Below are 72,089 nucleotides of genomic sequence, written 5' to 3'. Positions count from 1 at the left end.
AATGTTGGAGTTAGCTATACAGGGTTGAGGTTGATTCCAAAATATATATAGTTTGAGTTATGATCAATACTGAGATACGTATACACTGGGTCGTGGATTGATTCAAGATAATATTTATCGATTTATTTCTGTACATCTAACTGTGGACAACTAGTTGTAGGTTACTAACGAGGACAGCTGACTTAATAAACTTAAAACATCAAAATATATTAAAAGTGTTGTAAATATATTTTAAACATACTTTGATATATATGTATATATTGTTATAGGTTCGTGAATCAACCAGTGGCCAAGTCTTACTTTCCGACGAAGTAAAAATCTGTGAAAGTGAGTTATAGTCCCACTTTTAAAATCTAATATTTTTGGGATGAGAATACATGCAGGTTTTATAAATGATTTACAAAATAGACACAAGTACGTGAAACTACATTCTATGGTTGAATTATTGAAATCGAATATGCCCCTTTTTATTAAGTCTGGTAATCTAAGAATTAGGGAACAGACACCCTAATTGACGCGAATCCTAAAGATAGATCTATTGGGCCTAACAAACCCCATCCAAAGTACCGGATGCTTTAGTACTTCGAAATTTATATCATATCCGAAGGGTGTCCCGGAATGATGGGGATATTCTTATATATATGCATCTTGGTAATGTCGGTTACCAGGTGTTCACCATATGAATGATTTTTATCTCTATGTGTGGGATGTGTATTGAAATATGAAATCTTGTGGTCTATTGTTACGATTTGATATATATAGGTTAAACCTATAACTCACCAACATTTTTGTTGACGTTTAAAGCATGTTTATTCTCAGGTGAATACTAAGAGCTTCCGCTGTTGCATACTAAAATAAGGACAAGATTTGGAGTCCATGTTTGTATGATATTGTGTAAAAACTGCATTCAAGAAACTGATTTTGATGTAACATATTTGTATTGTAAACCATTATGTAATGGTCGTGTGTAAACATGATATTTTAGATTATCATTATTTGATAATCTACGTAAAGCTTTTTAAACCTTTATTTATGAAATAAAGGTTATGGTTTGTTTTAAAAATGAATGCAGTCTTTGAAAAACGTCTCATATAGAGGTCAAAACCTCGCAACGAAATCAATTAATATGGAACGTTTTTAATCAATAAGAACGGGACATTTCAAGAAGTTCAATTCCTCGGTCATATAGTGAACAAAGAAGGTATTCAGGTGGATCTAGCAAAGATTGAAACCGTTGAAAAGTGGGAAACCCCGAAAACTCCAAAACACATACGCCAATTTTTAGGGCTAGCTGGTTATTACAGGATATTCATCCAAGATTTTTCCAAAATAGCAAAACCCTTGACCGCATTAACGCATAAATGGAGGAAATTTGAATGGAAGGATGAACAAGAAAAAGCGTTTCAATTGTTAAAGAAAAAGTTAACTACGGCACCTATATTGTCATTACCTGAAGGGAATGATGATTTTGTGATATATTATGACGCCTCAAAGCAAGGTCTCGTTTGTGTATTAAAGCAACGAACGAAGGTAATTGCTTATGCGTCTAGACAATTGAAGATTCACGAGCAGAATTATACGACGCATGATTTGGAATTAGGCGCGGTTGTTTTTGCATTAAAGACTTGGAGGCACTACTTATATGGGGTCAGAAGTATTATATATACCGACCACAAAAGTCTTCAACACATATTTAATCAGAAAAAACTGAACATGAGGCAGCGCAGGTGGATTGAATTGTTGAATGATTACGACTTTGAGATTCGTTACCACCCGAGGAAGGCAAATGTGGTAGCCGACGCCTTGAGCAGAAAGGACAGAGAACCCATTCGAGTAAAAGCTATGAATATAATGATTCACACTAACCTTACTACTCAAATAAGGGAGGCGCAACAAGGAGTTTTAAAAGAGGGAAACTTAAGGGATGAAATACCCAAAGGATCGGAGAAGCATCTTAATATTCGGGAAGACAGAACCCGGTATAGGGCTGAAAGAATTTGGGTACCAAAATTTAGAGATATGAGAGAAATGGTACTTAGAGAAGCTCATAAAACCAGATACTCAATACATCCTGGAACGGGAAAGATGTACAAGGATCTTAAGAAACATTTTTGGTGGCCGGGTATGAAAGCCGATGTTGCTAAATATGTAGGAGAATGTTTGACGTTTTCTAAGGTCAAAGCTGAGCATCAGAAACCATCAGGTCTATTTCAACAACCCGAAATCCCGGAATGGAAATGGGAAAACATTACCATGGATTTCATCACTAAATTGCCAAGGACAGCAAGTGGTTTTGATACTATTTGGGTAATAGTTGATCGTCTCACCAAATCAGCACACTTCCTACCAATAAGAGAAGATGACAAGATGGAGAAGTTAGCACGACTGTATTTGAAGGAAGTCGTCTCCAGACATGGAATACCAATCTCTATTATCTCTGATAGGGATGGCAGATTTATTTCAAGATTCTGGCAGACATTACAGCAAGCATTAGGAACTCGTCTAGAAATGAGTACTACCTATCATCCACAAACTGATGGGCAGAGCGAAAGGACGATACAAACGCTTGAAGACATGCTACGAGCATGTGTTATTGATTTCGGAAACAGTTGGGATAGACACCTTCCGTTAGCAGAATTTTCTTACAACAACAGGTACTATTCAAGCATTGAGATGACGCCGTTTGAAGCACTTTATGGTAGAAAGTGCAGGTCTCCAATTTGTTGGAGTGAAGTGGGGGATAGACAGATTATGGATTCGGAGATAATACAAGAAACTACCAAGAAGATTATCCAAATTCAACAACGGTTGAAACCGCCCAAAGTAGACAAAAGAGCTACGCTGACATTAAAAGAAAAGATATAGAATTTGAAATTGGAGAGATGGTCATGCTTAAAGTTGCACCTTGAAAAGGCGTTGTTCGATTTGGTAAACGAGGGAAATTAAATCCTAGGTATATTGGACCATTCAAGATTATTGATCGTGTCGGACCAGTAGCTTACCGACTTGAGTTACCTCAACAACTCACGGCTGTACATAACACTTTCCATGTCTCGAATTTGAAGAAATGTTTTGCTAAAGAAGATCTCACTATTCCGTTAGACGAAATCCAAATCAACGAAAAACTTCAATTCATCGAAGAACCCGTCGAAATAATGGATCGTGAGGTTAAAAGACTTAAGCAAAACAAGATACCAATTTTTAAGGTTCGATGGAATTCTCGTAGAGGACCCGAGTTCACCTGGGAATGGGAAGATCAGATGAAGAAGAAATACCCGCACTTATTTCCAGAAGATACGTCAACACCTCCAACTGCTTAAAATTTCGGGACGAAATTTATTTAACGGGTAGGTACTGTAGTGACCCGAACTTTTCCATGTTTATATATATTAAATGAAATTGATAATTATATGATTAAGTGTTTCCAACATGTTAAGCAATCAAACTTGTTAAGACTTGATTAATTGAAATAGGTTTCATATAGACAATTGACCACCCAAGTTGACCGGTGATTCACGAACGTTAAAACTTATAAAAACTATATGATGTCATATATATGTATATATATATATATATATATATATATATATATATATATATATATATATATTTAACATGATATTATGATAAGTAAAAATATCATTAAGTATATTAACAATGAACTACATATGTAAAAACAAGACTACTAACTTAATGATTTTGAAACGAGGCATATATGTAACGATTATCATTGTAACGACATTTAATTGTATATATATCATATTAAGATATATTAATACATCATAGTATCATGATAATGTAATAATTTAACATCTCTTTAGATATAATAAACAATAGGTGTAACACCCTAGGCAAATCCCACATCGCCCACGAACATGAGTGATCATGGGATTATAAGGTAATACTCACGCTTAAATGACACAACGCGTTTTGGGACCACAGGCAGAGCGGGTGTCCGAGTATGTTGTGGTTAAGTGTGTTCGGACGAGAGCACTACCAGGATGCGTGACCTCTTGGGAAAGTGCTTCTCATGTGTGGTCGCCAAAAAAAAGCCATGCGCCTGCGGGCAAAGCGGACAATATTGTGGTCATGTTAAGCTGGGGTGTTACAGAATGGTATCAGAGCCACTCATGTGTCGTTGGGGTGGTGGGGCAAACCTCATCGAGGACGATGAGTCCCTAAGGGGGGGTGAATGTAACACCCTAGGCAAATCCCACATCGCCCACGAACATGAGTGATCATGGGATTATAAGGTAATACTCACGCTTAAATGACACAACGCGTTTTGGGACCACAGGCAGAGCGAGTGTCCGAGTATGTTGTGGTTAAGCGTGCTCGGACGAGAGCACTACCAGGATGGGTGACCTCCTGGGAAAGTGCTTCTCATGTGTGGTCGCCAAAAAAAAGCCGTGCGCCTGCGGGCAAAGCGGACAATATTGTGGTCATGTTAAGCTGGGGTGTTACAATGGGTTAACAACATTTAACATGATCGTTAACCTAATGGTTTTAAAACAACAATTACATGTAACGACTAACGATGATTTAACGACTCAGTTAAAATGTATATACATGTAGTGTTTTAATATGTATTCATACACTTTTGAAAGACTTCAAGACACTTATCAAAATACTTCTACTTAACAAAAATTCTTAAAATTACATCCTCGTTCAGTTTCATCAACAATTCTACTCGTATGCACACGTATTCGTACTCGTACAATACACAGCTTTTAGATGTATGTACTATTGGTATATACACTCCAATGATCAGCTCTTAGCAGCCCATGTGAGTCACCTAACACATGTGGGAACCATCATTTGGCAACTAGCATGAAATATCTCATAAAATTATAAAAATATTAGTAATCATTCATGACTTATTTACAAGTAAACAAAATTACACATCCTTTATATCTAATCCATATACCAACGACCAAAAACACCTATAAACACTTTCATTCTTCAATTTTCTTCATCTAATTGATCTCTCTCAAGTTCTATCTTCAAGTTCTAAGTGTTCTTCATAAATTCTATAAGTTTTTCATAAAATCAAGAATACTTCCAAGTTTGCTAGCTTACTTCCAATCTTGTAAAGTGATCATCCAACCTCAAGAAATCTTTCTTATTTACAGTAATATATCTTTCTAATACAAGGTAATACTCATATTCAAACTTTGATTCAATTTCTATAACTATAACAATCTTATTTCGAGTGGAAATCTTACTTGAACTTGTTTTCGTGTCATGATTCTACTTCAAGAACTTTCAATTCATCCAAGGATCCTTTGAAGCTAGATCTATTTTTCTCATTTCTAGTAGGTTTATCCACAAAACCTGAGGTAGTAATGATGTTCATAACATCATTCGATTCATATATATAAAACTACCTTATTCGAAGGTTTAAACTTGTAATCACTAGAACATAATTTAGTTAATTCTAAACTTGTTCGCAAACAAAAGTTAATCCTTCTAACTTGACTTTTAAAATAAACTAGACACATGTTCTATATCTATATGATATGGTAACTTAATGATTTAAAACCTGGAAACACGAAAAACACCGTAAAACCGGATATACGCCGTCGTAGTAACACCGCGGGCTGTTTTGGGTTAGTTAATTAAAAACTATGATAAACTTTGATTTAAAATTTGTTCTTCTGGGAAAATTATTTTTCTTATGAACATGAAACTATATCCAAAAATCATGGTTAAACTCAAAGTGGAAGTATGTTTTCCAAAATGGTCATCTAGACGTCGTTCTTTCGACTGAAATGACTACCTTTACAAAAATGACTTGTAACCTGTATTTTCGATTATAAAATTATACTTTTTCTATTTAGATTCATAAAATAGAGTTCAATATGAAACCATAGCAATTTGATTCACTCAAAACGGATTTAAAACGAAGAAGTTATGGGTAAAAGAAGATTGGATATTTTTTATTGTTGTAGCTACGGGAAATATTGTAACAATTCTATACAAATCATATCCTAGCTAACTTATATTGTATTATACATGTATTCTAATATATTATGTAATCTTGGGATACCATAGACACGTATGCAAATGTTTTGACATATCATATCGACCCATGTATATATATTATTTGGAACAACCATAGACACTCTATATGCAGTAATGTTGGAGTTAGCTATACAGGGTTGAGGTTGATTCCAAAAATATATATACTTTGAGTTGTGATCTAGCCTGAGACGTGTATACACTGGGTCGTGGATTGATTCAAGATAATATATATCAATTTATTTCTGTACATCTAATTGTGGACAACTAGTTGTAGGTTACTAACGAGGACAGCTGACTTAATAAACTTAAAACATTAAAACGTATTAAAAATGTTGTAAATATATTTTGAATATACTTTGATATATATGTACATATTTGTTATAGGTTCGTGAATCGACCAGTGGCCAAGTCTTACTTCCCGACGAAGTAAAAATCTGTGAAAGTGAGTTATAGTCCCACTTTTAAAAATCTAATATTTTGGGATGAGAATACATGCAATTTTATAAATGTTTTACGAAATAGACACAAGTAAATGAAACTACATTATATGGGTGAATGATCGAAGCCGAATATGCCCCTTTTTAGCTTGGTAGCCTAAGAATTTGGGAACAGACCCCCAAATTGACGCGAATCCTAAAGATAGATCTATCGGGCCCAACAAGCCCCATTCTGGAATTTGGAATGCTTTAGTACTTCGATTTTATCATGTCCGATGGGTGTCCCGGAATGATGGGGATATTCTATATGCATCTTGTTAATGTCGGTTACCAGGTGTTCACCATATGAATGATTTTTATCTCTATGTATGGGATGTATATTGAAATATGAAATCTTGTGGTCTATTATTATGATTTGATAATATATAGGTTAAACCTATAACTCACCAATATTTTTGTTGACGTTTTAAGTATGTTTATTCTCAGGTGATTATTAAGAGCTTTTGCTGTTGTATACTAAAATAAGGACAAGATTTGGAGTCCATGCTTGTATGATATTATGTAAAAACTGCATTCAAGAAACTTATTTTTGATGTAATATATTCTTATTGTAAACCATTATGTGATGGTCGTATGTAAACGGTATATTTTAGATTATCATTATTTGATAATTTACGTAATGCTTTTTAAACCTTTATAGATAAAATAAAGGTTATGGTTGTTTTAAAAATGAATGTAGTCTTTGAAAAACGTCTCATATAGAGGTCAAAACCTCGCGACGAAATCAATTAATATGGAACGTTTATAATCAATATGAACGGGACATTTCAATACTAAACAAACTGTAGGACTTGGATTCAACCACCCTTGAAATGGTTGACCTCACACGGACTTCAATCTCCCTTGGAATGGTTGAAAGTCCTCAACCGCCCTAGGAATGGCTGGTGTCAAACACAGTGCACATATACAACATATATAGATCACAAAGCATGCAACTATCCACCTAGCATGGCAACCACTACACTACATAAGGTAATCAGAGTAATCCACAGTAGCATGATTTGCTACTTAAACTCTATCCGAAGATATACCCACTCACCAATTACCAGCAACTGAAGATTCTCAGAGGTCTAATCTTTCTGAGTCTTCTCTTTCTCTTTTTCACCTGAGAATAGACATAATCAAGTCAGTAATCATGTCTTGATATCATCCCAAGAACAAGACAATAACCATAATAAACAAGCACTTGAACACTTAATCAATCTGACCTGTCAACCGTACAAATGACACTCATCCGCACGTCTGAGAAACCTCAACCGTGCGGTTGACACCTCACTCGTACGTTTGGTCCTTGGCCAAATATCTAATTAGACAACAGTAGATCCGTACGGTTGACCACACGAGTGAAATATGACTCGTACGAGTCACATCTCAACCGTACGATCCAACTAGCAAATATAACAGTTCAAGTAACCACTCACTCGTTCGGTTCACCATGCGGTTGACCGCCTCAACCGTACGTGTGAAGGTTCACTCGCGCGGTTGGAGAAGAACAGCAACAGCAGCTGTTATGATGGGTTTTTAACCCAAAACCACCCAAAGTCATAATATCAAGTTCTAAACCACATCATACAATCATATTATCATTAATTGATAAGTCTATATCATAATCTCAATCAATAGTGACATATAAATGCATGTGTAATGCAAGACATACGCACTAAAACCTCTTTTTCTGACCCAGATAACATTTGATCCAGCTTCTTAAAACCATATTATTGGAAAGTAAATCTCAAGATGATTCCAACGATAGTTTATTCATCGAAAACGGAGTTACGGTTTGAAAGTTACGCCCTTTTCAATTTTATCAAAAGCTGACCAGTGCTCAACCGCGTGGCTGAGACCTCACACGTGCGGTTGAGCCCTCAAACGCGTGCTCAACCGTGTGCTCAACTGCGTGCTTGAGCCCTCAAATGTGTGGGAGCTGATGAACAGCTACAGCTCGCTGTTTTTCGCGTTTTTGACTCCAAATCTAGATTTTTGCAAGTTCTAACACCAAAACCACTTGAAAAACATCATATAAACTGTATAGCAACTATTTCTAATATCAATTAAGCATAACTGACACAAATCATGAAGATTCAAGCTCAAAAATTCCTAAACCCATTTTACACCCAAACTCAATTCTTAATAATTAAACCACGAATTCAAACATGCTAACCTGGATAAATGCTTACTAGGATGATATGATTCAGTTCCTAAAGCCTCTTGATTCAATTTCTAGCTTAGATTAGATTAGGGTTTTGTGAAGGTGTGAAGTAGATACGAGCTTCTTTGGAAGTTTGAAGAAATGGATGGAAACATCAAGATATTACACACTAAATGGGTTTAAAACTCATACCCCACAACACACGGGTATTTATCAGTTATCCAATATCTTTCGTACTTAATTTAGCAACCCTAACGGAGTCCAAATTCAACAAAGAAACCATTTCTGTGACACTTGTCACAAACTGGTCTTAACCACATATTCAATTAATAATAAACATATTATTAAAATAAAAGCATATTTTAAACACAAATATAAACCTAAGGGTAATTTAGTAATCTTACTTCTAACCCAGGTTTCAATCTGTTACAGTTATCATTAGAAGCAATGGACGTAATAAACTAACCTGTCTAATGTCAACTGTAGGCTACGTTCGAAAGGTGCAGGTAACCATGGTGTCTCATATTATGCAATTATACAATTATGGAAATTGATATGTTTTTTATTTTATTTAGGCTCATTCTTCAATTTCGCTACTACGCTCTTTCAGGAGGCAATTACAGGTATGTGTTTATCTCTGTTTTTCGTTTTTATAGATCGTAGCTTAATTTCTTATTTCTTAATGGAACTTTTAGTATATTTTGTTCATATTTCTTTGTGTATTTGCATCTGTGTTGCTGTTAATTTGTACGTGGCTATGTATTATTTTGTTTCTGTACATATTCCTGTTTTGCGTTGGGTATTTAAAAGGGTAAACGATGGCACCTAAGAAACAAATAAATATGGTCGATGAAACCACCGTAGCATCTGCGTCTGATTGTATAGAGGAAAAAGAGAAAATTAGGTGACCAGTCACTCATTAGAGATAGTAAAGTCACCAAGTTTTTATTAAAACATCGCCTTAACCAGAGCAATATCAGGTTCTATATTGTTACTCCATTACTATGTTTCTGACTCTGTTAGATCATTCCTACCTTTGTATTAAAGTAGCATCTTTTTAACCAGAATATGTTTTATTAAAACAGTCACATTAGTCAATTTACACACACTAGTATATGTATTGATTGATTTTGTTACATGATGACTAAGTTAAGTACCATGCATCAACAACTACTACCAATCAATAGAAAGGTAAGCATCACTCTATCCATACAATTACTTCATAAAAATCAAAAAGTTTACAACAATTTATTACCAAACAGATAGATTCAGTTTAACCGAGTTTGTAATGTTTACTTTTTGATGAATCTATCTGTAGTTATGAATTGCACCCCTTTATTAATAAAACTTTGTATATGAGATTCAACAATGAAGGTGAAGGAAAACTACTGGCACGTTGATCAATGAAGATGAAGGAAAAGCATAAAGGTTCATTGTCTACAGCAATGCTACAACCTTGATGTTAACAAATAAAAAGTCTGCTACAACCACCAGTAATTCTTTTGGCTCAATATATATTTGGTAACTATGTATACAATCTATGCAGTTCCTTTTGAGTCTTATGTAACCAAGTATATAATACTTTTGAAACCATGATACAGCTCTTTTGAATGTACGCAACAACAGAAACTAACAAATTGCATATGATAATCATTGAAGAACACTCTTCTGAGAAGGCAACGACAAAAAACCCAAAAAGAAGAAAGATTAGCCACAATATCAACCTGCAGACCAGTAAACGTAACCATTTTCTCAATGTATATAGCAACAGCTACGTTAGTTTTTCATACGATACTATCTATGTAAACAAAAAGTTGTGAGACACCTACCATGTACAGTAAGAAACATAACCGTCGAAAGCAATTTTCCAAAACCCGTCTCAAACAAGTATAACCATCGAAAGCAATTTTCCAAAACCCGTCTCAAACAAGTACTTCATTTTCCGGCCTGGAAAACCAATGACTCTTCAGGTTAGGTTCTCTTTCAACATAGACATCCCGATGACCATGGATCAATTTCGTTCCACGAAACAGAAAGCAAATGAAATCAACATGACGAACAAACGCCAACTCAAACACTCAACAAACGGAGACCGCCGCTACGCGCAATGGTGTTTTTTGGGTTTTATTGTAACAACCTTACGATAAATGATAAATTGATAGTCGATAAATATTCATTACTAAATCTACACTTTAGTTGGCAAATGATAAACATTGTGTAAGCTGGATTTTGCTTTATAACATGTATGAGAACAGAAGCGTATAATCGGGCTAATGTGTTGGTCGGGAAATGGGTCAAATACAAGTTGTTTATTGGTTCAAATTTAAATTTATATTTCCCGGAAATTGTAATATATAAATGATTATAATTAAAATAATCTTTGGTGACTCTTGGCCCAAATTGCATAATACGCATGATCAGTGAAATTTGAAGACATTCTAACGTTGTGAAATTTTCATGGTCTCAAGATTTATCTCATCATGTTTGGCCACAATTGTTCAACATTTGTTTTTGTTATGTTAGTGCCAACATTTCTTATGCATGGTTAACTTTAAGAAATATGTGTAACTATATAAATTGGGAAATCTTGGAAGGTTAAGGAATATGTATGGAATTATAGAATTTGTTGACTGGTGATAGACGCAAAACGATTGAGGCTAGGGTATGTCGAAAATAGATAGCAAAAATATCAACAAGCACATCCCCAATTCAATACTGTTGGTAATTGTCAATTTCGACAGAGCGTATCAAAATCCGCCGCGAAGCGCGGACCACATATCTAGTTTTAAATAGTAGAAGAGGAAGAAGGTAAAAATACAACACATGACAAATCAACAGTAACTCCAAAAGTATAGTAGCAACTTTTTCAAATAGTATATAGGAGTAATTTCTCAAAGGGGGATGATTCTCACACACACTTTTTTGATCCTTACACACCTATTTTAACCTTTTACTCTTCTAATAATACTCAATTAGTATGTGAGGATAAAAAAAGTGTGTGTGAGAATCATCCCATTTTTCAAATAGTATATAGGAGTAAGATGGGTGGTCATCATAAAAAATATACTATATACACATAAACATGTATGATAATATTGTATCGTACAACTTTTTAAAAGAGTTTTATTGATGTTCAGGTTAATGGGTTACAAAGTACTCAACTCATCATTTAAAAACCGTGTTACGTGATATAGTTACATTGTTGTGAATGGATCTTATTAAGATTTACAAAAGAAACATCACTTATTATAATATTGTATTATTATTATTATAGTTATAACTAGTGTTTGGCGGGCGCACATTGCCGCGCCGTTTTGTAAGCATTTTTGGATAATGTGATGCAGTTGTTGTTGGCGAAAGTGTAGGAAAAATTGTAAGGAAAAAGAAGGGGAAAAAAGTCTTTATCGTCTTGTTTTTTTATAAAGAAAATTAGGTTAAAAACAACGGGCCAACGTCCTTATGCAGTCCTTTAGTAAAAATTTTAGATGAGAATGAGAGGGACTATTTAGAAGAAAATTTGGTTTTACTGTAGATGAATAGTGCAATACTCCTTGTGGGTGCAACTTCCTTCTGCACAACGTACAAGTCATTAAACACAAAATGTGTCGTTTTCGATGAATAGTAAGTGAATGGTATCCAACTTTGGGAATTAGTATATAGGTATAATATAATTATCTACATCATATTTTTTTTTTTTTTTGAAAAGCAAAATTATTATATTTATACCAAAATCACCACGAACAGATTACATAATATATTTTCACAGTAGGATCGACTATACTATACATATACAAGAGAAGATATTAACAGACATAAAAGCAAAATATTCATGTTGTGAGATTTGAGATGCCGAAATGCAGGAGCCGAAGAAATGGGATAATGTTGTACAAAATATTCATGTACTATTCTCGACAAATTGTACAAGTTGAGTGGTAATATGTTGTTGCAACCGTGTAATATGTAATAAGTACTCTAACATTTACGATGGCCAATTTCAAAGATTATGATATTTTATTTGTATTTTTTTGTATGTCTAGTATTTCATTAATTGTCCGGTATTCATTTATAGATATTCTAAATTATTTGTTTACTTTTATAAATATAAAAATAAGTTATAAAAAAATAAGTTAAATGCCCAAAATAGCCGACTAACAAACAAGTAATAAGTAAATGACTAAAACCATACACTATGTTGGACCACGAAGTGTTTTTGTTGTCCCACAACGGCCACTAGGGGATGTTGTGGAGAGCATCGTTGTGGTGTTGTGGGAAGAAACCACGGTTACCACAACGATCAAATCTTCAATCAGGTTTTTTTCTTTCTTTTTCATTTATTTAAATATAATACTAATTAGACCATTCTTTATGCAAACTTCAAATGTTGTGGTGTTGTGGGGGCGATTTTTGCTGACGTGGCATTGTTGTGGAACTGAGTGGACGCTGTGGTAAATGTATTGTTGTGTTGTTGTGAGGTGCTGGTGTGTCATTTATTTTTCATTGTTTATTATTTAGTAAAAACCATAGACATTTATATATTTTAATTAAATAAATAAGTAAATATAAACTAAAAAACACACAAATTTTATTAATTAAAATCCTAAAAAGAAAAAAAATACATAGTTTAAAATTAAAACTTAAAAAAATACATAACTTTAAAAGTTCATAATTTGAAACTTAAACTACTACTACTCGTCGTCATCGTTATCGTCATCCGATATCTCAATGTAATCCCTAAACTTGTTGCGTAAGCGATTTAAACTTATTCACGCGTTTGACATCCTTTTTGTTTTTCATATTCTCGGTTGATGTGGTCAGGAAACCGATACCCGATATAGCTGATTGGAGGGCAACATATCCTTTGAATTCAGCCGAGACTTCCTCTTTTGTCGACATTAATGAAGAACTCCTTTTGTTGTAGTTATCCACGAACTTATCCAATTTGGATATTGTTGAATGAAAGAATGTTAATAAAAAATATGTTATGGGTAGTGTATATATAGAAATAAAGATTTAATTATTTTTATTTATATATATATAAATTCAAATTGCAACGGTCAACATTTGCTAGGCAATTAAACGTGACCACCTGTCCTTCACGACCATTGTTTCGGTCGTGGTTTCTTCCCACAACGGCACAACATTGACTTCCACAACGGCCGCACAGTGACCATTGTGGTCGTTGTCGGCCAACGAAGCACTACTGTTCTCGATTGTAGGAAATGGTCTTAATCTAATACCAATTATATATTACCCACAAAATCACAACAATACATTTACCACTAGGGATGCTAATGGGCGAGAAAAAACATGTGACTCGCGGGTACCCGATCCGCGATGTGTAGTGACCCGAACTTTTCCATGTTTATTTATATTAATTGAATTTGATAATTACATGATTAAGTATTTCCAACATGTTAAGCAATCAAACTTGTTAAGACGTGATTAATTGAAATAGGTTTCATATAGACAATTGACCACCCAAGTTGACCGGTGATTCACGAACGCTAAAACATGTAAAAACTATATGATGACATATATATGGTTACATATATAGTTAACATGATATTATGATAAGTAAGTATCTCATTAGGCATTTTAACAATGTGTATATACATAAAAATGAGACTATTGAATTAAGAAAACTCAAAAACGATATATATAACGATTATCGTTATAACAACGTCTTACTAAATACATATGAATCATAATAAGATATTGATACACTATGTTTAATCATGAAATGATAAGTAAACATGTCATTAAGTGTATTAACAATGAACTACATACGTAAAAACAAGACTACTAACTTAATGATTTCAAAACGAGACATATATGTAACGATTATCGTTGTAACAATATTTAACTGTATATATATCATATTAAGATATATTAATACATCATGTTATCATAATAATATAATAACTTAACATCTCATTTGATATAATAAACAATGGGTTAACAACATTTAACAAGATCGTTAACCTAAAGGTTTCAAAACAACACTTACATGTAACGACTAACGATGACTTAACGACTCTGTTAAAATGTATATACATATAGTGTTTTAATATGTATTTATACACTTTTTAAAGACTTCAAGACACTTATCAAAGTACTTCTACTTAACAAAAATATTTACAATTACATCCGCATTCATTTTCATCTACAATTCTACTCATATACACTCGTATTTGTACTCGTACAATACACAGCTTCTAAATGTATTTACTATTAGCATATACACTCCAATGATGAGCTCTTAGCAGCCCATGTGAGTCACCTAACCATGTAGGAACCATCATTTAACATCTAGTATGAAATATCTCACAAAATTACAAACTAATGAAGCCTATATGGAGAGTGTAAGTTCACGTGAATGGGAGTACTCACAAACACATTTCCATTTCAATTTTCTTGAATCAAATTACTCTCTCTCAAGTGTTCTTCCTTTGTTCTAAGTGTTCTTCATCATCTTCATCAAAATCTAGCTCAATCTAGTTCATAAATCCATACATAAACCAAGTTATAAAACAACTACTCAAGAACACACCAACAACACTTCCAAGTTTGTTAGCTTACTTCCAATCTTGCAAATCCACTTTGAGTGATCATCCAATCTCAAGAAATCTTTCTTATTTACAGTAAGATATCTTTCTAATACAAGGTAATACTCATATTCAAACTTTGATTCAATTTCTATAACTTTAACAATCTTATTTCTAGTGAAAATCTTACTTGAACTTGTTTTCGTGTCATGATTTTGCTTCAAGAACTTTCAAGTCATCCAAGGATCCTTTGAAGATAGATCTATTTTTCTCATTTCCAGTAGGTTTATTGTGACGATCGCTCCAAATCCATATGGAAGAACACGTCATTCATCGATTTCATTGCGAGGTATTTGACCTCTATATGATACGTTTTGTAAACATTGCATTCTTTTAAAAAGGCACACCATAAATGAATATTTAAATCAAAGGTTTTCGACATCTGATGATTTCTACATATAGACAATCACCGTAAATAATAGTTTACAATAATACTTCCGTTGACAATGCAGTCAAAATAAGATACATGGTGATGATTTGGTGAATGCAACGTTTCCTTGAAAAATATGTCATGTAAAACTTCATGCACATAGCTTGTCTAACACATAAGCAAACAGCGGAAGACTTCTAGGAAACCTGAGAAAAAACATGCTAACAAGTGTCAACACAAAGGTTGGTGAGTTCATAGTTTTATAGTTTCATATAATCTGTATATAAAGGTGGATCACAAGATTTCAGTTGTTTCGTCCAGAAACATTTATCAAAATATTCTACAAGATTGAGCACCCTGGTAACTAAACTTTAACGTTATAATAAGTACCCCTGTTTTAACATACATGCAACCAACATGTACAATACACGCAATCCAACGTGTACTAAACTCAAATAGCATACGTCTGTTCTTTAGTTCAGGCTAGGATTTTTATACCTAGAACAGACGGGGATGTCAAGCCCTATGGATCCATATATTACTACTCGCGCCCACCAGTTCTTATAACTGGCAGTTACTAGTTACCAAAGCTAAGGGATTTTCGGTTCAAACTCGGTGTAGAATTTAGTATGTACTTGTGTCCATTGCATTTAAAATAAAGTGCATGTATTCTCAGCCCAAAAATATATATTGCAAAAGCAATTAAAAAGGGAGCAAATGAAACTCACCTTAGCAGCACAGAAAGTTGTTCATCGTAATGTGACCGAAACTCAGAATATCAAATAATCGTAGATCTCAACCTAGAGAACATATGTTGGTCAATAAATGTCTATCAAGCTAGGTCAGGTCACAGTGTATCACAATCCTAATGCTCGATATCGACATACAAAAGTTATTCAATGTTGTTTCAAAAAGTCAATTTTGACAATAGTTCAACAAACGAGACGTACCTTATATAACGATTCATTTACTGGTCTGGTAATATTTAAAAATTCATTTTATCAATCTTGTAAACAAGTTGTTTAAATCTTAATTGTAAATTCATAAGCAATTCCAATTAACGTCAATTATAATTCAGTTGATCATATCTTCTAATCCGTTCATCGAAACTATTCGATGTCTAAATGAAAAGTCATTGATTTTTCTTGTTTAGCGATGAAATTTAGCATACAAGCATGTATAAATATATATACTCGAGCACTAGACATGGATACACAATTAATATATAAAATATAAAATATGAGTGCTTACGTATCAGTATTGAGATTCAATATTGTAGGAAAGTACGTAGACGTAACGGAGATGATAAACACTAGGTTTGATTCACAAATATACCCCCGAACATTACCCATAACCTCCTTGCCAATAACCCATAATTTTCTTAGCTCTATCCCGCTTGAAAACCATTTTGAAAGTGACACGCTCATAACCTCGTCGTAGTATTTTATGTATAATACTAATTAATAATATTAATAATAATAAGATTAATAATAATATTAATCTTAATAATAATAATAATAATAATAATAATAATAATAATAATAATATAAATATAAATATAAATATAAATATATATACGAGTGTAATATGTATGTGTGCAAAACTGGAACAAATTCGATGAATTTATAGATGTGGCCTGATTTCCAACCCCATGCGATCGTATGGTTTCTAGGCATCAAGGCCATGCGATCGCATGACCCTCTGATCCAGCTCACAAACTTTTGTTTTCTTGTTTGTCGAAATATTTATTTATTAATATATAATATATATAATTTATATTAATTAATTATATATTATATTATATTCTTGTGCATAGTTAACTTGAAATTTTCGTTCCGATGTCTCGTACGTTGTCACTCGACTTATGCCCCGGTTCCGGTTTCTCGAACGCATTTTTGTACGTTTAGAAAACTTGCATTTTACATTTCGTGTCACGTACCTTTGTCAAAATATAGCCTTAAATTATCCCTAAACTATACCACTCAAAGTATATATTAAACTTTCGAGTGTTTTGGTTATTTACTTCTATAAATCATTGTCTCGCTATTTGTTAATATATATATAATAACAATTCGTTTTATGACCAGTTTAATATTATATTTTATATATTTTCAATATTAATATATACGTTTTAAAATACATATCACAAGTTATTCATATATCTAATTATAACAGTTAATATTCCTTATTATTGTATGTCTCCAAATTACGTTATTTAAACAAAAACTTTACCATTTATTTCGAATATCGTTAAAAATGAACGATTTCCCAAATCAACGTGGACCTCACAACAGAGACTCGTAATAATATCATAATCTTTAAGGGACTCAATAAATATCTTTTAATTCAATCGTTTGGCATAATCTTTTAACTCCGTAGTTAAATATATCAATCAGATAATCAAACCAATAAGGTTAATGCACAGTATCATTTTCATAACACTTTATTACATTTTTAAGTTATAGTATATATATGTATCTATTTACATATATTTGTTCGCAAATCGTTGAGAACAATCGAAGGGTATTTGAATAGTTCAAGAATTTTAGGATTCAACTTCATAGACTTTGCTTATCGTGTCGGAAACGCTAAAGATTAAGTTTAAATTTAGTCAAAAATTTCTAGGTCATCACATTTATCCACAAAACCTGAGGTAGTAATGATGTTCATAACATCATTCGATTCGTATATATAAAACTACCTTATTCGAAGGTTTAAACTTGTAATCACTAGAACATAGTTTAGTTAATTCTAAACTTGTTCGCAAACAAAAGTTAATCCTTCTAACTTGACTTTTAAAATCAACTAGACACATGTTATATATCTATATGATATGCTAACTTAATGATTTAAAACCTGAAAACACGAAAAACACCGTAAAACTGGATATACGCCGTCGTTGTAACACCGCAGGCTGTTTTGGGTTAGTTAATTAAAAAATATGATAAACTTTGATTTAAAAGTTGTTCTTCTGGGAAAATGATTTTTCTTATGAACATGAAACTATATCCAAAAATCATGGTTAAACTCAAAGTGGAAGTATGTTTTCCAAAATGGTCATCTAGACGTCGTTCTTTCGACTGAAATGACTACCTTTACAAAAATGACTTGTAACCTGTATTTCCGACTATAAACTTATACTTTTTCTGTTTAGATTCATAAACTTAAGTTCAATATAAAATCATAGCAACTTGAATAACTCAAAACGGATTTAAAACAAAGAAGTTATGGGTAAAACAAGATTGGATATTTTTACTTGTTGTAGCTACGTGAAAATTGGTAACAAATCTATATTAATCATATCCTAGCTAACTTATATTGTATTATACATGTATTCTAGTATATTATGTAATCTTGGGATACCATAGACACGTATGTAAATGTTTTGACATATCATATTGATATTGCTCTAAACATACATATTATTCGACGCAATATCACTCATATTTCATAGGTTTTTATCTTCTACAAAGAAATTCAATGCGCATTTCACGAGAAAAACGACAAAAGTGGATAAGAGATTGCTATTTGAAGATTCAACGATAAAACGATAGTTTTAACCAGATTTATATCAAGAAACGTTTATTCGAATGAAAGTACAAGATAGATGAAGAAAAGAGTTCAAATAAGAATTGCCAAATCAGTACACGTTAACACGAGATCAACAAAGAACAACTGAAGAAGAAAAATGAAGAAATCTGACATTTACTCTTACACGAATCGTGTGGTGTTACACGAATCGTGTAATATAACTGGTCTTACACGAATCGTGTGACCATACACGATTCGTGTAATGTTAGGCCAAAAGCACTGTTCGGTTATCCAGAAGGTCGGCTGACTTTATGATTTTTAAAACACTTCTTTTCTCAAATGGAGAGACAGCAGGATTTCAACAAAGTTGCAAACTTCACCAACTACTTCAAACTTCAATTATAAAAGGAGTACGTTCAGAGAGTTACAGGGAGAGAGATATATTACAACACATTTACAACACAAGTTTATTATAGTTAAATTATTGTCAATTTTATTACGCTGTAAAAATAGTTTCAACTATTAAGGGGGTATTGTTCGTGATAAAAGGGTGTTATTGTACGCGTGAAAGGGGTGTTATTATTGTAATTTTTCTACTGTTTGAAGTTAATGCAAGTGAAGATATTTTAGTAAGTTTACTCTGTTAAAATTAGCGTTGTTATTATGTTTGCATATCTATATTTTTATGTCTACCTTAGTGTAATGGATAGCTAAATTTCCCTAGTGTTTGCTTAAATGTAGAGCCCCTAGTGAAATGGATTGTTACCATTAGTAAAAGTTAAAATGTAACTTTAGTATTTTTAATATTGAGCCTAGTTAAAAGAACCATTTTTTATGTAATTAGATATTTAACCCTTGCCACTTAATTTAGTAAATGTAAATAACGAAAGTTATATTTATTTACCTAAATTAAGCTTCAACATTAAAAATGATCTAGACGAATTTATGGATAAGTTATTGACACCAATTTAGAAATAAACTTCGGTGGTTTGGGTGATATCAATAAATTATATGAAGGTGAAATTATAAAAAGGGAAACCGTTATAATTTGGGTGTTGGCGAAGGTCAAAACTAGGCTAGGTCTCAATTTAAATGCTTAGGGAATAGTAGCTTTCTAAAAAGAATCCAATGAAAATTAGATTTTATTTAGTTAAGTTGTAACTTTATATTTATTCGAGAGAAAAATGTAAAGTTTGATACTAGAACATTTTAATAGGGCGTAAAACTTAAAACAATCCATGGACCTAGGGGTGACACAATTAAGTAAACACTCCCATTTACCTCATTTATATTTCTTATAAAATTATTATCATCTTTATTTACGAATTATAAGTTTAAAATATATAAAAATCTATAAATAAAACATTTAATGTTCGTAACAGTATTTGTCACATATTTTTCACTTACACGAATCGTGTAGCCTCACACGAATCGTGTAAGGCTTGACGCGGCTACAGTATCATCTAGGTCAAAAATTAGGGTTTTGATTAATTAATTATTTATAATTAGGTTATTAGTTATTTTTATTATATAATTAGTTTTAATTAGTATAAAATGCTTAAATAAATGTTTTAATCCTAAAATTAGTATTAATTATAAGTTTATAAATTGTAACTAGTTTATAATCAGTAAATTAATTAATTTCCTTTTTATTTGTATTAAGTTTAGTTAAAAATGTCATTTAGTTAATTTAATTAATTTTATATAATTATTGCTTAAAACAAAAATCTAAATATATAGTTTTATTAAAAATTACTATTTTACTATTTACCATTTTGTAATATAATTATCGCATAAAAAATTAGCATAATTTCATTTAGTTCCCTTTTAAGTTAATTATTGTAATCTTGTAATTTTATTTAGCAAATTAGTTAAGTTATTATCTTTTACTGTTATGTTACAATTGCCTAATCCAAAACCCTCTTTAATTAAGTTTGACATCAAAGACTATTAAAAAGAAAACCATTAAACGCTCCATCTCCCTGTGGAACGAATCGGATTTACCATCAAACTAAACTACACGAATAGGACTAGTTGCCTATATATATGTGTGAAATCAACCTAAAATCTATAAAATACCACATATACAATAAATCAATTCGTGTAACAAAACAACTCAAATCCGTTCAAAATAAAGGTCTCGATCCAGCACATCACATATCGACCCATCTATATATATTATTTGGAACAACCATAGACACTCTATATACAGTAATGTTGGAGTTAGCTATACAGGGTTGAGGTTGATTCCAAAAATATATATACTTTGAGTTGTGATCTAGCCTGAGACGTGTATACACTGGGTCGTGGATTGGGTCAAGATAATATATATCAATTTATTTTCTGTACATCTAACTATGGACAACTAGTTGTAGGTTACTAACGAGGACAGCTGACTTAATAAACTTAAAACATTAAAACGTATTAAAAATGTTGTAAATATATTTTGAACATACTTTGATATATATGTACATATTTGTTATAGGTTCGTGAATCGACCAGTGGCCAAGTCTTACTTTTCGACGAAGTAAAAATCTGTGAAAGTGAGTTATAGTCCCACTTTTAAAATCTAATATTTTGGGATGAGAATACATGCGCTTTTATAAATGTTTTACGAAATAGACACAAGTAATTGAAACTACATTATATGGGTGAATGATCGAAGCCGAATATGCCCCTTTTGCTTGGTAACCTAAGAATTAGTAAACCGATCTACTAATTGACGCGAATCCTAAAGATAGATCTATTGGGCCTAACGAACCCCATCCAAAGTACCGGATGCTTTAGTACTTCGAATTCGTTTTTATCATATCCGAAGGATTTCCCGAAATAATAGGGGATATTCTTATATGCATCTCGTTAATATCGGTTACCAGGTGTTCACCATATGAATGAATTTTATCTCTATGTATGGGATGTATATTGAAATATGAAATCTCGTGGTCTATTATTATGATTTGATAATATATAGGTTAAACCTATAACTCACCAACATTTTTGTCGTTGACGTTTTAAGCATGTTTATTCTCAGGTGATTATTAAGAGCTTCCGCTGTTGCATACTAAAATAAGGACAAGATTTGGAGTCCATGCTTGTATGATATTATGTAAAAACTGCATTCAAGAAACTTATTTTTTTGATGTAATATATTCTTATTGTAAACCATTATGTAATGGTCGTGTGTAAACGGTATATTTTAGATTATCATTACTTGATAATCTACGTAATGCTTTTTAAACCTTTATCGATAAAATAAAGGTTATGATTGTTTTACAAATGAATGCAGTCTTTGAAAAACGTCTCATATAGAGGTCAAAACCTCGCGACGAAATCAATTAATATGGAATGTTTATAATCAATATGAACGGGACATTTCACGATGGGCGGGAAAAATCATTAAATGTTACCCGCGGGCACAGGTACGGGTAAAAAATTAGACCCGCCGACGGATTGTGGGCGAGTCGCGGGTATATACTACCCGTCGCGGGTAAAACCCGATCCGCTAATTCATGAGACTTTTTTAAATTACCCACGAGTTTATACGTACAAGTACTCCGTATTAAATTTAAAAATGTTTTTACTTGTAATGAAATAATGATTAAGATTACATATATAAGTTAAACTTTTATTTTCCACATTAAAAAAAACAAATAGATGATTTTATTGATTAAATATAAGGTACAATCAGAGTATTTATAGCATACTAAGAACAATGAAATCGATCAGAGCACATTTTAGCTTATTTACATCAGAAAAAAAACTATGAGACAAGAGTATGAAAAAGACAGAAGCTTGTTTGAATCATCCATTGTCATCGAACACATTGGGATTTAAGTATCGAGCTTAATTTACATGTCAATTTACATGTTATTTATACATATAATTTAAGAATGGGCCAATAGCCTAGTGGTGAATAACTCACTCTCCCTTAGGGGAGGTGAGGGTTCGATTCCCACTAGGTGAGGATTTTTCAAATAATTGGATCAAAAACCATTCTTATCGGGCTCAAATGATCTCTTGGTCCCACGCATGCGAAGATTGCGACAATAACAATGCAGGTTCGATTCTCGGGCCTGGCATGCTGTGGGGAAATGGGTGATGGTGTTTCGCCAGGCTCCAGTGGGCTACACTAAGTAAGGATTTTTCAAATAATTGGATCAAAAACCATTCTTACCGGGCCCAAATGATCCCTTGGTCCCACGCATGCGAAGATTGCAACAATAACAATGCAGGTTCGATTCTCGGGCCTGACATGCTGTGGGGAACTGGGTGATGGTGTTTCGCCAGGCTCTAGTGGGCTACCGGGGACGACTGGATGAGTTGACAAAATTCAACACAGGGTTAACATGTCACTGCCGATACACATGTTTTTGCAACAATTTATACATATAATTTTATAATTAATAAAATTATTTGGTATAATATTATTACCCGCGGGTCACGGGTATCCGCGATTCACGAGCATGGGCGAAACGTTTTAACCCGTGGGCGGTTAACGGGTCTCAATGAGTAAAAAAATAATCCGACGAGTCGCGGGTATATAGGATCTGTGCCCATCGCCCGCGGACGCCATCCCTATTTACCATAGCGCTCATACATCATAAAATAATGTCACGTCAGAAAAATCAGAACACAACAATTTATCTTATCTTAGAGAATGGTATAAAAATTAAATACTCAAAATGCGGAAACTAGTTGGCGACTTAGGAACCCACAAGTCCACTGATACGAAAGTCGGCAGAGTTTGCGTTGTTCTAACGCGTAATCGGAATCTCACAATCATTCTTTTATTTTAATTTCCGATTATCAAACCCTTTGGTGAATTACTTATTATCATTTGCATCAATTTTCAGTCATGTCCTTCAGATTCCGAGCAGCAGGTGTACGTATTCATCATATATCATGATTATCTTTTTCTGTTACACATCAATGAATGAATTACTAAAAAGAAAAGAAAAAACTACTACTGCTTGCTTCATGATCGTATATACATTTATTACAGTAAACCATTGATATAGTTTATAATAATTCGAGTATGCCTTCAACGTGTTCGACGAAATGTCTTATATTTTCGTCTGTATCCATCCATGTTTTTGCTGAAGGACTTTGTTGTGGATTGGTCGAGTTTTAAAAATTATACCCAAAAAACCAGTTTTAGCTGATAGTTTTATCCTAAAAATGACCTACCACTACAAGTTATTGCAGTATTTTTCCATCGTACTTACTTTTTTTTTTTTTTTTTTTGAAAATAATGGTATGTTTCTGCTAGTTCATGAGTGTTATTATACTCGTTACGTATATGATATTTGATTTACAGACGAATGCTTTATCTGGGATGGGTGCTACTGACCACTGCAAGGGCACATTCTTTGAATTGCAAAGAAAGAAGGCTCACCGTTACGTAATTTTCAAAATCGACGAGAAAAAAAGCGAAGTTGTTGTTGATAAAACAGGCAGTCCCGCTGAGAGCTACGAAGATTTCACGTCAGCATTGCCTGAGAATGATTGCAGATATGCCGTCTATGACTTGGATTTTGTCACTTCTGAAAACTGTCAAAAGAGCTAAATTTTCTTCATTGCTTGGTTAGCTTTCATCTCTTTAATTTGCCCACAAGTATCTTATATCTTATTGAATTATAGAAGAGATAACAAAACGAGCGGGTTGGCAGTTGCGCAATGGGTCGGGTTATTCCCTTAAGTTGCTGTAAGCCTGTAACTATATGATTGTTTGTTGATTGTTGTTCTGTAACTATATTGAATGGAGATTGAATTTATGGTATTTGATCTGGGAATTATGTAGGTCGCCTGAGTCCTCTCGTATACGTGCCAGGATGCTGTATGCAACATCCAAGAGTTGGTTCAGACATGATTTAGAAAGTGTTCATTATGAGATTCAAGCTACTGATTCTACAGAGATGGAGCTCGAAGTGCTTAGACAACGCGTTTACTGATTGTGTTTATGCACCTTTAAGGTAGTATACAGTCTTAATTGCTCAATATATGGACCTTTTCATGTAGTTTGTGCCTTATCGTTATACGTAAATGGTAAATGATATATGCATGCTTCTCTGTTTCTACGTTGTCTCCTTGACAGTATATATATGGTGCCCGTCGGTGAAAAAAAAAACTAACTGGTGAAATGAATAAGGTAACGGATCAAATGGGTAATTCTCTAATATGGGTCCAGCTGGGTTGTGTTGACTTGATACATTTTTGTCCTCATTTTTTTGTAAATAACAAGTGTGTGAAACATCCTTTAGGGGAGGTGAAACATCCTTTAGGGGAGGTCAGGAGTTCGACCCCCGTTGGCTACATATTAAAAACACAATTTCATCCCTGTCATAAAGTATCCACCCATGGCACCTTTCCCATATCGTTTGGGGGGTAAAGGGGAGGGGGGTTTTACTTGGCCGTGCCCTTGGATCGGTTTCAAGGTTTCCTCCCGGGCAGCGACGGGGGCGGGGTTATTATCGATGCATCGGCATAGTCGAAACGGGAGATGATCGCAACAGGTGGTTTAGTCCCTCTCGGATGATCCCAATCGTTGTTCGAAAAAAAAAATGTATTCTCCATCATTAATTTGATTTTTTTATTTTAACAACATGATTTTGGATGATATACGCATAAAGAATGCACTTCGGACAAATTCTGAACTGTTCGATCCTTATTGTTTTTATCTCTAAGTTTTGTACTCTTTTTTTTTTTTTTTTTAATATTTGAAAAGTGTGTAAAACATGGTTACAGTCAAACATTAGTTTGAAAGTTTTGATCAAGTTTTCTCACTTAGTTACAGCCGTTTGAAATCAAATGTAACCTGAACTAACCCCATTAATGGGTTAAAATTGCCACCCAAGGATAAAATGAAAACTGGAAACAAAACAGTAGCAAAATTTTTATTTGAAATATTTGAATTATGCTCATAACCATGAACTAACGGTGCCTGATACATACAACTCTATTTTAAGCCTGTGAATCAGCAGTCTCCTTTTCGACTTCCCCAGACATTTCTTCAAGAGACTTCCCTTTCGATTCAGGTACTAAAAACGTACACAACGTTCCTAAAAAGTTAACTACACCCAACACAATCAGTGCGTTTTTCACACCAATACCTGCCGGATAACCCGCATCTGTCTTAGCCGGATCTTTATTCTGAGCCAAATACAAGAACCCGAACGCACCCACCATAGCTCCTAGTTTTCCCGATGCAGCCGAGATACCATGGCAAGTCGACCTTACTCTAGCTGGGAAGATCTCTGCGGGGACCACAAATGTGGTTGTGTTTGGACCGAAATTTGCAAAGAAGAATGTCAACGAGTACATCACCACAAATTTGATATTGTTTTCGGGCCTGGTCCAGTGGTGGTAAGGAAACGCTAACGCGAACATAAAGATCGTCATCATTGAGAAACCAATTAGTTGAATCGTGAATCGTCCTATTTTATCGATCAAGAAGACGGTAAACCAGTATCCAGGAACAGTACTGCAGAGTGCGATTAGTGTTTGAGCTCTTGCTATTCTGTAAACTTCTTCAATCGCGTTCATCGTTTTTGCTGGTGGGATCCAACCAATGGCGGTGAATATGTCCTTTTGGAACAGATTTTGACTGTAAAACGCGATATCGAGTAGAAACCAAGTAGAGGTTGTTCCAAGCAAGTGTAGTCCGTGACGCTTAACAAACTCTTTGCTAAAAACACCGAAGTTTTTTTCAGTATTCGTGTCAACCTTTAGTTGATCCGACTCGATCTCCATGTTCACAACTTTCGACATGTCTGAAGCTGCCTTAGTGGCGTTTTTCGCCACTAAGGCAGTGTAACGTGCTGTTTCTGGCATCTTTGACCTCGAGTAGAAAGTCAATAGAGCCGGGAGAGCTCCGACCATCAGAATGATTCTCCAAACATAATCAGCCTCAGGAACCATCGATTTGACCGGGTCAACCTCGTACGATGGAGCCTTGAACTGTGAATCAAAAACTGACGACACAATAATCGCAAACACCCCTCCTCCTAAAATCCCAAACCCTTGCATTGCAAACACAGCAGCAATAAAACCGCCTCGAGTTTTCTTATTCGAATACTCTGACATTATCGTGGCTGATAGCGGATAATCACCACCAATCCCGAACCCGAGCCAAAACCGGAAGAAACAAAGAGTAGTCATCACTGTTTTCGGGCTGCTTCCAAAAGACAAACCCGAAGCAATAGAACAAAGACACATGAGCATAAGTGTGATACCATAAACTTTTTTTCTTCCAAGCTTATCGCCAAGCCACCCGAAAAACAACTGGCCCGCAAGGGTCCCAACTAGGGCCACGCCGTTTACCATAGCCGATACATTTGGTGGTAAAATTCCGGGCTTAGGTGCACCCGTTTTCGTGTAGTAAATTCTGCCAAGCATTTTCGTTACAAGCGAGATACAAAACAGGTCGTAAGCGTCTGTAAAGAACCCCATCCCCGCGATTACAATCGCGGTGAAATGATACCATTGTGTTTTGGCACCATCAAGAGCAGTTAAAACTTTCAAATTCCCTGATGTTGCCATTCTGTATCCTCTATTCGATATCGATTTCTTGAAATCCTGAAACCAGAGAGCAACAAATTTCCATTAGTTTTATCATGAATAATTCATGATCATTAAATAATATAGTATACATACAAGCATATGTGGTAATGTTTGCTTATGAAATGTAAAATTATGATTCATGCATGCGCATGCATATATGACAAACACTTGACATAATTCATAATAATATAAATACTACAGTAATATCTATAGTTGTGATTTTTCAAGACCGTAACTTTTAACCTATCGTTAACGCAATGAAAAATATTTTAAAATTAGCTAATTATCGCTCCAAAATTAATAATTAATCACTAAATCACTATGAATGTTACGTTTTGAAAATAGCCTAATAATATATAAATTATAAGAAGTGACTAAAGAATTGAAATTGACTCGCAGAAATAGAAATTCAAAGAAAGAATATAGGACAGAACTGATACTGACCTGTGTGAAGATTTGATACGAGGTTGATGGAAGATTAGGGGTTTAGATTTATATGCAACAAATAGTATGAGAATTAGTATCTTTCAAGGGTATATTCTTTTACGCTTTCGGCATATTTTATAAACTTCAAATGACCACTCCACTTTCTACGGGCTGAATCTAACTGCAAATTAGTTTAATCGTTATTTTTCAAATTAGTTTAATCGTTATTTTTTTTGTATAAAATAATCAAAAAAGTTACTTTTTAGTTTTTAGTCTTAAGTCCAATATAGATATAAATATATTTTATTTTGATGATGATGTTTCAAACGTTTAGTCTATCAAGCACTTGAACTTAACAGACTTTGATAACTTCCGAGTATATATATATATATATATATATATATATATATATATATATATATATATATATATATATATATATATATGAGCACGATCCGTGGCTAAGTTTAAAATGAGTACAAACTGAATTAGCAAATATGAACCACAAAATAGCATAAAATTACAATTTAGGTTAAAATACATAGAAGGGTAAAAAGGTCATTTTAATAATTATAAGTAATAAAAATTAATTATACAAAAGTTAACATATTATGAACTACCTTCATCACCACTCACAACCACCATCCACGACCATCAACCACCACCTACCACCACCATCCATCACCACCCCCCACCACCACCCACCAACCACCACCACCAACCACCTTCACCCACCACCAACCACCTTCACCCACCACCACCCACCACCATCAACCACCGCCACTACCCACCACTACCGACAACAACCACCGCCACCACCCACCACCCACCACCACCCACCACCACAACCCACCCACCACCACCCACCACCGACAACCACCACCACCACCCACCACCACCACCAACCACCACCACCAACCACCCACAACCATCAACCACCACCACCACCAACCACCACCACCCACCACCTACCACCACTACCCACCACCACCACCCACCACCTACCACCACCACCACCAACCCCCACCAACCACCACCAACCACCACCACCACTAACCACCACCACCACTAACCACCACCCCCTACCACCACCCACCACCACCCACCACCTACCACCATCAACCACCACCACCACCCACCACCAACCACCACCACCAACCACCACCAACCACCACCACCAATCACCACCACTACTACCAACCACCACCACCACCCACCACCATCAATCACCACCACCACTAACCACCACCACCACCACCCACCACCTCACACCACCACCCACCACCACCACCCACCACTACCCACCATCACCACCCACCACCACTGAAATGTCCCGTTCTTATTGATTAAAAACGTTCCATATTAATTGATTTCGTTGCGAGGTTTTGACCTCTATATGAGACGTTTTTCAAAGACTGCATTCATTTTTAAATCAAACCATAACCTTTATTTCATAAATAAAGGTTTAAAAAGCTTTACGTAGATTATCAAATAATGATAATCTAAAATATCCTGTTTACACACGACCATTACATAATGGTTTACAATACAAATATGTTACATCGAAATCAGTTTCTTGAATGCAGTTTTTACACAATATCATACAAACATGGACTCCAAATCTTGTCCTTATTTTAGTATGCAACAGCGGAAGCTCTTAGTATTCACCTGAGAATAAACATGCTTTAAACGTCAACAAAAATGTTGGTGAGTTATAAGTTTAACCTATATATATCAAATCGTAACAATAGACCACAAGATTTCATATTTCAATACACATCCCATACATAGAGATAAAAATCATTCATATGGTGAACACCTGGTAACCGACATTAACAAGATGCATATATAAAAATATCCCCATCATTCCGGGACACCCTTCGGATATGATATAAATTTCGAAGTACTAAAGCATCCGGTACTTTGGATGGGGTTTGTTAGGCCCAATAGATCTATCTTTAGGATTCGCGTCAATTAGGGTGTCTGTTCCCTAATTCTTAGATTACCAGACTTAATAAAAAGGGGCATATTCGATTTCGATAATTCAACCATAGAATGTAGTTTCACGTACTTGTGTCTATTTTGTAAATCATTTATAAAACCTGCATGTATTCTCATCCCAAAAATATTAGATTTTAAAAGTGGGACTATAACTCACTTTCACAGATTTTTTTACTTCGTCGGGAAGTAAGACTTTTCCACTGGTCGATTCACGAACCTATAACAAATATGTACATATATATCAAAGTATATTCAAAATATATTTACAACACTTTTAATACATTTTGATGTTTTAAGTTTATTAAGTCAGCTGTCCTCGTTAGTAACCTACAACTAGTTGTCCACAGTTAGATGTACAGAAATAAATCGATATATATTATCTTGAATCAATCCACGACCCAGTGTATACATATCTCAGTATTGATCACAACTCAAACTATATATATTTTGGAATCAACCTCAACCCTATATAGCTAACTCCAACATTCACATATAGAGTGTCTATGGTTGTTCCGAAATATATATAGATGTGTCGACATGATAGGTCGAAACATTGTATACGTGTCTATGGTATCTCAAAATTACATAATATACAATACAAGTTGATTAAGTTATGGTTGGAATAGATTTGTTACCAATTTTCACGTAGCTAAAATGAGTAGTTTTTACCAATTTTGTTTTGCTCGCCATTTCTTCGTTTCTAATCCGTTTTGAGTGATTTAAGCGGCCACGGTTTCGTATTGAACTTGACTTTATGAAACTAAACAGAAAAGGTATAGGTTTATAGTTGGAAATATAAGTTACAAGTCGTTTTTGAAAGAGGTAGTCATTTCCATCGAAAGAATGACATCTTGATGACTGTTTTGAAAAACATACTTTCACTTTGAGTTTAACCATGATTTTTGGATATGGTTTCATGTTCATAAGAAAAATCATTTTCCCAGAAGTATAGCTTTTAAATCAAAGTTTTTCATAGTTTTTAATTATCCAAACCAAAACAGCCCCCGGTTGTAACTACGACGGCGTAAATCCGGTTTTATGGTGTTTATCGTGTTTCCGGGTTTTAAATCATTAAGTTAGCATATCATATAGATATAGATAATGTGTAGAGTTGATTTTAAAAGTGTAGTTAGAAGGATTAGCTTTATTTGCGAACAAGTTTAGAATTAACTAAACGATGTTCTAGTGATTACTAGTTTACCACTTCGAATATGATAGCTTTTTATGTATGAATCGAATGATGTTATGAACATCATTACTACCTTAAGTTCCTTGGATAAACCTACTGGAAAAGAGAAAAATGGATCTAGCTTCAACGGATCCTTGGATGGCTCGAAGTTCTTGAAGCAGAATCATGACACGAAAACAAGTTCAAGTAAGATCATCACTTGAAATAAGATTGTTATAGTTATAGAAATTGAACCAAAGTTTGAATATGATTATTACCTTGTATTAGAATGATAACCTACTGTAAGAAACAAAGATTTCTTGAGGTTGGATGATCACCTTACAAGATTGGAAGTGAGCTAGTAAACTTGAAAGTATTCTTGATTTTATGTAACTAGAACTTGTAGAATTTATGAAGAACACTTAGAACTTGAAGATAGAACTTGAGAGAGATCAATTAGATGAATAAAATTGAAGAATGAAAGTGTTTGTAGGTGTTTTTGGTCGTTGGTGTTTGGATTAGATATAAAGGATATGTAATTTTGTTTTCATGTAAATAAGTCATGAATGATTACTCATATTTTTGTAATTTTATGAGATATTTCATGCTAGTTGCCAAATGATGGTTCCCACATGTGTTAGGTGACTCAAATGGGCTTCTAAGAGCTGATCATTGGAGTGTATATACCAATAGTACATACATCTAAAAGCTGTGTATTGTACGAGTACGAATACGGGTGCATACGAGTAGAATTGTTGATGAAACTGAACGAGGATGTAACTGTAAGCATTTTTGTTAAGTAGAAGTATTTTGATAAGTGTCTTGAAGTCTTTCAAAAGTGTATGAATACATATTAAAACACTACATGTATATACATTTTAACTGAGTCGTTAAGTCATCGTTAGTCGTTACATGTAAGTGTTGTTTTGAAACCTTTAGGTTAACGATCTTGTTAAATATTGTTAACCCAATGTTTATAATATCAAATGAGGATTTAAATCATTATATTATCATGATAATATGATGTATGAATATCTCTTAATATGATTTATATACATTAAATGTCGTTACAACGATAATCGTTACATATATGTCTCGTTTCAAAATCATTAAGTTAGTAGTCTTGCTTTTACATATGTAGTTCATTGTTAATATACTTAATGATATGTTTACTTATCATAATATCATGTTAAATATATATATATCCATATATATGTCATCATATAGTTTTTACAAGTTTTAACGTTCGTGAATCACCGGTCAACTTGGGTGGTCAATTGTCTATATGAAACCTATTTCAATTAATCAAGTCTTAACAAGTTTGATTGCTTAACATGTTGGAAACACTTAATCATGTAAATAAAAATTTCATTTAATATATATAAACATGGAAAAGTTCGGGTCACTATAGTACCTACCCGTTAAATAAATTTCGTCCCGAAATTTTAAGCAGTTGGAGGTGTTGACGTATCTTCTGGAAATAAGTGCGGGTATTTCTTCTTCATCTAATCTTCTCGTTCCCAGGTGAACTCGGATCCTCTACGAGCATTCCATCGAACCTTAACAATCGGTATCTTGTTTTGTTTAAGTCTCTTAACCTCACGATCCATTATTTCGACCGGTTCTTCAATGAATTGAAGTTTTTCATTGATTTGGATTTCGTCCAACGGAATAGTGAGATCTTCTTTAGCAAAACATTTCTTCAAATTTGAGACGTAGAAAGTGTTATGTACAGCCGCGAGTTGTTGAGGTAGCTCCAGTTGGTAAGCTACTGGTCCGACACGATCTATAATCTTGAATGGTCCAATGTACCTTGGATTTAGTTTCCCCCGTTTACCAAATCGAACAACGCCTTTCCAAGGTGAAACCTTAAGCATGGCCATTTCTCCAATTTCAAACTCTATATCTTTTCTTTTACTGTCCGCGTAGCTCTTTTGTCGACTCTGGGCGGTTTTCAATCTTTGTTGAATTTGGATGATTTTCTCGGTAGTTTCTTGTATTATCTCCGGACCCGTAATCTGTCTATCCCCCACTTCACTCCAACAAATCGGATGTAGTGACCCGAACTTTTCCATGTTTATATATATTGATTGAGATTGATATTTACATGATTAAATGTTTCCAACATGTTAAGCAATCAAACTTGTTAAGACTTGATTAATTGAAATATGTTTCATATAGACAATTGACCACCCAAGTTGACCGGCGATTCACGAACGTTAAAACTTGTAAAAACGACATGACGATATATATATGGATATACATATGGTTAACATGAGATTATGATAAGTAAGTATCTCCATAAGTATATTAACAATGAGTTATATACATATAAACAAGACTACTAACTTAAGGATTTCGAAACGAGACATATATATAACGATTATCGTTGTAACGACATTTAAATGTATATATATCATATTAAGATATATTAATATATCATAATATCATGATAATATAATAATTTAACATCTCATTAGATATAATAAACAATGGGTTAACAACATTAATTGAGATCGTTAACTTAAAGGTTTCAAAACAACACTTACATGTAACGACTAACGATGACTTAACGACTCAGTTAAAATGTATATACAAGTAGTGTATTTAGATGTATTAAAATACTTTTGGAAGACTTCAAGACATATATCAAAACACTCATACTTAACGAAAATGGTTACAGTTACTTTTCCATTCTTTTCTTTCATCAAGAATTCTAGTCGTATTCTTACTCGTATTATACACAGCTTCAAAACGTACTTACTATGAGTATATACCAATAGGAACTAGCATGGGATTCCATTCTTGATTATGTCATGTATGACTAATCAATTTTAACTTCTACCATGAGCTAGTCAACTAACTAGAACTCCTTTTAACCCCACCCACCACTCATCAATTACCACTCATCATTCACTCCATTTCACTTCCAATTCTCTTTCTAATTCTCTCTCAACACACACACACACACACACTATTATGAACGTATTTTTCCAGTAGTTAATCATCATATTCATCAAAAATAACTTCAAGAATCAAGCTATAATCATCATAGGAAGAACACTTCAAGAACACTTCAAAAATCCCTTCAAGTTTACTAATTTACTTCCAAGCTTTCTAATCCATTCCAAGTAATCATCTAAGATCAAGAAACCTTTGTTATATACAGTAGGTTATCTTTCTTATTCAAGGTAATATTCATATTCAAACTTTGATTCAATTTCTATAACTATAAACTATCTTAATTCGAGTAAAAATCTTACTTGAACTTGTTTTTGTGTCATGATCATACTTCAAGAACTTTCAAGCCATCCAAGATCCTTTGAAGCTAGATCATTTCTTGTCACTTCCAGTAGATTTACCTACTAAACTTGAGGTAGTAATGATGTTCATAACATCATTCGATTCATATATATAAAACTATCTTATTCGAAGGTTTAAACTCGTAATCACTAGAACATAGTTTAGTTAATTCTAAACTTGTTCGCAAACAAACGTTAATTCTTCTAACTTGACTTTTAAAATTAACTACACACATGTTCTATATCTATATGATATGCTAACTTAATGATTTAAAACCTGGAAACACGAAAAACACCGTAAAACCGGATTTACGCCGTCGTAGTAACACCGCGGGCTGTTTTGGGTTAGTTAATTAAAAACTATGATAAACTTTGATTTAAAAGTTGTTATTCTGAGAAAATGATTTTTATTATGAACATGAAACTATATCCAAAAATTATGGTTAAACTCAAAGTGGAAGTATGTTTTCTAAAATGGTCATCTAGACGTCGTTCTTTCGACTGAAATGACTACCTTTACAAAAATGACTTGTAACTTATTTTTCCGACTATAAACCTATACTTTTCTGTTTCTATTCATAAAATAGAGTTCAATATGAAACCATAGCAATTTGATTCACTCAAAACGGATTTAAATTGAAGAAGTTATGGGTAAAACAAATTGGATAATTTTTCTCATTTTAGCTACGTGAAAATTGGTAACAAATCTATTCCAACCATAACTTAATCAACTTGTATTGTATATTATGTAATCTTGAGATACCATAGACACGTATACAATGTTTCGACCTATCATGTCGACACATCTATATATATTTCGGAACAACCATGGACACTCTATATGTGAATATTGGAGTTAGCTATACAGGGTTGAGGTTGATTCCAAAATATATATAGTTTGAGTTGTGATCAATACTGAGATACGTATACACTGGGTCGTGGATTGATTCAAGATAATATTTATCGATTTATTTCTGTACATCTAACTGTGGACAGCTAGTTGTAGGTTACTAACGAGGACAGCTGACTTAATAAACTTAAAACATCAAAATATATTAAAAGTGTTGTAAATATATTTTAAACATACTTTGATATATATGTATATATTGTTATAGGTTCGTGAATCAACCAGTGGCCAAGTCTTACTTCCCGACGAAGTAAAAATCTGTGAAAGTGAGTTATAGTCCCACTTTTAAAATCTAATATTTTTGGGATGAGAATACATGCAGGTTTTATAAATGATTTACAAAATAGACACAAGTACGTGAAACTACATTCTATGGTTGAATTATCGAAATCGAATATGCCCCTTTTTATTAAGTCTGGTAATCTAAGAATTAGGGAACAGACACCCTAATTGACGCGAATCCTAAAGATAGATCTATTGGGCCTAACAAACCCCATCCAAAGTACCGGATGCTTTAGTACTTCGAAATTTATATCATATCCGAAGGGTGTCCCGGAATGATGGGGATATTCTTATATATATATGCATCTTGTTAATGTCGGTTACCAGGTGTTCACCATATGAATGATTTTTATCTCTATGTATGGGATGTGTATTGAAATACGAAATCTTGTGGTCTATTGTTACGATTTGATATATATAGGTTAAACCTATAACTCACCAACATTTTTGTTGACGTTTAAAGCATGTTTATTCTCAGGTGAATACTAAGAGCTTTCGCTGTTGCATACTAAAATAAGGACAAGATTTGGAGTCCATGTTTGTATGATATTGTGTAAAAACTGCATTCAAGAAACTGATTTCGATGTAACATATTTGTATTGTAAACCATTATGTAATGGTCGTGTGTAAACAGGATATTTTAGATTATCATTATTTGATAATCTACGTAAAGCTTTTTAAACCTTTATTTATGAAATAAAGGTTATGGTTTGTTTTAAAAATGAATGCAGTCTTTGAAAAACGTCTCATATAGAGGTCAAAACCTCGCAACGAAATCAATTAAAATGGAACGTTTTTAATCAATAAGAACGGGACATTTCAGTTGGTATCAGAGCGTTGGTCTTAGAGAACCAGAAAATTTGCATTAGTGTGTCTTATCGTGTTTGTTAGGATGCATTAGTGAGTCTGGACTTCGACCGTGTTTTTTTTTAAAAATGATTGCTTAACATTTTTGTTGGAAACTATATATTTTTAACATATGAATATTATGTGATATATTAATCTCTTAACGTGTTTGATATTATGTGATAGATGTCTACCTCTAGAACAAGTCCCATTGACTCACCTAATAATAATGAAGAGTCAAATGTAAATTGGAATGATTCGTGGACTGATTCACAAGTTCCCGAAGAGGAACCGGAAGAAGAGTCGGAACCGGAAGAAGAATCGAAACCGGAAGAAGAATCGGAACCGGAAGAAGAAATAGAACCGGTGGGGGAAATAATAAAACGGTTAAGTAAAAGAGAATCCTCAACCAACCGACCAAGGTTAATTATGGTCAATGGTGTTTCCGCCAAGGAAGCAAAATATTGGGAGGATTACCAATTCTCCGATGAATCGGATTCCGACGAGAATTCCGATGATGTTATAGAAATTACCCCAACTGAATTTAAAAAGGCAAAAGAAAATAATAAGGGAAAGGGCATAAAAATAGAGAAATCTAATTCCAACCCCGATGATCTTTATATGTATCGTCAACCCCCGAAGTCCTTAAGTTGTAACAATGACCCGGGAACCTCTAAACCACCAGGTTTTTCTAAACCAATGTGGACAACGACGGCTCGTATTAGGGGAACATCACATATCCCTAGAAACTTGGCAAAACGAACCAAAACCGAACAAGAAGAAACGAGCGAGTCGGAATAAGATAGTTGTATTCGTGCGGTGTAATATATGTAATATAGTGTGCTTATGCTTTATGATATATGTAAAAATTGCTTGTATTAATAAGTATTTTTTTTATGAATCTAACTCTTGTCTATTTTACAGTATAAAAACACAAAATGGATAGACAACCCAATATTTTAAGAGACCTACCCGGAGACATGATTGATGAAATCTTGTCTAGAGTCGGTCAGAATTCCTCGGCACAACTATTTAAGGCGAGATCAGTTTGTAAGACATTCGAAGAACGTTCCAAGAATGCCTTGGTTTATAAAAGGCTTTCGTTCGAAAGATGGGGGATATCACATTGGGAAATCCATAAGTTACGATGTGTTTACTTTGATGCATATATTGCGGGGAACCCAAATGCTATTTTACGCAACGGGTTAAGAAATTATTTTGACTCAGTATATCCGAATATAGGACTTCGTGATTTAGAAAAAGCGGCTAACATGCAACATAAAGAAGCATGTTATGCTTACGGGTTAGTAATGTTCACTTCTCACCAAAGTGAGAACAAGAACATCGGGCTACAACTATTAAACAAAACATTCCCACAAGTGACGGAGTCGGTAATTGGGGTAAGAAATGAGGTTTTTAGGTTATTACGAGACTGTTGGTCATTACGTAACCCTCGTCCCTTTGACGATGTTACAACACGCTGTCTTATCAACGGCCATAACGGTTATGTTCCACAAGACCAAGGATGGGAAGTAGTCCTAGTAAAACCAGAATGCATGACTTGTTTCTGGACGTATGAATTACGTGTCTTTATTGCCTTTGCTGAACGACTTGTGTACTAGCTAGAATTATCTTCACAACTATCTTGTATCAAAGTTATTGTGTGCTATATTTCATGCTTTATGTAAAATAAGCGGTATTGTAAGTTTGTAAAATATTGTATAAAAGTTTGAACGCGAAATATTATTACAATCAGTTTTTCATATAGAATTGTAGTAGTTGAATTGTATATTAGCTACTAAGTATGAACTTAACGGGTAGGTACTACCCGAATTTAAACTTATAAAACGCTAATATGAAGAAAAAGCTTTTATAAATGAGTTCATATTATGCTACGAAATACTATTAACTACTCTTAATATTCTGTATGATTAACTTGTTCCATTTGACTATTTTGAAGGAAATGGCACCGACTACTCGACACACCGTGAATATGAATGAAGAGGAATTCCGTACTTTTCTAGCTTCAAACATAGCCGCAGTACAGGCTGCGCTACATACCAACAATAACCTTGGATCTGGCAGTACAGGAAATCGTGTAGGATGCACCTACAAAGAATTCACTGCCTGCAAACCTTTGGAATTTGATGGAACCGAAGGACCGATCGGATTGAAACGGTGGACCGAGAAGGTCGAATCGGTCTTTGCCATAAGTAAGTGTACTGAAGAGGACAAAGTGAAGTACGCTACGCATACCTTCACAGGTTCTACGTTAACATGGTGGAATACTTATCTAGAGCAAGTGGGACAAGATGATGCATACGCACTACCGTGGTCAGCATTCAAGCACTTGATGAACGAGAAGTACCGTCCAAGAACCGAGGTCAATAAGCTCAAGACAGAACTTAGAGGGTTACGAACTCAAGGATTTGATATTACCACGTACGAAAGACAATTCACAAAATTGTGCCTATTGTGTCCGGGAGCATTCGAAGATGAGGAAGAGAAGATCGACGCATTTGTGAAAGGATTACCGGAAAGAATCCAAGAAGATATAAGTTCACACGAGCCCGCCTCCATACAACAGGCATGTAGAATGGCTCACAAACTAGTGAACCAGATTGAAGAAAGAATTAAAGAACAGACTGCTGAAGAGGCCAATGTGAAGCAAGTCAAAAGAAAGTGGGAGGAAAACGGTGATAAGAATCACCAATACAACAACAACAGCAATTACAACAATAATCTCAACAATTATCCCAACAATCGCAACATCAATCGCAACTACAACAAACGGCCCAACAACAACAACAACAACAACAGCAACTACAACAATCATCCCAACAACAATAATAACCGCAACAACAACAACAATCAGAAGCAGCTATGCCAAAGGTGTGAAAAGTATCACTCGGGGTTCTGCACCAAATTTTGCAACAAGTGTAAAAGAAATGGTCATAGCGCGGCGAAGTGTGAGGTCTACGGACCAGGGGTTAATAGAACGAAAGGAACAAATGGTGTCGGAACGAGTAATGGCGGAGCAAGTAGTGTCGGAGCAAGTTATGCCAATGTAGTTTGTTATAAATGTGGAAAACCGGGCCACATTATTAAAAATTGCCCGAACCAGGAGAACACGAATGGACAAGGCCGCGGAAGAGTTTTCAATATTAATGCGGCAGAGGCACAGGAAGACCCGGAGCTTGTTACGGGTACGTTTCTTATTGACAATAAATCTGCTTACGTTTTATTTGATTCGGGTGCGGATAGAAGCTATATGAGTAGAGATTTTTGTGCTAAATTAAGTTGTCCATTGACGCCTTTGGATAGTAAATTTTTACTCGAATTAGCAAATGGTAAATTAATTTCAGCAGATAATATATGTCGGAATCGAGAAATTAAACTGGTTAGCGAAACATTTAAGATTGATTTGATACCAGTAGAGTTAGGGAGTTTTGATGTGATAATCGGTATGGACTGGTTGAAAGAAGTGAAAGCAGAGATCGTTTGTTACAAAAATGCAATTCGTATTATACGAGAAAAAGGAAAACCCTTAATGGTGTACGGAGAAAAGGGCAACACGAAGCTACATATTATTAGTAATTTGAAGGCACAAAAACTAATAAGAAAAGGTTGCTATGCTGTTCTAGCACACGTCGAGAAAGTACAAACTGAAGAAAAGAGCATCAATGATGTTCCCATTGCAAAAGAATTTCCCGATGTATTTCCGAAAGAATTACCGGGATTACCCCCACAGCGATCCGTTGAATTTCAAATAGATCTTGTACCAGGAGCTGCACTAATAGCTCGTGCTCCTTACAGACTCGCACCCAGCGAGATGAAAGAACTGCAAAGCCAATTACAAGAACTTTTAGAGCGTGGTTTCATTCGACCAAGCACATCACCGTGGGGAGCTCCTGTTTTGTTTGTCAAGAAGAAAGATGGTACATTCAGGTTGTGTATCGACTACCGAGAGTTGAACAAACTTTCCATCAAGAACCGCTACCCACTACCGAGAATCGACGACTTATTTGATCAACTACAAGGCTCGTCTGTTTATTCAAAGATTGACTTACGTTCCGGGTATCATCAAATGCGGGTGAAAGAAGATGATATTCTAAAGACTGCTTTCAGAACACGTTACGGTCATTACGAGTTTATGGTCATGCCGTTTGGTTTAACTAATGCACCAGCTGTGTTCATGGACCTTATGAACCGAGTGTGTGGACCATACCTTGACAAGTTTGTCATTGTTTTCATTGATGACATACTTATTTACTCAAAGAATGACCAAGAACACGGTGAACATTTGAGAAAGGTGTTAGAAGTATTGAGGAAGGAAGAATTGTACGCTAAGTTTTCAAAGTGTGCATTTTGATTGGAAGAAGTTCAATTCCTCGGTCACATAGTGAACAAAGAAGGTATTAAGGTGGATCCGGCAAAGATAGAAACTGTTGAAAAGTGGGAAACCCCGAAAACTCCGAAACACATACGCCAGTTTTTAGGACTAGCTGGTTACTACAGAAGGTTCATCCAAGACTTTTCCAGAATAGCAAAACCCTTGACTGCATTAACGCATAAAGGGAAGAAATTTGAATGGAATGATGAACAAGAGAAAGCGTTTCAGTTATTGAAGAAAAAGCTAACTACGGCACCTATATTGTCATTGCCTGAAGGGAATGATGATTTTGTGATTTATTGTGAAGCATCAAAGCAAGGTCTCGATTGTGTATTAATGCAACGAACGAAGGTGATTGCTTATGCGTCTAGACAATTGAAGATTCACGAACAAAATTATACGACGCATGATTTGGAATAAGGCGCGGTTGTTTTTGCATTAAAGACTTGGAGGCACTACTTATATGGGGTCAAAAGTATTATATATACCGACCACAAAAGTCTTCAACACATATTTAATCAGAAACTGTAACGACCCGGAAATTTCCGACCAAATTTAAACCCTAATCTCTATATGTTTCCGACACGATAAGCAAAAATCTGTAATGTTGAGTCTAGAAAGTTTGAAATCTATATTCGGATAGTCAGTTACCCTTGACCAAGCCTAACGATTCGCGAACCTTTAATTGTAATTAGGAATGTATAAATAAATATGTATGTATGTAATTATATTAGTATTAATGATCTATTAAGTAATATAGCTATTATGAAAGCTAACTTTAAATAACAAAAGGTTTTTATTTTGAATATATATAGTATATTGCATATAAATGGTTCAAACATATTATGTCAACGTTATCAGAATATTAAATGTATAATAATATACTTTGTGATTAATTGTTTAATACATATAATTAATTACTTACATAACATTTAAAATATAATTGTAGTATATAGTAATTATTAATTGAAAATAATAAAATCTATTATATCAATACTGCTAGGGTTATCTTTGTTAATATTATTAGTATCGTTTTTGAGAAAATTACTATTAATAGATTTTAATATTATACATCTATTATTATAAATAATACAATATATTAATAGTATTATTAACATTATCATTCTAACCATTATTATAACTAATAGCATTATTATCCTAAATATTATTATGATAATTATAAATATCTGTATTAATATACTATTATTATTAAAAAGATTTCAGTATTTTTATTTTATTAATAAAATCATTATTAATATTAATTAAAATTATAAAAGATCCAACAAATTCGTACGGTTGTTATGGGTATCAATCAACTGTTGTTGATTGTGAATTATGTCTTTAACTTTGTAATAAGATTCGAAAGTTAACATATATAGATCCAAAATCAGATATCTATCCATATCTGCGTATATCTTTTTTTTATTTGTTTATGCTTTTGATTTATTTCCTTGTCAAATTCTGTTACACGTCTAATTCACTTGTAAATACCGACAATCAGGGTTACCGCAATCAAAGAATCGACTTCTATCTATATATAACTCTTTCATCACAGTACAAGTGGAATTAAAAACAGAAAATCAATAAACTTAAACCGCTACCTCTGTTCTTCAATTTTTATTCACCATAATTCTTCTTCAAGCGATTTTTAAAAATTTAATAATGAAGAAGTGTTAGTAATCTCATAATAAAACTGTCTGTGAAGTCTCAAGTTCCAATTTTCGGTATTGAGATTGAATTTTAGAATCAAAGTATCGATTTTAAAAAAAATCAAACTTGTGTTTTTCATGAAATTCAAGCTTGTTTTTAATCTTTCTGTTTCAATTGAGGATTTATAGAGTTTCTATGAAAGGACTAGAACCTGTTCCATGTTACAACTTTTATCTAAAACGATCCTTAAAACAAAAATCGATTTTTTTTTTCTTTACAATCAGCGACGGCAGAAGGATAGCAGGTTGATGTTTATATTTTTTTTTAGTTCAACACTAATATAGGTTGATTATGAATTGAATGGGAGTCGATTTCTGAGTTGTGAGGAAGAAGGGAAATAAGTGAAACAGAAAATAGATAAATTAAAATCGTTTGGGACTTATGACAGAAAGACAGTCACAGAGCATTGGTGTAGGGTGTTAGCGGGTTTCGAGAGGTTCGGGGTTCGAGTCCCTGGAAGGACTTTATTCTTTTTAGGCCAATTTTATCAAGGTAGTCTTATCTTTGCATCATAATTATTATCATAAATTTAATTATTAATGTTAATTATTAGTATTATAATTATAATTATTAGTATTAGTAATTAACACTTATTATTATTATTATTATTATTATTATTATTATTAATAATATTATTATTATTATTATAGCTATATGTATTAGGAATAATATTTATCATTAATATATGTTTATAAGTAAGATTATTACAAATTGTGTCATTTTAGTATTATTATGATTATAAATAATATTAGTATTATCACTATGATTTTATTATTAACAAGATAGTAACTAAGATATATATAAAATATACCAATTAATAAGTACATATATATATTTTCATATATAAATCCTAATATAAATTGTTATTATTAAAATGTTATAATAAAAGAAAAACACTAGTTAAATAAAAATATAAATTAAATATATAACAAATAATTTAACAAGTATATTATTAAAAATAATATATATATATATATATATATATATATATATATATATATATATATATATATATATATATATATATATATTTTTTTTTTTTTGTTTACGATTATGTGTGTTGATATATATATACCTGATATAGGTTCGTGAATCTGAGGCCAACCCTACACTTGTTCAATGATGTTATATGTATTTTTACTACAAAATACAGTATGGTGAGTATATAGTCCCTTTTAAACTCTAAATATTTTTGAGCTGAGAATACATGCGCTGTTTTTATAAATGATTTACGTTATGGACACAAGTGATCAAAAATAAACTTTACGTTGAGTTGTACCATGGCATATCTCTTTATACTTGGTAACTGCTAATTACGTGAGGAGCGTAAACACGAATCCTGTTGATAGATCTATCGGGCTGACATCCCCAACCGGGCTGGACGACCAGCATTTAACGGTTGCACAGTACTTCATTCTCGTTACTACACTTGGTACGGTGTAGGGTTTATTTAAGAATATGCTGCTGTGACTTTTAGTTAAGTATGGTTACCAAGTGCTCAACTGCTTTTCTATACACGAGGAGTGTATTATGTATAAACTTAAAATCTTGTGGTCCATAGTTATAACGCTGCTAGCATTAAACCTATATCTCACCAACTTTATGTTGAGTTTTTAAAGCATGTTATTCTCAGGTACGAATTAAGTCTTCCGCTGTGCATTTGCTCATGTTAAGGACCTTACTTGGAGTCGATCATCGCAATGGGACCAAATGTTGATGATTTCGTCCAGGGGGATAAGGACGGGTCCTCACAGGTGGTATCAGAGCGGTGGTCATAGCGAACCAGGTCTTGCATTAGTGTGTCTAACTAATAGTTGTTATGATGCATTAATGAGTCTGGACTTCGACCTAGTAGTTGTTAGGTTATGTTAATGAGTCTAGACTTGAACCTGGTCTGCATGTTAAAAGTGTTTGCTCACCACCATTTGTCGAAAAATATCTACTTGTCATCTTCAGTCTCGACGCGTCTTATTGCAATTATTGCATAGACGGTGTACATACAAATTCACATCCCATCACATTATGTCTTGTCTGACACATTTCCTTAATTCCCTCCGTAATCTACGGGATCTCCTGTACTATGTAGAGGTATTCTATGTAATTAGAATATCATCCGATATCCGAAAATCATTTCATATCGAAAAACCTTTATCTAATCGTACGAAATGGAACTCACCACTAGTTCAAGTCCCTCGGATTCCGATATGGAGTTTCACCTAAGCTCCGAAAGCAGCGTCACCAGAATGAATCACCCAGACATCCATCCCCAATTTATCTGATGGGTTCGTAGTCGACTTAACCAATGGAGACGAGAAGAAGGCGATCCCTTCCACCAACCGAATTCACCTTTTGGCGAAGAACCTGAATCACTTACCGGCGAACCTGTTCGAAACACCATTTTCACTCTTGTTGCCCGAATATCTCGCCACGATTATTTTCTATCCACAATTCTAAACCTTATTCATCCGCTTGTTCCAACCGACAATCATCCTGGAATAATAGAAGAAGTCAACGAATTTCGCGCTCGGGATGTAGCTTTGGAAAATATGGTGCAGAACCTACCAGCTTCAGTAACATCACCAGCACCAACAGTACCACCAACAATCCAAGTTTCAACATCACATGCCTCAACATCTCATTCTGTACCTTGAGCATAATCATCATTCTACGTATCGTTCTATCTACTTTACCTTCGTTCTACATATCGTTCTACATCGATTATCTTCGCTCGACATGGCGATTATGTAATTTCTAAAGTTTTAGAGATTATGTAATCTAGTTCCAACGATAAATCAAATGAGTTTAATATCTTATTAACTCATAAAATCCATGATTACATCTGAAGAAAATATATATATGTATGTATATTTTCATAAAGATTGTAATTAAAAATTCTTTCGTACAAACTGTTAATGGTGAAAATATTTTAACGGGTAGGTAATACCCGAGGAATATTTAGATTTCACATTAATAAGTTGCACTGTACATTCTTCGAATCTGATTCAACGGTCATTTACTATCCTATGTACAACCACCGATATACGTATCCGTTCACCACAGAATAACCATTTCCATTTAAATTTCATATTTGGATTTTGACCTATCAGAATCCAACAAGTGGCATAATGAAGAAAACATTGGACAAAATAAAATTTGTTAGAAACAAACGAATTAACTAATTGAAATTTTGTTAAGAATCCACGCTAACTGTTCCAGCTAACTGTTCCTAGCTAACTGATTACATTTTATTTATCGCAATTTAATTATCGCAATTTTATTTATCGTCATTTAATTTCTGTTATTTACTTTACGCATTTAATTTATCGTCATTTAATTTCTGTTATTTATTTTACGCACTTTAAATATCGGGACACGTATACAAGGTTTTGACATATCATATCGACGCATCTATATATATATTATTTGGAATAACCATAGACACTCTATATGCAGTAATGCGGGAGTTAGCTATACAGGGTTGAGGTTGATTCTCAAATAATATATATACTTTGAGTTGTGATCGAGTCTGAGACATGTACAAGGGTCACGATACGTATTAATTAATTCGAATATTATAAATTAAATTATATATGAATTATTGTACTGTTAACTGTGGACTATCGATTGGGACTATCAACATTGGACAATTAAAAAATGAATTAAAATATTAATTATAACATATGAAACTAAACAATTCTTCAAGTTTGCCACTTGATTTCATCTTAAACCTCATTTGTACCTTGACGATTACAATCTGCGTCCAAACCTTTCATGATTCTTGAAAACACCTCAATCGAGAGGATGAACCAACCGCACTTCATCTACGGAAGAAAAGACTCATGCTCCTGTAAGACTTTCGCAGACTGAGTCAACGTTTAACACGCAGCAGTGTTAATTTCTTTAGTGTTATTATTACCTAAAATAACTTTGCAATCCCTTTTCAAATTAGCCAATTTTGTCACAGCTCCAGCAAGTTAACCTCGACTTCTCAGAAAGGTTAGTCTCGATATATATACACGTTATTCTTTCGCTGTCGTTACCGGAGAACCTTTTATATTCCATCATCAGCGTTTAACCATCTAAAAACACAATTTTCCTGAAACCACCTCAGTTTGATAACCGATGACCCAGATCCGTTAACTTTGAGAATGCTGACGAAGCAGCATGTTGTAGATGGTCTTAATAGCCAAAAGTTGATAATAAAGAACGGAGTATTAGAAACACTCAATAGAAAAATTAGTACCAAAAAGCGGATTATGCGAAACTATGAAGTAAGCCGTGGACAAATTACAAAGAATAAGTTTGACTTCAAAGAATTTAAAAGATTCAGTGCCTGCTGAAATCCTTAGTACATACCCTGCTCCTTACTCTAAAACCTTTGCTGACACTATTCTTCATCATCATCCTTCGACATTAGAAGTTCCAAGATATTATCATATCTTTCATTATAAATATCCTCAATGTTTCTGAATATATTTTTATAACTATTCTTATCAGAAATCATCTATCTTCTCGCGCTATCTGTATTACATCATAAAAGAAACTGTGTTAGTTTCTAAATTCTGAAACCTCCGAATTTAAAATATGAATGTTTTGAAGTAGTGTTGGGAACTGATGCATGAATTAGTATAATATAATGAAACTTGATCAACTTCATTATATTACAGTAAGTTATGTTAAGTTTCTAATGGAATGTGATGATTCACAGTACCATCATCATGTGCCATGTTACACGGCTCTTACATTCTATCCAATCTCTAAACATATTAGAATGTATTACCCTGATAGTTCTAATTTTCCGAAATATTCTGGTAATTTGACCAATCAAAGTCGTGCCATTACCATTTTTTTTAAGAACATTAGTTATGTTCATTTCAAAATTTCATATCTACGAATTCCGGACTATTACTCGCCTGACTCGAAGTTGGGAAGAGAAAACAAAAGCATGAGGCTCTGAAAAATAAAGGAAGATATAAAACCCAACAACAACCTCGAAATTACAAACCGTGTATATCGATGCAGATAGCGATATAAAGACACGGGAGAACTAGAAACACTATAAACACAAGAGTATAGAAGAAGTAAATAGATTCTTCTGGGGGTAGACGAAAAAGGAGAATGACAGATGTGAAAATTAAGAATATATCAGGGATTAGAATATGATGGAGCATATTGGCAAACATATTTAAGTAAGAATTAAGAGTAGAAGATGTGGGATATGGAAATAAGGGAAAGAAGGGGGTAGTTTTATAAGTGAAATATCCGATAAAGAAATCACAACAGATTTGCCGCATTAAATCAAAGGAGATCCTGTTTCCAAAATCGCCGAAGAACCATATCTTATTACAAAAGATTTTCTTTAAATCTCGTGAATTCCGAAAATCAATCATAATCACGTCATCGGTTAAAACAATTTCATATTTACTCATTTCACTCTTTGGTAATAGCTTCACTCGTGCGCTTCACATGACTGAATCGCTTTATCTAATATCTCTCATTAGTAATAAAATTTCATTATCACTTCATAATCGTCATGAAAACATTCCCATTGTTATCTATGACAACCTCTACCAAATTTCGGGGACGAAATTTCTTTAACGGGTGGGTACTGTAACGACCCGAAAATTTCCGACCAAATTTAAACCCTAATCTCTATATGTTTCCGACACGATAAGCAAAAATCTGTAATGTTGAGTCTAGAAAGTTTGAAATCTATATTCGGATAGTCAGTTACCCTTGACCAAGCCTAACGATTCGCGAACCTTTAATTGTAATTAGGAATGTATAAATAAATATGTATGTATGTAATTATATTAGTATTAATGATCTATTAAGTAATATAGCTATTATGAAAGCTAACTTTAAATAACAAAAGGTTTTTATTTTGAATATATATAGTATATTGCATATAAATGGTTCAAACATATTATGTCAACGTTATCAGAATATTAAATGTATAATAATATACTTTGTGATTAATTGTTTAATACATATAATTAATTACTTACATAACATTTAAAATATAATTGTAGTATATAGTAATTATTAATTGAAAATAATATAATCTATTATATCAATACTGCTAGGGTTATCTTTGTTAATATTATTAGTATCGTTTTTGAGAAAATTACTATTAATAGATTTTAATATTATACATCTATTATTATTATTATTATAAATAATACAATATATTAATAGTATTATTAACATTATCATTCTAACCATTATTATAACTAATAGCATTATTATCCTAAATATTATTATGATAATTATAAATATCTGTATTAATATACTATTATTATTAAAAAGATTTCAGTATTTTTATTTTATTAATAAAATCATTATTAATATTAATTAAAATTATAAAAGATCCAACAAATTCGTACGGTTGTTATGGGTATCAATCAACTGTTGTTGATTGTGAATTATGTCTTTAACTTTGTAATAAGATTCGAAAGTTAACATATATAGATCCAAAATCAGATATCTATCCATATCTGCGTATATCTTTTTTTTATTTGTTTATGCTTTTGATTTATTTCCTTGTCAAATTCTGTTACACGTCTAATTCACTTGTAAATACCGACAATCAGGGTTACCGCAATCAAAGAATCGACTTCTATCTATATATAACTCTTTCATCACAGTACAAGTGGAATTAAAAAACAGAAAATCAATAAACTTAAACCGCTACCTCTGTTCTTCAATTTTTATTCACCATAATTCTTCTTCAAGCGATTTTTAAAAATTTAATAATGAAGAAGTGTTAGTAATCTCATAATAAAACTGTCTGTGAAGTCTCAAGTTCCAATTTTCGGTATTGAGATTGAATTTTAGAATCAAAGTATCGATTTTAAAAAAAATCAAACTTGTGTTTTTCATGAAATTCAAGCTTGTTTTTAATCTTTCTGTTTCAATTGAGGATTTATAAAGTTTCTATGAAAGGACTAGAACCTGTTCCATGTTACAACTTTTATCTAAAACGATCCTTAAAACAAAAATCGATTTTTTTTCTTTACAATCAGCGACGGCAGAAGGATAGCAGGTTGATGTTTATATTTTTTTTTTAGTTCAACACTAATATAGGTTGATTATGAATTGAATGGGAGTCTTAAGACCGAGTAAATAAATGATATTCGTAACTTGATTCTACTCTGGTTCGATTTCTGAGTTGTGAGGAAGAAGGGAAATAGGTGAAACAGAAAATAGATAAATTAAAATCGTTTGGGACTTATGACAGAAAGACAGTCACAGAGCATTGGTGTAGGGTGTTAGCGGGTTTCGAGAGGTTCGGGGTTCGAGTCCCTGGAAGGACTTTATTCTTTTTAGGCCAATTTTATCAAGGTAGTCTTATCTTTGCATCATAATTATTATCATAAATTTAATTATTAATGTTAATTATTAGTATTATAATTATAATTATTAGTATTAGTAATTAACACTTATTATTATTATTATTATTATTATTATTATTATTATTATTATTAATAATATTATTATTATTATTATAGCTATATGTATTAGGAATAATATTTATCATTAATATATGTTTATAAGTAAGATTATTACAAATTGTGTCATTTTAGTATTATTATGATTATAAATAATATTAGTATTATCACTATGATTTTATTATTAACAAGATAGTAACTAAGATATATATAAAATATACCAATTAATAAGTACATATATATATTTTCATATATAAATCCTAATATAAATTGTTATTATTAATATGTTATAACAAAAGAAAAACACTAGTTAAATAAAAATATAAATTAAATATATAACAAATAATTTAACAAGTATATTATTAAAAATAATATATATATATATATATATATATATATATATATATATATATATATATATATATATATATATATATATATATATATATATATATATATATATATATATTTTTTTTTGTTTACGATTATGTGTGTTGATATATATATACCTGATATAGGTTCGTGAATCTGAGGCCAACCCTACACTTGTTCAATGATGTTATATGTATTTTTACTACAAAATACAGTATGGTGAGTATATAGTCCCTTTTAAACTCTAAATATTTTTGGGCTGAGAATACATGCGCTGTTTTTATAAATGATTTACGTTATGGACACAAGTGATCAAAAATAAACTTTACGTTGAGTTGTACCATGGCATATCTCTTTATACTTGGTAACTGCTAATTACGTGAGGAGCGTAAACGCGAATCCTGTTGATAGATCTATCGGGCTGACATCCCCAACCGGGCTGGACGACCAGCATTTAACGGTTGCACAGTACTTCGTTCTCGTTACTACACTTGGTACGGTGTAGGGTTTATTTAAGAATATGCTGCTGTGACTTTTAGTTAAGTATGGTTACCAAGTGCTCAACTGCTTTTCTATACACGAGGAGTGTATTATGTATAAACTTAAAATCTTGTGGTCCATAGTTATAACGCTGCTAGCATTAAACCTATATCTCACCAACTTTATGTTGACTTTTTAAAGCATGTTATTCTCAGGTACGAATTAAGTCTTCCGCTGTGCATTTGCTCATGTTAAGGACCTTACTTGGAGTCGATCATCGCAATGGGACCAAATGTTGATGATTTCGTCCAGGGGGATAAGGACGGGTCCTCACAGAAACAACTGAATATGAAGCAGCGTAGGTGGATTGAATTATTGAATGATTACGACTTTGAGATTCGTTACCACCCGGGGAAGGCAAATGTGGTAGCCGATGCCTTGAGCAGGAAGGACAGAGAACCCATTCGAGTAAAATCTATGAATATAATGATTCATAATAACCTTACTACTCAAATAAAGGAGGCACAACAAGGAGTTTTAAAAGAGGGAAATTTAAAGGATGAAATACCCAAAGGATCGGAGAAACATCTTAATATTCGGGAAGACAGAACCTGGTATAGGGCTGAAAGGATTTGGGTACCAAAATTTGGAGATATGAGAGAAATGGTACTTAGAGAAGCTCATAAAACCAGATACTCAATACATCCTGGAACGGGGAAGATGTACAAAGATCTCAAGAAACATTTTTGGTGGCCGGATATGAAAGCCGATGTTGCTAAATACGTAGGAGAATGTTTGACGTGTTCTAAGGTCAAAGCTGAGCATCAGAAACCATCAGGTCTACTTCAACAACCCGAAATCCCGGAATGGAAATGGGAAAACATTACCATGGATTTCATCACTAAATTTCCAAGGACTGCAAGTGGTTTTGATACTATTTGGGTAATAGTTGATCGTCTCACCAAATCAGCACATTTCCTGCCAATAAGAGAAGATGACAAGATGGAGAAGTTAGCACGACTGTATTTGAAGGAAGTCGTCTCCAGACATGGAATACCAATCTCTATTATCTCTGATAGGGATGGTAGATTTATTTCAAGATTCTGGCAGACATTACAGCAAGCATTAGGAACTCGTCTAGACATGAGTACTGCCTATCATCCACAAACTGATGGGCAGAGCGAAAGGACGATACAAACGCTTGAAGACATGCTACGAGCATGTGTTATTGATTTCGGAAACAGTTGGGATCGACATCTACCATTAGCAGAATTTTTCTACAACAACAGCTACCATTCAAGCATTGAGATGGCGCCGTTTGAAGCACTTTATGGTAGAAAGTGCAGGTCTCCGATTTGTTGGAGTGAAGTGGGGGATAGACAGATTACGGGTCCGGAGATTATACAAGAAACTACCGAGAAGATCATCCAAATTCAACAACGGTTGAAAACCGCCCAAAGTCGACAAAAGAGCTACGCTGACATTAAAAGAAAAGATATAGAATTTGAAATTGGAGAGATGGTCATACTTAAAGTTGCACCTTGGAAAGGCGTTGTTCGATTTGGTAAACGAGGGAAATTAAATCCAAGGTATATTGGACCATTCAAGATTATTGATCGTGTCGGACCAGTAGCTTACCGACTTGAGTTACCTCAACAACTCGCGGCTGTACATAACACTTTCCACATCTCGAATTTGAAGAAATGTTTTGCTAAATAAGATCTCACTATTCCGTTAGATGAAATCCAAATCAACGAAAAACTCCAATTCATCGAGGAACCCGTCGAAATAATGGATCGTGAGGTTAAAAGACTTAAGCAAAACAAGATACCAATTGTTAAGGTTCGATGGAATGCTCGTAGAGGACCCGAGTTCACCTGGGAGCATGAAGATCAGATGAAGAAGAAATACCCGCATCTATTTCCAGAAGATTCGTCAACACCTTCAACAGCTTAAAATTTCGGGACGAAATTTATTTAACGGGTAGGTACTGTAGTGACCCGAACTTTTCCATGTTTATATATATTGATTGAGATTGATATTTACATGATTAAATGTTTCCAACATGTTAAGCAATCAAACTTGTTAAGACTTGATTAATTGAAATATGTTTCATATAGACAATTGACCACCCAAGTTGACCGGCGATTCACGAACGTTAAAACTTGTAAAAACGACATGACGATATATATATGGATATACATATGGTTAACATGAGATTATGATAAGTAAGTATCTCCATAAGTATATTAACAATGAGTTATATACATATAAACAAGACTACTAACTTAAGGATTTCGAAACGAGACATATATGTAACGATTATCGTTGTAACGACATTTAAATGTATATATATCATATTAAGATATATTAATATATCATAATATCATGATAATATAATAATTTAACATCTCATTAGATATAATAAACAATGGGTTAACAACATTAATTGAGATCGTTAACTTAAAGGTTTCAAAACAACACTTACATGTAACGACTAACGATGACTTAACGACTCAGTTAAAATGTATATACAAGTAGTGTATTTAGATGTATTAAAATACTTTTGGAAGAATTCAAGACATATATCAAAACACTCATACTTAACGAAAATGGTTACAGTTACTTTTCCATTCTTTTCTTTCATCAAGAATTCTAGTCGTATTCTTACCCGTATTATACACAGCTTCAAAACGTACTTACTATGAGTATATACCAATAGGAACTAGCATGGGATTCCACTCTTGATTATGTCATGTATGACTAATTAATTTTAACTTCTACCATGAGCTAGTCAACTAACTAGAACTCCTTTTAACCCCACTCACCACTCATCAATTACCACTCATCATTCACTCCATTTCACTTCCAATTCTCTTTCTAATTCTCTCTCAACACACACACACTATTATGAGCATATTTTTCCAGTAGTTAATCATCATATTCATCAAAAATCACTTCAAGAATCAAGCTATAATCATCATAGGAAGAACACTTCAAGAACACTTCAAAAATCCCTTTAAGTTTACTAATTTACTTCCAAGCTTTCTAATCCATTCCAAGTAATCATCTAAGATCATGAAACCTTTGTTATATATAGTAGGTTATCTTTCTTATTCAAGGTAATATTCATATTCAAACTTTGATTCAATTTCTATAACTATAAACTATCTTAATTCGAGTAAAAATCTTACTTGAACTTGTTTTTGTGTCATGATCATACTTCAAGAACTTTCAAGCCATCCAAGATCCTTTGAAGCTAGATCATTTCTTGTCACTTCCAGTAGGTTTACCTACTAAACTTGAGGTAGTAATGATGTTCATAACATCATTCGATTCATATATATAAAACTATCTTATTCGAAGGTTTAAACTCGTAATCACTAGAACATAGTTTAGTTAATTCTAAACTTGTTCGCAAACAAACGTTAATCCTTCTAACTTGACTTTTAAAATTAACTACACACATGTTCTATATCTATATGATATGCTAACTTAATGATATAAAACCTGGAAACACGAAAAACACCGTAAAACCGGATTTACGCCGTCGTAGTAACACCAAGGGCTGTTTTGGGTTAGTTAATTAAAAACTATGATAAACTTTGATTTAAAAGTTGTTATTCTGAGAAAATGATTTTTATTATGAACATGAAACTATATCCAAAAATTATGGTTAAACTCAAAGTGGAAGTATGTTTTCTAAAATGGTCATCTAGACGTCGTTCTTTCGACTGAAATGACTACCTTTACAAAAATGACTTGTAACTTATTTTTCCGACTATAAACCTATACTTTTCTGTTTAGATTCATAAAATAGAGTTCAATATGAAACCATAGCAATTTGATTCACTCAAAACGGATTTAAAATGAAGAAGTTATGGGTAAAACAAATTGGATAATTTTTCTCATTTTAGCTACGTGAAAATTGGTAACAAATCTATTCCAACCATAACTTAATCAACTTGTATTGTATATTATGTAATCTTGAGATACCATAGACACGTATACAATGTTTCGACCTATCATGTCGACACATCTATATATATTTCGGAACAACCATGGACACTCTATATGTGAATGTTGGAGTTAGCTATACAGGGTTGAGGTTGATTCCAAAATATATATAGTTTGAGTTGTGATCAATACTGAGATACGTATACACTGGATCGTGGATTGATTCAAGATAATATTTATCGATTTATTTCTGTACATCTAACTGTGGACAACTAGTCGTAGGTTACTAACGAGGACAGCTGACTTAATAAACTTAAAACATCAAAATATATTAAAAGTGTTGTAAATATATTTTAAACATACTTTGATATATATGTATATATTGTTATAGGTTCGTGAATCAACCAGTGGCCAAGTCTTACTTCCCGACGAAGTAAAAATCTGTGAAAGTGAGTTATAGTCCCACTTTAAAATCTAATATTTTTGGGATGAGAATACATGCAGGTTTTATAAATGATTTACAAAATAGACACAAGTACGTGAAACTACATTCTATGGTTGAATTATCGAAATCGAATATGCCCCTTTTTATTAAGTCTGGTAATCCAAGAATTAGGGAACAGACACCCTAATTGACGCGAATCCTAAAGATAGATCTATTGGGCCTAACAAACCCCATCCAAAGTACCGGATGCTTTAGTACTTCGAAATTTATATCATATCCGAAGGGTGTCCCGGAATGATGGGGATATTCTTATATATATGCATCTTGTTAATGTCGGTTACCAGTTGTTCACCATATGAATGATTTTTATCTCTATGTATGGGATGTGTATTGAAATATGAAATCTTGTGGTCTATTGTTACGATTTAATATATATAGGTTAAACCTATAACTCACCAACATTTTTGTTGACGTTTAAAGCATGTTTATTCTCAGGTGAATACTAAGAGCTTTCGCTGTTGCATACTAAAATAAGGACAAGATTTGGAGTCCATGTTTGTATGATATTGTGTAAAAACTGCATTCAAGAAACTGATTTCGATGTAACATATTTGTATTGTAAACCATTATGTAATGGTCGTGTGTAAACAGGATATTTTAGATTATCATTATTTGATAATCTACGTAAAGCTTTTTAAAACTTTATTTATAAAATAAAGGTTATGGTTTGTTTTAAAAATGAATGCAGTCTTTGAAAAACGTCTCATATAGAGGTCAAAACCTCGCAACGAAATCAATTAATATGGAACATTTTTAATCAATAAGAACGGGACATTTCATCGGAGACCTACACTTTCTACCATAAAGTGCTTCAAACGGCGCCATCTCAATGCTTGAATGGTAGCTGTTGTTGTAGGAAAATTCTGCTAACGGTAGATGTCGATCCCAACTGTTTCCGAAATCAATAAAACAAGCTCGTAGCATGTCTTCAAGCGTTTGTATCGTCCTTTCGCTCTACCCATTAGTTATGGATGATAGGCAGTACTCATGTCTAGACGAGTTCCCAATGCTTGCTGTAATGTCTGCCAGAATCTTGAAATAAATCTACCATCCCTATCAGAGATAATAGAGATTGGTATTCCATGTCTGGAGACGACTTCCTTCAAATACAGTCGTGCTAACTTCTCCATCTTGTCATCTTCTCTTATTGACAGGAAGTGTGCTGATTTGGTGAGACGATCAACTATTACCCAAATAGTATCAAAACCACTTGCAGTCCTTGGCAATTTAGTGATGAAATCCATGGTAATGTTTTCCCATTTCCATTCCAGGATTTCGGGTTGTTAAAGTAGACCTGATGGTTTCTGATGTTCAGCTTTGACCTTAGAACACGTCAAACATTCTCCTACATATTTAGCAATATCGGCTTTCATACCTGGCCACCAAAAATGTTTCTTAAGATCCTTGTACATCTTCCACGTTCTAGGATGTATTGAGTATCTGGTTTTATGAGCTTCTCTTTTCTCTCATATCTCCAAATTTTGGTACCCAAATTCTTTCAGCCCTATACCGGGTTCCATCTTCCCGAATATTAAGATGCTTCTCCGATCCTTTGGGTATTTCATCCTTTAAATTTTCCTCTTTTAAAACTCCTTGTTGCGCCTCCTTTATTTGAGTAGTAAGGTTATTGTGAATCATTATATTCATAGATTTTACTCGAATGGGTTCTCTGTCCTTCCTGCTCAAGGCGTCGGCTACCACATTTGCCTTCTCCGGGTGGTAACGAATCTCAAAGTCGTAATCATTCAACAATTCAATCCACCTACGCTGCCTCATATTCAGTTGTTTCTGATTAAATATGTGTTGAAGACTTTTGTGGTCGGTATATATAATACTTTTGACCCCATATAAGTAGTGCCTCCAAGTCTTTAATGCAAAAACAACCGCGCCTAATTCCAAATCATGCGTCGTATAATTTTGCTCGTGAATCTTCAATTGTCTAGATGCATAAGCAATCACCTTCGTCTGTTGCATTAATACACAACCGAGACCTTGCTTTGATGCGTCACAATAAATCACAAAATCATAATTCCCTTCAGGCAATGACAATATAGGTGTCGTAGTTAGCTTTTTCTTCAATAAGTGAAACGCCTTTTCTTGTTCATCCTTCCATTCAAATTTCTTCCCTTTATGCGTTAATGCAGTCAAGGGTTTTGCTATTCTGGAAAAGTCTTGGATGAACCTTCTGTAGTAACCAGCTAGTCCTAAAAACTGGCGTATGTGTTTCGGAGTTTTCGGGGTTTCCCACTTTTCAACAGTTTCTATCTTTTCCGGGTCCACCTGGATACCTTCTTTATTCACTGTGTGACCGAGGAATTGAACTTCTTCCAACCAAAATGCACACTTTGAAAACTTAGCGTGCAGTTTTTCTTTTCTCAATACTTCTAGCACTTTTCTCAAATGTTCTTCGTGCTCTTGATCATTCTTTGAGTAAATAAGTATGTCATCGATGAAAACAATGACAAACTTGTCAAGATATGGCCCACACACTCGGTTCATAAGGTCCATGAACACAGCTGGTGCGTTAGTCAATCCAAACGGCATAACCATAAACTTGTAATGACCGTAACGTGTTCTGAAAGCAGTCTTTGGAATATCATCTTCTTTCACCCGCATTTGATGATACCCGGAACGTAAGTCAATCTTTGAATAAACAGACGAGCCTTGTAGTTGATCAAATAAGTCATCGATTCTCGGTAGTGGGTAGCGATTCTTGATGGTAAGTTCGTTCAACTCTTTGTAGTCAATACACAACCTAAATGTACCATCCTTCTTCTTGACAAACAAAACAGGAGCTCCCCATGGTGATGTGCTTGGTCGAATGAAACCACGTTCTAATAGTTCTTGCAGTTGACTTTGCAGTTATTTCATCTCGCTGGGTGCGAGTATATAAGGAGCACGAGCTATTGGTGCAGCTCCTGGTACAAGATCTATTTGAAATTCAACAGATCGATGTGGAGGTAGTCCCGGTAATTCTTTCGGAAATACATCGGGAAATTCTTTTGCGACGGGAACATCATTGATGCTCTTTTCTTCATTTTGTACTTTCTCGACGTGTGCTAGAACAGCATAGCAACCTTTTCTTATTAGTTTTTGTGCCTTCAAATTACTAATAAGATGTAGCTTCATGTTGCCCTTTTCTCCGTACATCATTAAGGGTTCTCCTTCTTCTCGTACAATGCGAATTGCATTTTTATAACATACGATCTCTGCTTTCACCTTCTTCAGCCAGTCCATGCCAACTATTACATCAAAACTCCCTAACTCTACTGGTATCAAATCAATCTTAAATATTTTGCTACCCAGTTTAATTTCTCGATTCCGGCATATATTATCTGCTGAAATTAATTTACCGTTTGCTAATTCGAGTAAAAATTTACTATCCAACGGCGTCAATGGACAACTTAATTTAGCACAAAAATCTCTACTCATATAGCTTCTATCCGCACCCGAATCAAATAAAACGTAAGCAGATTTATTATCAATAAGAAACGTACCCGTAACAAGCTCTGGGTCTTCCTGTGCCTCTGCCGCATTAATATTGAAAACTCTTCCGCGGCCTTGTCCATTCGTGTTCTCCTGGTTCGGGCAATTTCTAATAATGTGGCCCGGTTTTTCCACATTTATAACAAACTACATTGGCATAACTTGCTCCGACACTACTTGCTCTACCATTACTCGTTCCGACACCATTTGTTCCTTTCGTTCTGTTAACCCCTGGTCCGTAGACCTCACACTTCGCCGCGCTATGACCATTTCTTTTACACTTGTTGCAAAATTTGGTGCAGAACCCCGAGTGATACTTTTCACACCTTTGGCATAGCTGCTTCTGATTGTTGTTGTTGTTGCGGTTATTATTGTTGTTGGGATGATTGTTGTAGTTGCTGTTGTTGTTGTTGTTGTTGTTGTTGTTGGACTGTTTGTTGTAGTTGCGATTGATGTTGCGATTGTTGGGATAGTTGTTGCGATTATTGTTGTAATTGCTGCTGTTGTTGTATTGGTGATTCTTATCACCATTTTCCTCCCACTTTCTTTTGACTTGCTTCACATTGGCCTCTTCAGCAGTCTGTTCTTTAATTCTTTCTTCAATCTGGTTCACTAGTTTGTGAGCCATTCTACATGCCTGTTGTATGGAGGCGGGCTCGTGTGAACTTATATCTTCTTGGATTCTTTCCGGTAATCCTTTCACAAACGCGTCGATCTTCTCTTCCTCATCTTCGAACGCTCCCGGACACAATAGGCACAATTCTGTGAATCGTCTTTCGTACGTGGTAATATCAAATCCTTGGGTTCGCAACCCTCTAAGTTCTATCTTGAGCTTATTGACCTCGGTTCTGGGACGGTACTTCTCGTTCATCAAGTGCTTGAATGCTGACCACGGTAGTGCGTATGCATCATCTTGTCTCACTTGCTCTAGATAGGTATTCCACCATGTTAATGCAGAACCTGTGAAGGTATGCGTAGCGTACTTCACTTTGTCCTCTTCAGTACACTTACTTATGGCAAACACCGATTTGACCTTCTCGGTCCACCGTTTCAATCCGATCGGTCCTTCGGTTCCATCAAATTCCAAAGGTTTGCAGGCAGTGAATTCTTTATAGGTGCATCCTACACGATTTCCTGTACTGCTAGATCCAAGGTTATTGTTGGTATGTAGCGCAGCCTGTACTGCGGCTATGTTTGAAGCTAGAAAAGTACGGAATTCCTCTTCATTCATATTCATGGTGTGTCGAGTAGTCGGTGCCATTTCCTTCAAAATAGTCAAATGGAACAAGTTAATCATACAGAATATTAAGAGTAGTTAATAGTATTTCGTAGCATAATTTGAACTCATTTATAAAAGCTTTTTCTTCATATTAGCATTTTATAAGTTTAAATTCGGGTAGTACCTACCCGTTAAGTTCATACTTAGTAGCTAATATACAATTCAACTACTACAATTCTATATGAAAAACTGATTATAATAATATTTCGCGTTCAAACTTTTTCACAATATTTTACAAACTTACAATACCGCTTATTTTACATATAACATGAAATATAGCACACAATAACTTTGATACAAGATAGTTGTGAAGATAATTCTAGCTAGTACACAAGTCGTTCAGCAAAGGCAATAAAGACACGTAATTCATACGTCCAGAAACAAGTCATGCATTCTGGTTTTACTAGGACTACTTCCCATCCTTGGTCTTGTGGAACATAACCGTTATGGCCGTTGATAAGACAGCGTGTTGTAACATTGTCAAAGGGACGAGGGTTACGTAATGTCCAACAGTCCCGTAACAATCTAAAAACTTTGTTTCTCACCCCAACTACTGAGTCCGTCACTTGTGGGAACGTTTTGTTTAATAGTTGTAGCCCGATGTTCTTGTTCTCACTTTGGTGAGAAGCGAACATTACTAACCCGTAAGCATAACATGCTTCTTTATGTTGCATGTTAGCCGCTTTTTCTAAATCACGAAGTCCTATATTCGGATATATTGAGTCAAAATAATTTCTTAACCCATTTCGTAAAATAGCATTTGGGTTCCCCGCAATATATGCGTCAAAGTAAACACATCGTAACTTATGGATTTCCCAATGTGATATCCCCCATCTTTCGAACGAAAGCCTTTTATAAACCAAGACATTCTTGGAACGTTCTTCGAATGTCTTACAAACTGATCTCGCCTTAAATAGTTGTGCCGAGGAATTCTGACCGACTCTAGACAAGATTTCATCAATCATGTCTCCGGGTAGGTCTCTTAAAATATTGGGTTGTCTATCCATTTTTGTGTTTTTATACTGTAAAATAGACAAGAGTTACATTCATAAAAAAAAATACATATTAATACAAGCAATTTTTACATATATCATAAAGCATAAGCACACTATATTACATATATTACACCACACGAATACAACTATCTTATTCCGACTTGCTCGTTTCTTCTTCTTCGGTTTTGGTTCGTTTTGCCAAGTTTCTAGGGATATATGATGTTCCCCTAATACGAGCCGTCGTTTTCCACATTGGTTTAGAAAAACCTGGTGGTTTAGAGGTTCCCGGGTTATTGTCACAACTTAAGAAATACGGGTGTTGACGATACATATAAAGTTCATCGGGTTTGGAATTAAATTTCTCTATTTTTATGCCCTTTCCCTTATTGTTCTCTTTTGCCTTATTAAATTGTGTTGGGATAATTTCTATAACATCATCGGAATCCTTGTCGGGATCCGATTCATTGGAGAATTGGTAATCCTCCCAATACTTTGCTTCCTTGGCAGAAACACCATTGACCATAATTAACTTTGGTCGGTTGGTTGAGGATTTTCTTCTACTTAACCGTTTTATTATTTCCCCCACTGGTTCTATTTCTTCTTCCGGTTCCGATTCTTCTTCCGGTTCCGATTCTTCTTCTTGTTCCGACTCTTCTTCCGGTTCCTCTTCGGGAACTTGTGAATCAGTCCACGAATCATTCCAATTTACATTTGACTCTTCATTATTATTAGGTGAGTCAATGGGACTTGTTCTAGAGGTAGACATCTATCACATAATATCAAACACGTTAAGAGATTAATATATCACATAATATTCACATGTTAAAAATATATACTTACCAACAAAATTTTTTTTTTAAGCAATCATTTTTCAAGTAAACACGGTCGAAGTCCAGACTCACTAATGCATCCTAACAAACTCGATAAGACACACTAATGCAAAATTCTGGTTCTCTAAGACCAACGCTCGGATACCAACTGAAATGTCCCGTTCTTATTGATTAAAAACGTTCCATATTAGTTGATTTCGTTGCGAGGTTTTGACCTCTATATGAGACGTTTTTCAAAGACTGCATTCATTTTTAAAACAAACCATAACCTTTATTTCATAAATAAAGGTTTAAAAAGCTTTACGTAGATTATCAAATAATGATAATCTAAAATATCCTGTTTACACACGACCATTACATAATAGTTTACAATACAAATATGTTACATCGAAATCAGTTTCTTGAATGCAGTTTTTACACAATAACATACAAACATGGACTCCAAATCTTGTCCTTATTTTAGTATGCAACAGCGGAAGCTCTTAGTATTCACCTGAGAATAAACATGCTTTAAATGTCAACAAAAATGTTGGTGAGTTATAGGTTTAACCTATATATATCAAATCGTAACAATAGACCACAAGATTTCATATTTCAATACACATCCCATACATAGAGATAAAAATCATTCATATGGTGAACACCTGGTAACCGACATTAACAAGATGCATATATAAGAATATCCCCATCATTCCGGGACACCCTTCGGATATGATATAAATTTCGAAGTACTAAAGCATCCGGTACTTTAGATGGGGTTTGTTAGGCCCAATAGATCTATCTTTAGGATTCGCGTCAATTAGGGTGTCTATTCCCTAATTCTTAGATTACCAGACTTAATAAAAAGGGGCATATTCGATTTCGATAATTCAACCATAGAATGTAGTTTCACGTACTTGTGTCTATTTTGTAAATCATTTATAAAACCTGCATGTATTCTCATCCCAAAAATATTAGATTTTAAAAGTGGGACTATAACTCACTTTCACGAATTTTTTTACTTCGTCGGGAAGTAAGACTTGGCCACTGGTCGATTCACGAACCTATAACAAATATGTACATATATATCAAAGTATGTTCAAAATATATTTACAACACTTTTAATACATTTTGATGTTTTAAGTTTATTAAGTCAGCTGTCCTCGTTAGTAACCTACAACTAGTTGTCCACAGTTAGATGTACAGAAATAAATCGATATATATAATCTTGAATCAATCCACGATCCAGTGTATACATATCTCAGTATTGATCACAACTCAAACTATATATATTTTGGAATCAACCTCAACCCTGTATAGCTAACTCCAACATTCACATATAGAGTGTCTATGGTTGTTCCGAAATATATATAGATGTGTCGACATGATAGGTCAAAACATTGTATACGTGTCTATGGTATCTCAAGATTACATAATATACAATACAAGTTGATTAAGTTATGGGTGGAATAGATTTGTTACCAATTTTAACGTAGCTAAAATGAGTAGTTTTTACCAATTTTGTTTTGCTCGGCATTTCTTCGTTTCTAATCCGTTTTGAGTGATTTAAGCGGCCACGGTTTCGTATTGAACTTGAATTTATGAAACTAAACAGAAACGGTATAGGTTTATAGTGGAAAATATAAGTTACAAGTCGTTTTTAAAAGAGGTAGTCATTTCCGTCGAAAGAACGACATCTTGATGACTGTTTTGAAAAACATACTTTCACTTTGAATTTAACCATGATTTTTGGATATGGTTTCATGTTCATAAGAAAAATCATTTTCCCAGAAGTATAGCTTTTAAATCAAAGTTTTTCATAGTTTTTAATTATCCAAACCAAAACAGCCCCCGGTTGTAACTACGACGGCGTAAATCCGGTTTTATGGTGTTTATCGTGTTTTCGGGTTTTAAATCATTAAGTTAGCATATCATATAGATATAGATCATGTGTATAGTTGATTTTAAAAGTGTAGTTAGAAGGATTAACTTTATTTGCGAACAAGTTTAGGATTAACTAAACGATGTTCTAGTGATTACTAGTTTACCACTTCGAATATGATAGCTTTTTATGTATGAATCGAATGATGTTATGAACATCATTACTACCTTAAGTTCCTTGGATAAACCTACTGGAAAAGAGAAAAATGGATCTAGCTTCAACGGATCCTTGGATGGCTCGAAGTTCTTGAAGCAGAATCATGACACGAAAACAAGTTCAAGTAAGATCATCACTTGAAATAAGATTGTTATAGTTATAGAAATTGAACCAAAGTTTGAATATGATTATTACCTTGTATTAGAATGATAACCTACTGTAAGAAACAAAGATTTCTTGAGGTTGGATGATCACCTTACAAGATTGGAAGTGAGCTAGTAAACTTGAAAGTATTCTTGATTTTATGTAACTAGAACTTGTAGAATTTATGAAGAACACTTAGAACTTGAAGATAGAACTTGAGAGAGATCAATTAGATGAAGAAAATTGAAGAATGAAAGTATTTGTAGGTGTTTTTGGTCGTTGGTGTATGGATTAGATATAAAGAATATGTAATTTTGTTTTCATGTAAATAAGTCATGAATGATTACTCATATTTTTATAATTTTATGAGATATTTCATGCTAGTTGTCAAATGATGGTTCCCACATGTGTTAGGTGACTCACATGGGCTGCTAAGAGCTGATCATTGGAGTGTATATACCAATAGTACATACATCTAAAAGCTGTGTATTGTACGAGTATGAATACGGGTGCATACGAGTAGAATTGTTGATGAAACTGAACGAGGATGTAATTGTAAGCATTTTTGTTAAGTAGAAGTATTTTGATAAGTGTCTTGAAGTCTTTCAAAAGTGTATGAATACATATTAAAACACTACATGTATATACATTTTAACTGAGTCGTTAAGTCATCGTTAGTCGTTACATGTAAGTGTTGTTTTGAAACCTTTAGGTTAACGATCTTGTTAAATGTTGTTAACCCAATGTTTATAATATCAAATGAGATTTTAAATTATTATATTATCATGATAATATGATGTATGAATATCTCTTAATATGATATATATACATTAAATGTCGTTACAACGATAATCGTTACATATATGTCTCGTTTCAAAATCATTAAGTTAGTAGTCTTGCTTTTACATATGTAGTTCATTGTTAATATACTTAATGATATGTTTACTTATCATAATATCATGTTAACTATATATATATCCATATATATGTCATCATATAGTTTTTACAAGTTTTAACGTTCGTGAATCACCGGTCAACTTGGGTGGTCAATTGTCTATATGAAACCTATTTCAATTAATCAAGTCTTAACAAGTTTGATTGCTTAACATGTTGGAAACACTTAATCATGTAAATAACAATTTCATTTAATATATATAAACATAGAAAAGTTCGGGTCACTACAACCACCACCAACCACCACCAACCACCAACAACCGCCACCCACCACCATCCCTACTACCATCCACAACCACCAACCACAACCACTACCACCCATCACCACCACCATCCACGACTACCCACTACCACCAACCACCGACCACCACCACCACCAACCACCACCACCACTACCACTATCCACCAATCACCACCACCACACACCACCACCAACCACCACCCATCACCATGACCACCACCCACCACCACCACTACCAACCACCACTCACCAACCACCACCACCAACCGCTAACCACCACCACCACCAACCACCACCACCACCACCAACAACCTTCCACCACCTCTACTACCACCAACCACCACCACCCACCACCACCACCACCATGCACCAACCACCAATCACCACCACTAACCACCACCACCCACCACTAACACCACCAACCACCACCCACCACCATGACCACCACCATACACCACCACTAACCACCACCAACCATTCCCAACCACCACGAACCACCAACCACCACCACCAACCATCACCACCACCCATCACCATGACCGCCACCCACTACCACGCACCACCATCACCTACCACCACCACCACCCACCACCACCCCCACCACTAACCACTACCACCAACCACCACCCATTACCATGACTACCACCCACCACCACCCACTACCACCCACCATCACCACCACCACCATCAACCTCCATCCACCACCACCACCAACCACCATTAACCTCCACCTACCACCACCATCCACCACTAACCACCACAACCAACCACCCACCACCAACACCACTAACCACAACCACCAACCACCACCACCAACCACCACCATCCACCAACCACCACCAACCATCACCAACCACCACGAAGCACCACCACCAACCACCCACCACCAACCACCACCACCCACCACCACCAACCACCACCCACCACCACCAACCACCATCCACTACCACCCACCACCATCGCCCACCGCCCCACCCCCCCCCCCCACCCACCACCACCCACCACTAACCACCATCAGCCACCACCGCCACCACACTCCACTACCATTAGCCACCACTGCCACGAACCACCACCATCACCACGAACCACCACCAACCGCCACCAACCACCATCAAACAGTTATGATTAATAAAAGTAACAATTATCATTCATCAAAAAAACTTATCATTCATCTAAGTTATCCTTCATCGAATAGTTATCATTTTTTTTAAACAGTTATTATTCATAAGAAAGCAATAACAATTCATCACAAAATTAATATCATTCATTAAAACAATTAGTATTCATCAAACAATTATCATTCATAAAGAAAAAAAATATCATTCATCAGAAAAAAAATTATCATTCATCTAAGGTATCATTCATTAAACAGTTATCATTTATAAAAATATGATGAATGGTAAAAAAAAAAGTGATGAATGATATAAAAATAAGATGAATGAGAAAAAAAATATGATGGATGATAAAAGTTTTAGTAACAACCACATGTCAATTAGAAGTCAAAAATATTACTCCCTCCGTCCCAAATCTATTGTCTATTATTCCATTTTTACATGTCCCAAATTAATTGTCCATAATCTTTTCAACCAGTCAAAAGAGTTTAATCTGGAGTGAGAAGATATATTATTGGTGAAGAATGAAGTTAGTGGAATTTCCTAAAACTGCGTGTTTTTGTCTGGGACAATAGATTTGGGGCGGAGGGAGTATCATTCAAAAGAAAACAGTTATCATTCATCACAAAACAATTACCGTGCATCAAAATGTTACCATTCATCAAACCATTATCATTAATCAAACCGTTATCATGATTACTTTTATAAAAAAATGGGGCATTCCGAGAATCGAACTCGGGACCTCCCGCACCGAAAGCGAGAATCATACCACTCGACCAAATGCCCAATTATCAAACAATTATCATTCATCTAATTGTTGCCATTCATATAAAAAAACACTTATCTTTTATCAGAAAACGATTATCATTCATCATAATGCTATCATTCATCAAACACTTCTCATTTATCAAAAAAACAGTATCATTCATCAAACATTTATCATTTATCAAAATACACGATAATTGATAAAAATATCAAATGAATGATAAAAGTAGCCGATGAATGATAAATGATGAATAATAAAAGAACGTGATGAATGATAAAAAAAATATCCGATGAATGATATAAAAATACGCAGTGAATGGTAAAGATAGCTGATGAATGATAAGCGAAAAATGATAAAAGAACGTGATGAATGATAATACCCGATTAATGATAAAAATACCCGATGAATGATAAAAATATCCGATGAATGATAAAAATATCTGATGAATAATAAAAATATCCAATGAATGATATAATAGATGTTGAATGATAAACAAAGAATGATAAAAAAAAACATGATGAATAAGAAAAAAAAAATATTATCAATGATAAAACAACTGATTGATGAATGATAAAAAAAAATATGATGAATGAGAAAAAAAAATGATGAATGATAAAATTGGTGATGAATGATAATTTATCATTCATCGCTCGTTTTGATGAATGATAAATTTATCATTCATCACGATTATTATCATTCATCACCAATTTTTGAACGATTTCGAATATTTTTGACTTATAAAAATATAGATTCGGAGAGCATTTTTATGCATATTAATCTAAAATAAAATAAAAACAATTATCATTCATCAAACTATTATCATTCATCAAACCATTATCATTCATCAAAGCGTTATCATTCATTAAACCATTATCATAATTAGTTTTATAAAAAAGAATGGGGCATTCCGAGAATCGAACTCGGGACCTCCCACACCGAAAGCGAGAATCATACCGCTAGACCAAATGTCCAGTTATCAAACAGCTAATTCTTTCTGACACCGAAAGCGTCAAAATTGCCCAAATATTAAGTTGAATACATTAGTAAAAAATTAGTTGATAAGTAACAAACATACACACAAAGTAAAAATCGTTACAGAACTGGTTTACCTTATGGTGGAAAATTCTTAAGGTCTCTTGATGTGCTGCCCTAACACGTGCTGAGCCTATGCACATAACATAAATATTTAGTGGCACATATAAAACGAAAAAGAAAAAAACAACCAGCCATAGACACATATTATAGTCTACGGTAACCATTATATCACACAGAAATACTACGTAGTAACACATATACAAATCAGATCATATATGTACACCACATGTACACCTTTATAGTGTATAGAACCATGGACTGTTAAAACTCAAATCAAGCTTGAAATCAAAATAAAATATTGTTCAATTACAAAATTTCGAACTTAATCTGCTTCGCTTTTATTTCTAAGCTTAGAAATCGTTCAACAACCCTATATCTTAACAAAATACTACCAGATCTTAAGGTGCCAAAATGGGTGGCTCATGCAGGTTGGCTAACCAACCAAAATGGGTAGTTATGAACATGTTGCAACGGTTAAGGGTTGGGTTTGCTTTCACCAAATTTTTTTTTTTTTGTCTGATATTTCTAAAACTCAATATTAATAATAATTAGCATGTCATATATGAGTACAAAAAAGGTATATATTATCATATTAGTACAATACTGACCTCAAGCAATTCAAGCGTAGAAGTGATCTTTTCCTTTTCATTAGCATCCAGATTTTCATGTCTGAAAGGGAAAACAATACAACTCAAAACCATACTTAACAGAAAATATTACCAAAATTGTTCCAGTAAAGAAATATGTGGCAACTTCAACCCATTTACTTGATAACGGGTCGAGTTAGGTTATTTTTCATCTCTAGTGGGTCAAACAAGCAAGATAAAACATCATACCATCAGTGAACAAGTTTGTCGTTCTATTTTTTCAGAAAAAATATGTGTTTCGACTAGTAAGACAACGTACCCTGAGATTCACTCCATTGACAGTAGTTACATCGTTAAGTTGCTGAATACTTTGATCTGAAAATGCTCCAGACACTTTTTGCTTTCTACTGACGTACCAAATAAGTAAGATATTAAAAAGAAGAACGAGTAAGAGACGGTCAAAGTCAAATTATAGTGAACTTATAGTTTCTACAAAATTATAACTACCTTTTAGGATTAACAGGTGGCTTTCATTGATCATGCAGGTCCTGAAGTTGCATAGCTCTGTCTTTATCAAGATACGTTTTCATAATAGGAAGCACCTGTGCAAAAGGCACCTGTGCGGTATATGTCACATTCGTTTCATTAGCTGATTGATTTGTAGTTACAGCTTGATGATTAGCCATTCTTTGAAACTTCTTATTTGGATTCTGTGTCAGATTTAGATCCAGATTCTTATCACTATTCTGCATATGCATAGCTCAAGAAGTATGAATGTTATGCCACAAGCTTCAATAGATAGCGATTAACATATCTCATGATCCAAAACTGCTTTAAATGCTCAGAAAAATCGATGAACAATATCGGTTTTCTTCACATGAATACGAACTATGAATTTGACATTTATAGCGTTTGAGACTATGATTCCTTCACGAAAAATGCTTAGAATCCTTCATCTAATGCTCGAATATGAACATCATAACTTGAATCACAACAGAAATCGTGAATTTGAAGATTGAAGATTCGGTTGACTTTTGGAATCGAACCGTTGACTTCAAAATTAGATCTCGATTCATCATGTTTGGATATGAAATTGTACAGGTAGCTTCACGAATAGATTTGCAACAAATCTACATTTACACTTTTCATTAACTCGTTTCAAACTGATCCAGAGGTCAAAGCATATGTGTTTTTGGTGAAAAGATGAACACGAAATCAAAAATGTTGATTTTGTTGATGTTGTACGAAATTGATGATGAACGAAGAAAGATGAACGTGAATATGCTAACCCTATAAATCGGATTTTGTGTAATTAAGTCAGAAATTGATGTGGTTTAGGAGTGGAAATTGAGAAACCCTAATTTGAATCAGATAATACGTGGTTTGATGAATCGTGTTATGTTTTCTTTTTTCTTTTTATTACATGCTTTTATTAAATTGATTTACATAATGACCATTTTGCCCCTCCGCGTTTTTCATTTAAAATTAGACTTTTTCTAAATGTGAGGCTTATATTCACTTATCCAGTTTGTACCCCATTTAGTGCTTATCCATGGATTGAACCAATATATATATATATATATATATATATATATATATATATATATATATATATATATATATATATATATATATATATATATATATATATATATATATATAGGTTTTATGTTTATATTTTACATTTTTATGACTCACAATTTAGTTTTCAATTTCACATTTCAAGTTTTAGTTTTACATTCCAGTTTTCAGTATTGCAGATTTCAGTTTCGGGTTACAGTATAAAGTTTGCGTTTCAGTTTCTAGTTTCGCGTTTCATGTATTAGATTCACGTCTCAATTTTTAGTTTCGCGTTTTAATTTTCAGTTTCACGTTGCAGTTATCATATTCGTGTTTCAGTTTTCAAATATGTGTTTCAATTTTGAAATTTGTGTTTCAATTTAAAATTCGTGTTTCTGTTTTCTCACGTTTCAGTTTTTAATTTCGTGTCATTATTCAGTTTCGCTTTTCAGTGTAGTGAACGAAATCATTTACGTGTATTTAATTAAAAAAGGTCAAAAATGGATCAATGACAATTCTAAATTTATCCACCACATTTGTCAAGAGTCAATATACAACGAGCCAACCACATTGTTAGTACCAAAACTCGATAACATATATTAAAGTGATTTCCTTCTTCAACATGATGTTTACCTTAACAATATATTAATCTTATTCAATTTTAACAGTAAAATGATAATGATTATAGAAACCACGAGTTGGATACAAAATTTGACTTACTTTATGAAGAATAATATGTAACACTTTAAAAAGAGGGTAGGAATGATGGGCCACTAAACATGTGTTTAGTCCATTCTCTAGGGCGATGGCTTAAAGTAAGCTACGCCTTTCTACCAATTTCCTTTTAACTCATTTTTCATAATTACAATGATGCTCAAAGACTCAACACCCACCTGTTTGTACCTTTATAACATGAGTGGGTCATGAGCATATTGTTTGATCAACATTCGCCACGCCTCAACACCTCTATATGGGGCGTTCTGAGCTAAATTATAGTGAGACGTTTGGCAACTTTCAACGGGCTAAAAGATGAGGGTTGTGAATTATAATATTAAGACCTGTTGTAGCGGTGGAGGAAAATTGTGTGGGAGGGTGATGTGTCACCTGGCGCCGCCCCCACCTCCCGTATCGAGGCGTGGCCAGAAGGGTGAAGAGGCGCGTGCCTGAGCCTGCAACGGGGATGACAACGGCTGTTGTTTACTTTTTTTAATTTTTTATTAATTTAAAAATATTATTTTATATCCTTTTTAAAACCTAACACAATTATATTTTAACACATCATCATAATACTCTTAACCCACACCAAAAACCCACACCACTACTACTCCATAAAAACAACCCACACGTCCTAGTCATCAAAAAGGTACAAAAAGCAACTCACGCCCCCAACCACTACAAGTGGTCTAATAATCTTAGCCACAACGCTTA

At 33.9% G+C, this 72,089-nt stretch overlaps 1 protein-coding gene and 1 pseudogene across 1 annotated transcript; one reads left to right on the top strand and one right to left on the bottom strand.

The window, feature by feature from the left end:
* The first annotated feature begins 23,812 nt into the window (after window positions 1–23,812).
* Window positions 23,813–25,280, top strand: LOC139852765 (actin-depolymerizing factor-like; annotated as a pseudogene).
* Window positions 25,281–26,136: 856 nt separating this feature from the next.
* On the bottom strand, window positions 26,137–27,714 carry LOC139852136 (probable inorganic phosphate transporter 1-7). The gene has a single exon (XM_071841361.1). The coding sequence runs from the start codon at window positions 27,712–27,714 to the stop codon at window positions 26,137–26,139; it is 1,578 nt and encodes a 525-aa protein (XP_071697462.1).
* Window positions 27,715–72,089: the final 44,375 nt, after the last annotated feature.

The sequence above is a fragment of the Rutidosis leptorrhynchoides genome, chromosome 6 (assembly GCF_046630445.1).
Source record: "Rutidosis leptorrhynchoides isolate AG116_Rl617_1_P2 chromosome 6, CSIRO_AGI_Rlap_v1, whole genome shotgun sequence".
Classification (NCBI taxonomy): Eukaryota; Viridiplantae; Streptophyta; class Magnoliopsida; order Asterales; family Asteraceae; genus Rutidosis; species Rutidosis leptorrhynchoides.
This window is presented reverse-complemented; position numbering and strand designations above follow the sequence as displayed.

Bases quoted from the DNA above. Each gene is read 5' to 3' on its own strand.
- LOC139852136 (XM_071841361.1), bottom strand. From the start codon at position 27,714: ATGGCAACATCAGGGAATTTGAAAGTTTTAACTGCTCTTGATGGTGCC.